At 46.1% G+C, this 60,948-nt stretch overlaps 1 protein-coding gene across 2 annotated transcripts; it reads right to left on the bottom strand.

Annotated features, from left to right (window-relative positions):
- Positions 1-3,681: 3,681 nt before the first annotated feature.
- On the bottom strand, positions 3,682-36,106 carry VAX1 (ventral anterior homeobox 1). 2 transcript variants are annotated; one of them, XR_008450706.1, is made up of 5 exons: positions 35,353-36,106; positions 33,464-33,651; positions 30,051-30,578; positions 28,864-29,109; positions 3,682-3,956 (listed from the first exon to the last, which is right to left on the bottom strand). XR_008450706.1 is itself a non-coding variant. In XM_054071722.1 (4 exons), the coding sequence occupies exons 1-3, from the start codon at positions 35,588-35,590 to the stop codon at positions 30,057-30,059; spliced, it is 948 nt and encodes a 315-aa protein (XP_053927697.1). In that variant the 5' UTR covers positions 35,591-36,106; the 3' UTR covers positions 28,215-29,109; positions 30,051-30,056. The 2 variants fall into 2 exon arrangements, 1 of the variants encoding a protein (XP_053927697.1); XM_054071722.1 differs by lacking the exon at positions 3,682-3,956 and having other exon boundaries at positions 28,215-29,109.
- Positions 36,107-60,948: the final 24,842 nt, after the last annotated feature.

Below are 60,948 nucleotides of genomic sequence, written 5' to 3'. Positions count from 1 at the left end.
GGAGGTAGTGCAGGCTCCATCCCTGGAAACACCCAAAGTCAGGTTTCATGGAACTCTGAGCAACCTGATCTGGTTAAAGATGTCCCTGCTCCTGCGGGGGGGCGTTGGACCAGATGACCTGTAAAAGTCCCTTCCCACCCAAAGCATTCTACGATTCTCTGATTCTGTGATTCTATTTGTCACCCAAGGTCACATGCACATCAGCCCAAATTCTTTCCTGAACTAAGTTATGCAAAGTCTCGTTATTTATTGGAAGCTGTGCATCTCTCTGACACCAGTGGGAGAAAGACCTTCCATCCTGTGAATGGGAGAGATGTTAAGAAAATGGACATTTAAAGAGTGAATTTATTTGTGCAGAGTAATGCAGTGAGTGTGCGTGTGCAGATGCAGGCGGCGTCTGTGGGCATATGCACCAGATGGTTCTCTCTGATGCATTCGATGGCTCAAGTTATACCTGCCAAGCCCCAGGCTTGGTCATTCTTCCTTCTCTGAACAGCCCGTATCCTTTTGCTTTTAATCTGCAACAACCCTAATGCTCTTTGTAGTGACAGAGAGGGTTCACTGTTCCAAAGCGTCTTCATTTGTATGATTTACTGCTTTTCACATCGCACCGTCTGCTCTTGTGGGCACTGGTACAACCAGAGCCATGTCTGTTCTCCCTCCAGAGCACCAGGGAGTCAGAATTTCAACAGATCTCAGGGTCAAAAGACTTTTAGCTACGTTGGTTCCAGTGGAGCTATTCTGGATTGTCACTGCTGAAGCCCTGTTCTGGTATTACTGGGTTGGCAAGGAGTTTCTCAGCGGACCCTTTTTATTCCTCTTATTATTCCAGAAAATAAAGCTTTGAAACTGTTCAAATATTATTGGACTCGTCTTATCGAAGGGTTTGTTCCGGGCACACTGCAATTTTTGCCATTTAGTGATTACCTTTAAATTCTGCAAAGCCTTTTCTCATTTGCTGTTGTGCAGCACTTTGGGAGATTGTCTGATGTGAAAGGCACTATTACACATTGAACTGATTATTGTTGTTTGTTGCTGTTAACACAGAGAAGAAACCCTCCTGGCAGGGAAACAATTTCTTTGCTAATAAGTATTCATAATTTGTATCTCGGCAAAAGATGTAAACATATATTATCATTAAATAGGCTGTAATTTTAATTGCCTATAAATGTTATTAATTCTGATTGTGATTATTCAATAGGTAATAAAGATAAAGGCTGTCAAAATTAATTAAGTACATATTCATTAAATTCAAGGTAGCTTCAGTTTCTTTATTGCACAAATACAATTAACACTTAATCTGAATCGCAGTAAGTTACATAATCATGTGACTCAAAATAAAGGGAGGATACAACCTTGGCCTTTTACTTTTTACATGGGAAAACATTAATGATGCTGACATTGGAGACAATTAGACAGTGTCGGCCAATTGTTTTTAGTCAGCTTTCTCTCACATCTGTGGTGTCTACAAGCAAGAAGGGCCATTGTTTCTGCAGGCCTCCGTCGCGCTTTGGCTCTTTGTGCTAACCGTCAATCTCTTGCTGAATATCAAAGCTGTGAGGAAATTAGAACAGACCAGCTCTACTGCACCACACTAAAGCTTAGCAGGGTGCATCCACTATGCTACTAATTAGGCAGTGGCCAACAAAATAACCTGTCAATGTGTGCTTGCCATTTCCCACACACCTGCATTTCATACACTAATAAGCGTAGAGCCAGGGAGAGAAAGGGATAACTGCTGAAGTGTGAAAAATGAACAAAATATAACAATGTTTCCCTCCCCACCTATACTACTGCCAATTACCATTTAACATTAGGTAGAATCAACATGTCGGAAGAAATACAATACAGTATCTGAAACTAAAGAGGGGGTAGGAAGGGGCAAAGCCACACATAGCGAGTGTATTAATGTTTGCTGCAGAACGTCGCGCTAAGCGGAATCTCTCCTTAGTCGTATAAACCGGGAGGTTGAAAATGATCATGATTAGGGTTTTTCTATTCACATCAACCTGGAAAGAACTACCTGTTTTTGTGGCTTTCCAAAAATACATGAATTAACACCGTAGCAAATGACATCCAGTGATTTTCTAGAAGACCACATCCTTCATTTGTACCAGTGCGGCTAAGCCAACGCAGAATGACCAAACTTCTAATCTCCCTCTTATTTACTTCCAGCCAGTGGGTTACAAGCCTCTCAGAAACATCCTTCTACCTTATAATCCCTTCGTTTAAAATCATATCAATCAGGATGTCAGTACCAGCTTGCCTGGTGGACTTGGAACATTTGTGCTATCCTTTCCCATCATGAATCTTTTCCTTATCAAACCTATGGGGGGAAAACTTTGAGAAATGACTTTTCAGTCTGAGTGATAAAAGTATCCAAAACAGCCCTGTTATTACCATTATGAAAGGGGGAGGAGGGATGCTTATGCAGCGATTACAAATATCGTGTTTGAAAATGGCTCATCCTCAAAATACAGAAATCAGTTTCATTGCAATTGTTAGAGCATCGCTGCAAATTCTCCCAACTCCCACTTGCAAGCCTTTAGAAATTGCTAGGTTTTGTACAACAGTAATTCGCACACCGTATACTTCTTTCCCTTTCCCTTTGCTTTAATGCCTGATCAGATTGCAAGAGCGATGATTTAGAAGCGATATGCGCTGAAAACAAAGCAGAGCAGAAGTAAAGATATTAAGTCAGGTGCAAAATACCTAGGGCGAAGCTGCTAAGGCCATTACCTCCGCTGAAGATCTGGCTCAGCTGAATTCAACACTTCAGACGTAGAGTTCTTTATTTTTTTCCCCTCTTTGCGCAAACCCAAGGGGTATAAATGCAAATTTACCCATATGAAACACAGTAATTCCCTTGTAGGACTCCCTCCCCCTCCATCCAGATGCATATACTTAAATTCTATCTGTGGTTTTTTTTTTCATCTGTAGGCTTGAGCATTGGTGGATCAGGTAGATAAGTGGCAAAATTCCCTTCAAAAAGAGATTTATGGATGTATATCACTCCTAAGCAGCCATCCTACTGGGTGTCTTTAACGTATAGCTGAATGTAAAAGAAGAAATGAAAACCAGAAGGGCCAATGCAATGTGTGGATGAAGTTGTTTTCCTCTACGAGAAAAATCACTTCATCTCAATATGTAGGAGAAATGACTATATTGTTATGCTATCCTTGATGGAAATCATACGATAAAGGCCAATATTCAAATGGTATTTGTTAGATACTTTTGAAGACCACTCTGCCTTTCATTAGACTTTATCCAGGAGCAGCATTTTCAATTATAAATAAAAACTTTCTCCGCCTCTTCCCACTTGAGCTCAAGTACAGAAGGCCCCTATTTAAAATGCAGCTCCCGAGCAGGCCACCAGGCCGCCTGTTCAGCTGCCAGTGGCTTTTGTGTACAAAGATGTTAATTGGTCCTAATCCCCTCCTAGAAGCTGTTTTGGTAGCCTGACCTGGCACCCCAAAGGACACCTTGGTGTGAAAAACTAAAGGGCCCATTGAAAAGAGAGTGAAAAGCAGCACTGAGCATTCCAACACATTTTAATTTCAGGAATTAAAGAAAAAAAAAAAGAAGAAGAAGAAGAAGAAGGGAGGGTGTAGCCAGAGGGGTTAGGGTGGAGGGGGGGATGGCGCACATCGTCTTGCTGCTTCTGAATCGGTCGTGCAAAGCTTTAGTAACCATGGAGTAAGCTCTACCAACACCCCTTCCACACACATGAAATAAAGCTGAGGGCTGCTTATATTTCAGGTTTGGATTCTCCTTCCATTTTGTTATTTCTAAGGCACAAAGTGGGTTTCGGAGGGCTGGAGAAACCCAAATGCAACTCAAGGGTCCGACAGCCCTTCTCTCGTTCTTCTTGGGAGGAGGTGGGTAAGTCCAGGCCAAAGGCTGTTTCCCTGTGCGTTCTGCTGATCCATTATTTGGCACAAATAAACATCCAGGATCTGAAGTAGAGAAGACATTTTTATTAGGCACTTCCAGAGCAGCTGGAGGGTGGAAAAATAAAGGACGGAAAAAAGGAAAAAAGGCAGCTATTATGGCAAACTTATAATCAAATGTGCACAAGAAATGTTAGATATAAACACTCCCCCTTAGGAAGTTGTAAAATGCTATCTGTTCAGCATGCCATTGTACAAAGTGTACATTTACAGCTTGGGTGGTAAATTATGCTAATAGAATGCACAAACCTCAACGGTGAGGGTTTGAATTTTTTGACACAGTTCACAGATCAACTTCATAGGTCAAAGGAGTTTGCCTCCCACAGCCTGATAAAGTAGAAAGTTATAAAATGTGTTTGTATTATTATAATCCTTCTGAATGCAAGTTTTTCGCTAGAATACATTTGGTATATTTTCATCCCCACGTTTGCTCATGATGACTATTTTCCATTAGACACTGCTCTAGGCAAGGGCAAAACACTTAGAAGACTCTTTTTCATGGAAGTGTTTCAAGGTGTTGAATGTAAAAACCCAGTAATAAAAGCTTCCATAGCACATGAATGTACACAGAAAAGAAACTACAGTAGCAATTCTTTCACCAAAGAGCAGCTCCTCAGATGTACTTTTTCATGAGTATTTGCAATAAAAGGGAAAAAACGAGGCACATAAAGTGATAGATTCCTTCACCAGCAGAGACTTGGTACTCAAAGAACAAGGAGCCATCCTGAGAGGTGGAAGGTAAGACAAAGACACAATGCTTGCACAAGGACCGTAAAACAAACAAACCCTCCCAATACAAAATGCCGAAGAAATGCTGAGTATCTGGAGAGAACAACAAAAAAGGGTGCATTCTCCTATTGACCTCCTAAAGTACTTCTGGTAGTAGAAGGGTTACAAATAAGATTGGCAGCGTTTTCCATACTCACATGAAAAAAAAAAAGTATTTTGTTAAATGACACATAAAGAAAGGATAGCTACCAGAAGTTTATCTTTTCCACTTATCTCAAGGTGCGTTTTTTGATATGAATAACAGATGCACTGCTCTCATCTTGATAAAAGGAACTCTTTCTCCAGCTAGGCAACGTCTGCTTAAAAATATGATGGCAAGGTATATCTTGCAAACAAGGCAGGACCACAGGAGAACCTTAAGAGGTGGATGGAAAGCAGATAATCAAGCTGGAACAAAATATCCCATGGAATCTGAAAAATTAAAGGAATGGAAACATCAAAACATCAATGCACGAGTAAAAAGTCTGATAATATTGCTTTTTTTTCACACACTCTATTTGTCATTTTAAAGCATACAGATGTATTTTATCGATTTTGGATATTTTGCTGGTTTATTTCTGTTTCAATTTACTTCTCATTGACAAAAGCAAAGGCAAGAAGAAGGAATTCAAAGTGACTCGAGGAGCTGGGGTGGGGGTAAGTGGCAGGGTGTTTCCACATGGCCCCCTTGTCATGTGCTGCTCAGCAAGCACAGAACATTTGCCAGTGGAAAAGGTGGTATATTTGAGGAGTTTCAACGAATCAAACCCTGCCAGAACGAGTTCTGCGGACTCGGACCTCAGCCTGGGAGTCATCTGCGGGTGAATCGTGCTCTGTCTCCTGAACTGAACTGATTATTCACTTGAGTAAGGTGAGCAGGGCTCATCCCAGGGTCATCCGTTTACAGTTCTCATTATAAAATGGGCCTGACATCGCACAAGGCAAAGCAGCGCTAAAGGCTGAACAAACTAACCCAGGAAATCCTGCTGCAAACCCTTCGGTGTCTTCCCCCAAAGTCCGGAGCTGCACAGGATCAGGGCAGAAGCTGAAGTTTCCCTCAAAGTGAAGGCTTTCCCTGACAAACACAGCAGATCGTTAGGAAAAACAGTATTTACGTTCAAGGTGATTGAAAAGTGACTGCTCCAGAGTACCAAATGGTTCATGTTTTTCACTGGGCTGCTCAGAGAAAGAGCTTTCAGGCTTAGGAGCTGCTGCTGGGGTGTGTGAATCTGTGCTTTCCACTTGGTATTACCGAAAAAAAAAATAACAGGGAGAGAAATAGCCCCTGGAAACCACTCCAGCCTCTTTGGGGAGGTGAGTGTATACTGAACATGTCGAACTTTTTTTCCTTCCCATTCCAATCATTTCCCTCTGCTCCCCCTCACATTCACAGCTCCAGTGGTATTTCAATCCAGTTAATGTATGTGTGTTGTAAATGTCACAGGGGTTAATCTCTACCAAGCTTTTAAGAAAATAAATCAGCATTTTGGCTGATTTGATACTTAAAAAAGTTTCCACCCACTCTTCCTTTCTTCTCTTGATTTGGCAGGAGGGGTATTATACTCTGGGTAAGCCTATAAGAAACTGTTGGGTATTTTCTGTTATCCCTGCCAGGTGGCAAAGAACCACAAGAGTATACAACTCCCTTTTTTTTGCAGGAGATTAGTAAAATAGAAGGATTCCCAAATGAGGGCCTGATCCTGCTGGGTAGCATCTGTCCTCCTTGAATTTTGTAGCTACTGTTAAAAAAAAAAAAAAAAGATGAAGTGAGGAATTTAAATGAAAGGGAGAAAAAAGAAGGCAAAATGTGTGGTGGGATTCCTTGCCGTGGTTTTTTCATCCATGAAGCTGCGAGCTGTGTGCTGCATAGACTTTTTAAAGTTGTCTTTTTCACATGTGGATTTACATTTGTGGCTTTTCAGGGATGTTGGTGGAAATTGTGACCACACACCTGCTTAAATCAGCTCTCGAAGACTGCCGCTCTCTTTCAATCCAGTTGTGGTAGTGGGACTGGCTGAAGGCAGGGATAGAATCGAGTTGTGGAGGGCAGCGCGTTACCGGGGTGTAAAAAAACATCCTTAGTCCCTCTTTTATGTATGTCAGTAATGGGCAAAACCAGGGAGCTGGGAAGGAAGGGTTGTGGGGTGTGTGATGGCAGCTACTGTGGTGCAGGGGAGGAAGCCACGCCGCGAACAACAACCCCAGAAGCAGCGAGTTCAGCCCCTCAAGGGCTCCTCTCCATCCTGAACCAGGACCGCGGGGACCCCCGCTGTACCCCATCCCTCGTGAGAGCTTTGAGTCAGCTCTGGAGAGCAACAGTAGGGCTTGAAACGGAGGTAGCAGAGCTGAAAAACTGACCTGATCTCTTAGGAAGAACGCAAAATCTCCCACTTGTGATGTTATCGACAGAAATGCCCGGAGTAATTAAACAGGTAAATAATATAGGTGTTCTCTGCATCCCCCATCTGCAACAATGGGATGGACTTGCCATCGTCTTACTCTAAAAGGAAAATATTAGTATCTGTTCTTTAGAAATGGGGGGGTTAATAAAAGACCTGGTGCGTAACTTTCAGAAATAATCTGAAAAATCAGCAACAGGACATAGATACTGTGTTTTAAACTGGAGTGGCTGTCATTCTGTGCAGCACACCCTCTGAAACCCCCTGGCATTGACCCCAAGGCTCAGGAATCCTATTAAATACCAAATTTAATAGGAAGTTTTAAGTCCTTTAATACAGACCTATGAAACTCCAGCGTGTTTAAGTTCCCCAATGGGGTACGCAGTCCCCCGGCTCAGACTCAGATGATAGCAGTGCTTTCTGTGAATCAAATCCTTCATTCTCTACAATTTCCATTCACTTCACTCCTTACCTTCTGCAAAAGTCTGGCAGTGTCAAAACGTGTAGTTTTTCTAAAACAGGTTGAAGAATGGTGTCAAAAAACCCCCTCTTGTTCTCTCTAAGTAACCTACATGCCCAGAACCCAGTGAATACCCAGTGAATACACAATTTAAGGAAAATGAATCTACATCTGTCCCCAAAAGCACAGCAAAGGTAGCGGATGTAGATTGGCTTCCTGTATTTGCATTTCCTTCACACAATGAGTGGATCTAGTTACATTTGTTTCACCTTTCAGCTATTTCTCCAATTTTCCTTTCTGAATGGAGGAATTTATCCCTTTTTTTTCTCCCAGAGTCAATGCTGGGGAGGGAAGCAAAGAAGTTATCAAAGGGGGGAGGGTGGGGAGAACAGCCTAGCCAGGGCTAAGGCTGTAATTACTTTAGAAACATAAAGGTCTATTCTCTCATTGCTGAAAAAGGGGAATTACACACATAACTTCCATTAGCATTAATGGGACTCACCTACATAAATCCCTGGTACATCAATGGGAGAATAGATCCTGTATAACTATAGGTACTGTTTACTCAAAGGAAGTGTGTACCAAAGCCTACTGCCTAAATCAGGATAGAGTGGGTGAAAGCTCTACCTTACTCATTTCATTGTCATTTGCTCTTGAAGGGCAATTATCAAGAAATTATTAGGTAGTGGCATCTTAATATCATGCTCTCCTGCCTTTTCACTTCTTGTCTGACAAAGGCAAAAGCTGACAGAATGTAAAATATTTTCATAATGGATTTTTTTCCTGGTTGTTTTTCTGGTACTCCCCCAGGTTAGTTTTCTGCAAACAGAGACACGCATTGTTTGTGTTTATCTGCCTCTGCTCCGCTCTCTGCGTGATTATGAAAGCTGGAATGGTTTATAACCAGTGATGTATTTGAGGACTTCATCTCTTTTCCTTTTCAAGGATATCTGAGTGAGCGAATTTGCTTCTTTTCCTAAATTGGTCTGCTATTCAGAATGGTTAGGTGAATATCTTGCATGAATGTCACTCCAGAGACTGCGCGTAGCAATGGATTTAGTGTTCACTATTACTATTATCCACAGCGCGACAACATCTCATTGGGTCAGTGCAATCAGAAGGAAGAAAACTGGGAGCGCCGGCTACTTGCAATGCTTTGGGTTGCTCCAGATTTTGGAGTGGTAGGACAAGAACAAGGAATATTCAGAGCAATTCTGGAGCTACAAGTGACTCTCTGAAACTTTACGGCCGTAAACTTTAAGCTGCAGTGATTTTATAGGCTTGCCTTGGCAGGCTGTCTCAATGCACTGCCAGCGCCAGCACATTGACAGAGGGGTTAAATGCAGAGTCCACGCCGCTGTCTCGCTACCAAACAGAATGTTCCATTTCCTATAGTCCTAAAATATAGGTTTCAAAGGCCTGAGTGGTTTGTCCTTATTTAAATCTCACATAAATGAGGGGGGGGGGGTTGTATTTCAGAAACTGTAAAAATCATCCACAGAAGAGCATCCTCTGAAGAAGCAGGTATCATCCTCACCAAGGAATTCAAATACTGTTCAGTGCATGCAGAGCAGGACCCCAGACGTGCCCTGCCAGCAGCTGCCTGGTCTGCTCCACACCTCTCCTTCCTTTCCTGTTCCTCCCTCGTTTGTAGGAGGCTCACTGGTTGCTCAGGTGACTGTGTGGGTTTGGGAAGGAATGCCTTTACCTGCCATTCCAAGGAGACTGTCTCTCTATATGGGATTGTTTGGCCAAGTTGTGATGCTGTGCATCCCATCCATTGCCAACACAAAACCTAAAACTACAGCAAAATGTTATGTGGGAGGACTTACCCAAGAAAAATGTTTATAATGCTCCATCAGAGTGACCAGCTTTAGGTCTGGAAGCTCTGCAGCAGAGTCCTCCTTTGCTTTAGGAGTTATCAGTTTCTATTGCTAAATGCAAGGATAAAAGGAGGAGGAAGAGAAAATAAAATCCAGACCCCTGCAAGTCTGATGCACGTGCCAGGGACTGGACTAGGTGGGAAGACTGGATTTATAAAGCGGCACAGCTAATGTGAATGGCACGAGTCAGCTCAATGTGTCGTATCAGGGAGGGAAATCATTTGTGATGGTCTTGCAGCTCTTCTAGGCAGAGATCATATCAAATCTATTTAAAACGTGAAATTTCTGATTCTGTAAGTCAAAGTCAGTTATGTCCCTGACACTGATGAGGGCAGGGTTTCACTCACTGCAAAGACAGAGGATTGCAGGGATGGAAGTTCTTCTCGCTCCTGGTTTGGTTTATTCTTTGGAGCTGCTCCTTCGATGATTCTCCTCTTAAGCAGGTGTGTTGCTCTTGCTGCGAGGCAAGGCCAGATTCTGCGGTCCTTATTGCTATAAAAGTGTGGTTGGGCCAATAAGATTTTTGCTTGAGTGAGGACTGCGTTCCAGCAAGGCAGCCTTCCAGGGGGCGATTTGTTTTGTAAGCGGCACAGCTGGGGCGTTGGACCAGCTGTCTGGGGGAGGAGGGTGTAACTTCAGAAAACTGGTGAAAACAGGGAAGAGATTTTAAAACCAAAAAGCTGTTTTAGTTAGAAATGAATGCCCTGTAAAACTCTTCAAATTTACCTGCTCAGCACAGTACGTAGCCAGTTGAAATGTAATGTATTGACTTTTCTTGGAAAGATTAACTTCCCTTTTGCACTCAGCTGCCTGTTTTTATGCTGAACTTCTGCTTCTCTGGGAAGCTCCTCACAAGAGTCCTTGTAGCCAGACTTTATCTATGGATGGAGTGAACAGGCAAGAAGAATACTAAGTATGCTATTTTCTTCTTTTCGTGACTTAAGCAAAGAAGACTTCTGTATCGATCAAACCTGGATATAAAGTCAACTAAAATTAATAGAAAGCAGTGCTTCAGCTATTCCAGCATCATATAAATGTGTTTACTTATAAAAAACAGCTGACTTGCCTCCTCTAATCCTCAAAAAAATATCTTGGCATTCACAACTTGGTCCACAAATGGTATAATCCTTTCAGAGTGTGTCAGATCGAGGAAACCTCCCAGGAACAGGTAATTCAGGTAGGTTTTGTTGGTGAGTATGCATGCAACACACATGCCCCATACATCTGTAGTAGATACTTATCAAACATGCAATCTTTATTTCGAAGAAGGTATATATATGTGTGTACATACATAAAAATAGACAAGTCTGGGCTGCACAGACCCATCTATGGAAAACTCTGTCTGTGAGAAGGGGGTGGATCAATGACTAGATGATGCCTGACAGTGTCATTACACTCTTGGACAGCTGTAGAGCTCAAATTAATGCCTAAATTACCTGACATCCGGGTCCAGCATTGTAGCCACAAATCCATCTCTAAGCTACAAAGGCTCCCGGAGAGGATATAATATTCAATATGGTCGATGTCATTCATGAAAGACAGTTAAGAGACTGTTGGATTCGTTTCTGTAGTGCTACTTACTCTTTGTAATTCCTTGTTGATGTGGGTATCTGCTATAAATCGTTTTCAGACATAAAGGTGAAGGATGGCAGCACTGTGAAGAACCAGGAGATCTTTGGGGCTGTGATCCATGGGACTCTGCACAGGTACAACACCCTCAATCAAGAGTGAGGGACCAAGAGACCATCAGCATCTACGGAGCTTCAAGCCTTGGGTTACCGAGGTTTCTGTATCTTAAGTGTAGAGAGTGCAGGGATAGGACATAGGGGAATGATTTTTAGATGAAAGAGGGAAGATTGAGATTAGATATTAGGAAGAAATCTTTTTTCTGTGAGGGTTGGGAGGCCCTGGCCCAGATTGCCCAGAGAATGATGGATATCCCATCCCTGGAGGTCTTCCAGGCTGTGTTGGATGGGGCTTTGTGCAACCGATCCAGTTGGAGGTGTCCCTGTCACGACAGGGTGGTTGGAACTGGATGGGCTTTAAGGTCCCTTCCAACCCAAACCACTCTACAATTCTAAGTTTAGAGACAGAGTAATGAAATAACATCCCCCTTCCATGTTTAATTTTGTGATGGAGTTACCTCACCTTAGAGCAAAGTTGTGCAGAAACTGGCCTATCGAGCTATGAGATATAGCTACAGTCCAAAGCAAATATATGCACTTAGAACTCTCTAATTAGTAGGCTGAGCAAAAGGAAGAAATATAGCTATTTAATTTCTCACTCGTACACTCATTTCAAAAAACTATTTGGACTACATGACATATTTTCCCACAACATGAATCCTATTGATAGAAATAAACTCTGAGTGCAACTGCTAATAAATCTCTTCTCCTCCGAGAATAGCTCCTGCCACCAGACTTCTCACTGGTGCCAGCTTGGGGCTTTTGATTCCTCCACAAAATGCATGTTTGTGCCCCGCGCGTGCTCCTAACACTTCTTAACATTTCTTCCAGAAGAGCAGAACCACCTCAGTTTGGGAGTTGAACTTGTAGAGGCAGCGAAAAGCTGCCCCACTTCAGCATATTGCTCAGTCAACAAAGACTGTGATGCCAGTTCCTGGTCTCAGCCATAATTATTGAACCATTTTTTCCTTTAGAAACACACAATTATCGAATTCATTGTAGACATACTGTATGTACTAACTTAATTTTAGCCGTATAATCTCATAATGGACATCAATGAATAGAGGATTAGTCAAAACCTATTAATAAAGAGATATAACAGGCCCTCTGATATTTTCTTTCAAAAGGCACAGTAGGCTTCAAGTTCTGCTTCTAGAGCCAAGCCTAAGTACCCAGCCTGCATAGTGGGCATCGCAGTAGGGGCAAGAGGGAGAAATCACTCCCTTTAAATTGTGGATTAGAAATAAACCTACTTTGCAGGTCTAACTGTAGTTTTCATTTTGCAGCAACTCCCCCGTCTTAATGTCTCCCTCCTTTGAGGTACCTGAGATCCCCTTAATCATATGTCTAAAGCCCATAAATGTGTCCCAAGCCCATAAATGTGCCTCTTTACTTTTGCGTGGAAATCTGGGCTCTGTAAGGCTGCGAGGACTGTGACAGTGTGGGGCCGAACTGGGGCTATTGTGGCACATGACCAGGAAGGGAGCAGCGTGGTGACCTCCAGCCTGCTTATCCAAACACGATCTGCTCTAGGGTGGGGCAGGCAGAGGAGAGGATACTTCTTTTACGCGTATGTGAACACAGGTGTATGTGTTTAAACCTTATGAAGAATAAAATCTTCAAGTAGTTCACATGGTAACTAATAGAATTATAGATACATAGAATCATTAAGGTTGGAAAAGACCTCTAAGTCCATCCAGTGCAGCCATCAGCCCAACCCCACCGTGTCTACTAAACCATGTGCCAAAGTGCCATCTCTACGTGCTTTTTAAACCCCACTAGGGATGGAGACTCCACCACTGCCCTGGGCAGCCTCTCCCGATGCTTCAGCACTCTTTCAGTAAATAAATGTTTCCTAATACCCAATCTAAACTTCCCCTGGCACAACTTGAGACTATTTCCTCCTGTCCTATCGCTTGTTACTTGGGAGAAGAGACCAGCACCAACGTAACTTCTTCCTGATGGCCTGATTCGATGCACTTGCCATGGATAGAAACTTTTTGCTGCCAACATTGGAGGATGGATTGATGTTTAGGTGAGCTGTATTTAAAAATGTATTTCACCGCATGTTGGAAAATCATTTGGGAAGTGTGGACTAAGAGCAGAGAGGTAGCTAGAAGAGGTCAGCCAAACATCTTCTCTGTGCCACCAGGAATAATTTAGTTGCCTGGCTGATGAAAGCTAGCTAACAAGCGAAAGAAACATCCTGAGAAATATGCAGCAACTTTCTTTAAACACATTGCTATTAAAACAAAATAAAACAGAAAAAAAAATCAACAAAAAAACAACACCACCAAAACAACCCCCAAACCTCAAACTAATTCATACAGTTTTTCACCTTCCTGTCCAACACTGAATGGCTTCAACATCTTCTTACATCCTCAGGATATAAGAACACACACCTGCCTATAAACCTATTCCAAGTGCAGACAGGGGAATTCTTTGGGAAGATGACACAATGCTGCTGAAGAAACTATCTGCCCCATCCATCCAGCACCAAAAGTATCCAGCTGGTTCCTCCCGGCCTTGAAGAAAGAGGCCAGCGCCTGTATCCCATGGCACACTGACTTTCTGCTGTGCCCCTCAGGCTCCAGCTGGCACAGAGACGCCCACTGCAGAGCTGCTCAGGGTGGATCCAGCCATCCCTTCCCCCTGCATCCACAGAGGAGCAGAGACAAGCCGTTGATAACGGGACAATGAGATGGGTGGAACATAGAACTGCCATGGTAGTCATGTGTGATATATCGCCTGGGGCTTTCTTAGCTGAAAAACTTCAGGACCACTTTCTAGGACACCCAAATCCAATTTTTAGAGCCGTTTTCAATTTCAAAAGTATGCCAAAGAATCACTATGCCCCAAAAGGCAGGAGAGCACCAAGGTCATAACATTATTACTGTTATTATTGCTTTCATGTTACAATAGGTCATCGAAAGGCAGGAGGTAGGAACCTTAAAAACACCTCACATAAGGTGACTGCTCCATCCCTGGAGGTGTTCAAGGCCAGGTTGGATGAGGATATGTGCAACCTGATCCAGTGGGAGGTGTCCCTGCCCATGGCAAGGGGTTGGAACTGGATGAGCTTTAAGGTGCCTTCCAACCCAAACCATTCCATGATTCTGTGATAAGCTCAGAGCAGATGGAGTGTGCTCTTCCCTGGGGTCCTGCGGTAGCTCTTGCGTTGTGACTGAGGAAGCTTTGTGTAGCACGGAAAAGTGCTGGCTGGACCACAGCAGTACTTAAGAACTGCTGGCAGAGCTGAGGGGCGAGAGCTGTCACTTTTTTCTGCGCACTTAACTCCTATTAGTATTAATAGAGCTGCACACAAACAGTGAGAGCGGATCATGGCCTGCAGCTATTTATGTATTTCTGCCTCGTGTCTTGTATTTTATGACATTGTTCAGTGGTGTCACCCATAAGCTTGCAGTGATTGTGTTTCTATTTTGACATATATAAGAGTGTGCATATGGAATTTATAAAGGCAAAAAGGAGGCATGCATTTTGAATTGAAGCGTATTCTTCCCTAGGGGAAGTGAATTTCCTTAAGTAAACACTCCTGCCGCACAACCCCCACACACACACTCCAAGTCTTCGTGTGGCCCCAAGAGCTGTTTTTTGTAGGCTGCTGGTGCCCTCACCATCTTGTGCAGAACTTGTTTATTTGTATTGCAGTGGCACTTAGAGCTTCCCAAGGAGTGAGGTCCATTGTGTTATGTGCTGGGCACACAGCTGAATTGGAACGAGCATGGCTTTCTGTGTGAGTGCTCTAGAGAGAGAATAGATCATTAAGGTCACTTGTTTTCCTTACGGAGGCCATGGCAGAATTGATCCTACATTATATTCTATCTCTGTATGTATTTTTCCTTCCCTGTTTCAAATAGCCAAGGTGCCAAGATGTTACTCACTTCTCTTAGCAGAGTCTTCTGTTACCCAGAAGTCTTGTTCAGACAAAATTATGCCTGAATTATTTGAGCCCACTATTAAAAAATGTCATTCTATTATTTCCAGACGGGGAATATTAATGCAGAGAAAGAATCTTGTAGCAGGGGGGAAAGGGGAAGGAATTTTGCCCTTGCCAGAGCAAAGAAAGGATTGGAGGACACAGCTTGAGTCAACCATAAGAAGGGTCCCACCAGCTCTTTCTGCCTCCACCCACTTCTAGACACTCCTGGCCATGTTTGAGACGGCACCATTGAATCCATTCAGCACTACAGCATTGTATCTATTCAGAGAAATGCACTTCAGCAGGGCAACCACCCTTAAAAACAGCCCCATTGTTTCTCCTAAAAGCCTCGTTGAAATCTGCATTTATAACTGGCTGCTGGTTTGTGAGTTAGCTATACTTGTGCGTTACTGATTTGAAAGTGAATGCTCCTTGGAGGGTTATTTTACTTGAAATACAGCCTCTCGATGAAATCTTCCCCCTTTCTTCAACAATATCGTCATGGAGATTCCTCCCTTTAGAAAGATGATCAATATTGCTTTGTGAGCTGGGATCTGATCGGAATTTGCGTTGTTAAGGGCATCAGATCAGTGGTTTAATGAATCACACAGTTCTGGGTCTCTGTGTTTGCGTATTTACTGAGAAGCAGTTTTACCTGGCTTGCCCACCAGAGAGAGACACAATCACTCACACAAGCACGAGCTCAAAATGCTCCTCTTGTCTGCTGTCAATAAAACAGTAAAGGCAGTTGGAATAGAAAAAGTTACTCCCCGGAACAAAGAAGATTTATTCCACATACTGCATTTTTTGCGACAAAGGTGTCTTGTAGCGGCAGATTTGTTTGAAGTCTTCGTGGTGCAAGCAGAGACTGAGAGTAAGTGCTGGCAGAGCCAGGAACCAGGCTCAGTGACACCTGTCCCTCCAGGTGACAGTGCAAAGCAGGACAGGATGAAAAGACATGATAGGTTTGTGAAGCGTAGCTCACGTCTGGGTTTGCCAAAGTTCTGCATTGTTTCATAATTCCCCTAAACTATAGAAAGGCATTATGGGACACTGGAAATGAAATCCAGCAAATACATAAAATCATAGAATCAGAGAATGGTCTGGGTTGCGAGGGACCTTGAAGTCCATCGAGTTCCACACCCCCTGCCACGGGCAAGGACACCTCCCTGGTTGCTCAAAGCCTCATCCAACCTGGCCTTGAACACCTCTGGGGTAACCATGATTTCTCCGGGCTACCTGGGCCAGGGCCTCCTCACCTTCACAGGAAAACATTTCTTCCTAAGATCTCATCTATATTTCCCCTCTTTAGGCTTAAAACCATACCCCTCCTCCAATCCACACTCTCCTGGATAAAGAGCCCCTCTCCAGCTTTCCTGTAAGCCTCTTTAAGTACTAGAAGGCTCCTAAATATCTAAAGCAGAGAGCTTCACCCCTTTCGTAAGCTTCATGTTAATGATTAGCAACTTATAATTAAGCTGACTTGGACCTTTGTCAAAGTAAGTATTTCTTTGAAGACACAGCCGTAGCCTGGGGCTATACCCATCACCTGCCCACTGATGCACCCACCACTCAGCCATCAGAGAGAATGGTTTGAGTGGGATGAGACCTTCAAAAGTCATCTAGTCCAAGCCCCCTGCAATGAGCAGAGACATCTTCAACCAGATCAGGTTGCTCAGAACCCTCATCCGATCTGACTTCTAATGGGATGAGACATCTATCACCTCTCTGGACAACCTGTGCCCGTGTTTCACCACCCTCAGTGTGAAAAATATCTTCCTTATGTCTGGTCTACATCTTCCCTCTTTTAGTTTAAAGACTCTTGCCTTATGGCTACTAATAGTCTTTCTTTAAGATGAGGTACATCTCTATCCCTGCCTCAAATGTCTCCTGGTTGTATGAGTTTTTTCCTGCAGTTATTTGTGTGTAGCACTGAGGTCCATGCTGAGATTGGCTTCCCAGGTACACAAGGGAAGGCACATTCAGCCTTCAGCAAAGGAAAAAAAACTCCATCTCCACTTTCAAATGAGGGGTTAAACAAACCTGTGGTAAATTTGACTGCTTCACAGAATGTGGTAATGGAGTTTATGCCATGTGGATGGCAGAAAGTGTACACGATATCGGCCAGTTGTTTGATACTGCCACTCTAAAGACCCCAAGAATTAGACCAATTTCACACTAGAAGAGGTGCCTGTTTCTCACATTTTATTTCACAGTTGGAGTCCTGGTCACTTGTTGATCTTCTGTCCTCATAAAATCTTTCCAGTTCATTTAAAAGTTGGCTCTCTTGTGCATTTCTTAAATTCTTTTTGAAGCTCAAGGTTTGAAATCCTTCCTTACTTCTGCAACCAAAAGGGCAAAAGTGGAAACTGAGCACCTTGACCCCGAAGGCCTTATGCTGCCAAATACAGTCAGCAAGAATCGGTGGTAAATGGGGCTGTGGGATCATTCTCCAGTATTAAGTAGCAGCTAAATGGCAACTTGTACTCTAAGGCTCCAAGATCTTTTGCTTTCCCTTCAGCTTACTTGAATGCATCTCTGCGATACAAGGTAGAAGTTCTCCACTGAGAGACTTCCAAACTGCTCTTTATGAAATTTCACCCTTCACATAAAGAACGGCTGGCCCTATAAGGCTGGTAATTTATTTTCTTCCGCGTAAGGATATCCCTCCTTTCTACATCATTTTAGAAAATATTGCTCTTGACTCTTTGCAATATATTTATTTGTAGAATGACTCTGAAAAAAATGGTGCTGTTTGTGCTACTCCTTCTTTACCTCTCTCAAGGGCACAGACATGCATGGGGTCTATATTCATTGCGTAGCAACACAAAATGAGCTGTATTAGATCAACTGGTGACCATCTAGTGAGCACTCAGGTTTAGATGGTGTCCAATGTTTCATCTGACCTTTAATTAGTCAGTTAATCGAATAGTTTGCTCCAGAAGCAAAGTTTCTTCCACATCATATCGTTTGCATGAGGATCATGGCACCTGAACTGAATCACGATTAGTTTGGGGCCTGAAATAATCCTGAATGCAGAGGAAAACTTGTCCATTTTCAATACACAGTTCTAGCTACGGAAAGAGCTAAATTCAAGCCCTACACTGTTTTGTGGTGCAGAGCTTGGCAATTCTAGGAAGTTACTTTAGGAATTAACACTTACCTTAACCAGGACTAAAAAAATCAAGACTAAAAATGTTTGTTACTAGCATTGTTGTGAGCTGTATAAAAAGGCAAGCAACTCATTTGACCAGGTTGTCAGGAGCTAATAGACTTGATGTTAACCCCCGTGCAGTTAGGTAAGCCCCACCCTGTGCTGGCTATCACCAATCACAACCTGCAAGTACAGAAGTCCCTCACCCTGTTAATCTGAAGCTCATAGAAGCAGATCATACGCAAAATCTTTATTTTACATATGCTTAATGGAATTTTCTCCTTCTTCCGGCATTGGTGACCTCTTGCATCTAATGCTATAGACCTTCACTCACCAAGAACCTTCAATGGGACATCTAATAGTTATGAAAACGTCAAGAAAATGCTAGCTGGAGGTATTGTTGAGTCTCTACATTTAAATCTTAAGAAATAAAGTTTAGGGTAAGCAAGATTAAAAAAACACTCTGCTTTCCACCAAAGTTTACTGCACAAGAGTCACCTCAGGATGCTGATCTGAAAACCAGTACTTCCCATCATCACCTTTAAGAAGACAGGTTATTAGGTAGAAATATTTCCTCAGGGACCCCTCTGTGCCGATGCAGCTTTTGGGAGAGAGGTCACTTAATGGTTTTGTTCATTTCTCGTTGTTGAAATGTCTGCCCTGGATTGCTCTGCTGTTGGGATTCTCACTGCTCTGGCCAGCAAATGGACATTGCAAATTTTTCTTTGTCACTGCAATGCTTTTTTGTGCTTCCTGGTCACCCACACCAAAGAACTAGGGAATACAGCCTGCTTCAAGGATTCTTCTTAACAGAAGCACGCATGTATAAATATAGGCAGATGTTGAATTTCTTGGAAGCTCTCAAACAGGTGAATTCTGTAAATCTTTTTTTCATTAATGTAGACCCACAGCAAGGGGTGTTTTATAGACGTGGTGGATCCGTATGCATCTAAAAAGGCATGTATCTGCTTTCTACACTGTGAAACCAAATGAACAGGTAGAATATTATCATTTATCTTGCTTTTAATATAAACTAGCGTTACAGATCATGAAAGGGCTTGAACTTTCGGCTGTAGCATTTTCGGTGTTTACTACATGCTCAAGGATTGAAAAGCTATTTGTTATTGTTATTTGTATTAAAGCAATGCCACTGACTGGTGTCATTATGTAAACACATAGCAGGAGAGTTTCTACCTGCAAATCTTACAGTATAAACTAAATAAGAGTGGGAGCAGAATGGGAAAGGAAAGAAAATGCACCAAGTGCTAGAAGTGGAGCCCTCTGATTTCCACCCAAGGTTTGCATGTTCTGGCCTGACTGAATCTGTTGAAATCATAGAAGAGTTTGGGTTGGAAGGGATCTTAAAGCTCATCCAGTTCCAATCGCCCTGCCATGGGCAGGGACACCTCCCACTGGATCAGGGGCTCCAAGCCCCATCCAACATGGCCTGGAACACCTCCAGGGATGGGGCAGCCACCACTGCTCCGGGCAACCTGGGCCAGGGCCTCCCCACCCTCACAGGGAAATATTTATTCCTAAAATCTCATCTCAATCTCTTTCAGCTTAAAACCAATCCCTCCCATCCCATCCCTGCACTCCCTGTTAAAGAACTCCCCTCCAGCTTTCCTGTAGATCCCCTTTAAGAACTGGATGGCTGCTATAAGGTCTCCTTGGAGCCTTCCAAACATCTAGGCTTAACAAGACCAGCTCTCAGCCTGTCCTCACATGACAGGTGTTCCAGCCCTGTAGTCACCTTCATGGCCCTCATCAGCTGTATTTCAGAAAGAAATTCAGAGAGGAAAAGGGTTTTCAGGTCACCTCTGCCACACAAACGGTGAAAGGAAATGGAGGGAAAGGGTGCGCTGACCCAAGGCCTGCCTGGCACAGCACAGTCCCCACCAGATCTGCTGGCAGCTCTTCTGGTCTCCAGACTCGGCCTCCAAAAAGGAGAGACCAGATAGCTCCTGCAATTCAGAAATTACACAAACCGGTATAAAACCAGACAGAAACTGTTACCCATAAACAGTTACAGAAGGCAAAAAAAGCGAGACTCTTCTTCGTAAGTGTGTCCTGGTCTCTTGATCATGACCTCTGAGCCCAGTTCCATCCACAACTACTTCGCCATTAAAGAAGCGCTCAGGATATGTTCAAACAATTTCCATAAAGATCCTTTCTATGCCGACATCGACTCCCACAGGGTGTAAGCACACGAAGCGTTGTGTCCCATGGTGCTATGGTGGATTGCTTACAGCTCCCACAGCCTCAGAGGGAGTGTGGTGGTCCACATCCCCCGGCGATGCCCCGGTGCCCGGGGTACGATGCCCATCGGAGGGGTCGCGTGGGGCACCCCAGGGCGGCCACTGTCCACGGTTCTGAGACCAACCTTCCTGAACATCCATCCAGGAACGATAGTCCCAAATCTTCCATGTCTCCAGAGACAGACCTTCCCAGTGAGTCTTGGTTCCACCACACCTTGTAGGAGTGGTTTCTCCCTGCGTGAAAATGGAAGGATTTATAGAATCATAGAATGGCTTGGGTGCGAAGGGACATTAAAGCTCACCCAATTCCAATCCCCAGCCATGGACAGGGACACCTCTCACTGGATCAGGTCCCTCAAAGCCCCGTCCAACCTGGCCTTGAACACCTCCAGGAATGGGGCAGCCACAACTTCCCCAGGCAACCTGCGCTGGTGCCTCACCACCCTCATCATGAAGAATTTCTTCCTAATGTCTAATCTAAACCTTCCCCTCTCCAATTCATAGCCATTTCTCTTCATCCTATCACTTCATGTCCTTGTAAAAAAGCCCCTCCCCACCTTTCTTGCAGGTCCCCTTAAGCTACCGGAAGGGCACTATAAGGTTTCCCTGGAGCCTTCCCTTCTCTAGGCTAAACAACCCCAGCTCTCCCAGCCTGTCCTCATAGCAGAGGTGCTTCAGCCCTCTGTTCATCTTCATAGCCCTCCTCTTGTCGCATTCCAAAAGTTCCATCTCCTTCTTATGTTGGGGATTCCAACGTATGATTATGCATGTGGTGCTCCTGTTATGTTGGCAGCGTGATCCAACAGAACTGGCAAGCCATGGACACGTTGTCAGCTCTCAAAGAAAAAGCTCTGCCTTCATCAGGTGCATCGTGGAGAAAGACAACGCGATGTCCCACAGCATTCCACCTGGCACAGCCCTGGGAGTAGGTTTCTCTCTGAACATCAGCAGCTACACACAAAGGTATCCTAGGAATCTTATTGATCTCGTTATTAATTTGTTTATGTAACATCACCAGTGCTCAGGACGCTCTTGCAGAAAAAGATGATAGGCTTTGTCTGAAATTATTATGCCTTAAGCTCTCATTGGCTGAGCTGGTGCTCTGAAGGGTTGCATTGTGTCTTTCCGCTTAGATTCATGCGTCCGACTGTCCAACACCACCACACAGAAATGTAGCCAGAACATTAGAAAATTTGTCTGAGCTGTAAATAGCAAAATGGAGATCAAGCTCAGACCTCAGGTTTTGTACTAATTATATCCAGACAGATACTCAAGGTTTGGCTCTTGAAGAAGCTTTGAGACAGGAACACCATCCCATCACAGAAACAGTACTCACTGTCCCCTAGAGCCCAAAAAAGGTTAGTACATACTCAAAACTCCTATTCACAGGAAGAGATTTCTAGAGACGTATTCTGAGCAGTAGAATTTGGACACCTTCCATCACAATGACAATATTTCTTCTTTACTTGTTTTTTTTTAAACCACTTTATAATAGATACTGTATTCATTGAGGTTCACATTTTCCTCATTAATCCGGTTTCCTCAAATCACAGAATCACAGAATCACAAGGTTGGAAAGGACCCATTGGATCATCAAGTCCAACCATTCCTAACACTCCTTAAACCATGTCCCTAGGCACTTCATCCACCCATTCCTTAAACACCTCCAGGGAAGGCGACTCGACCACCTCCCTGGGCAGCCTGTTAAATAACCTCCATGTATTTGTTCTTGGCATTGAAGAAACTTCTTAAAAGTTTAAGACGTGCCGCAGAAGTTTGACCTGCCTGGTTAGATGGTTACTTCTCCTTTTATGTACACATCTTAGACCTTGCTTCTGTGAAGGTCCACACATACCAAACAAGATATTTCCCTGCAGGAGTCCTACCAGTGAGTCTGACTGCCACAGTCTTGGATAGAAACTTCAAGAGCTTAAACTGGAAATTCAATACAGACTAAAACACGAACTGGAAATGCCACTTATATGATTTGTCCATTCCCTTTGCAATAAATAAATTCCATACTTAAAAGCCGAAATTGTTATATCTGGATTTTCCCTGACTTGACTCTTCTAATTAAAAAAAAGAAAAAAGTTATTCTGAACATAACTGTCCTATACTGAAACTGAAGGCAGTAACTGCCAATATCACCTTCTCACAAAACATTTAAACTCTATGTGACAAAGGATATGATTTCACCACATAAATGCAAAAGGAGAACTGACAAGTGGGATAGAAACAAATACACCAAGTTTTCTAGCATCTTAGGTTTAATAAAGGGCAACTAATTTATGTCTCTCACACTATTCTCCCTGAGACCGTATTAGAACTATGCCAACAGAGGAAAGTATTAAATATTCATGTGAACACCTTTAAGTGGCAGTAAATATCAGTTCTCTTGGCAAATAATAATAATGACACTCAGAATATCTAAGAAGACACAATGCACTGGAAATAATAAGCATAATCCCTTTCATTAAAAATGTTTCACTCCATGGGACCAGTAATCCAAGACTGTTTCCATAAGGCTCTGTTGTTTTAACAGCTGTGGCCATGGTATAAAGTTTCACATTTGGAGCTTGAGCACAATTAAAGACCCCCTCAACACCTGATGAAATGGGTGCTTATTCACTAATTCATGTCTCTAATCAGCTGATCTCGAGCATGTTCGCAATGCTGCGTCCAGAGAAGTACAGAGATTATTTTGGAGTGTGCACTCAGGATGCCTTGGATTGCCTGTTTATCCCTCCTTAGCTCTTTATGGCAACAGATACTTTATTCTCCTGACTACTGATTTCCATCTAGGATTTGGTTTATGAAAATTTGTGTTTAGAGGCCTCAAAAGATTATGATCATCTAGTGGTAGGCACGGTTTAGAGGTTTAAATTGAAGAGATCAGGGAGAAAATAAAAGGAGAGAAAAGAAGAAAAAGCAGGGCTAGTGAGAGATAATGACGGCAAACAGTGAATTGGAGTTGACTGTGGTGGCTGTTAAATTTTTGGTTAAACTTTTGCCTGATCTCCATTGAAGCAAGAGTGCACCGATACCTCCTTCTGCGTAGGCTTAGATGAGTATCAGTATTCCCATTTCAGAGGAAGAAAAGCAAGAAATTCACTGAGCAATGACTTACAAGACTCTTAGGATCAAACAGAAATTCTGGTGCAAACAATAACAGGTCTCCTGTTCTTAATTTAAGGCTAGGGGTTAGGCCATGAGGACATCCTTCCATGCTTCTGTACACATGCCATCTTGTTCTCCACTTGCTTCTCTCTCCGACATCTTTTTCATAGTCAGGGTGAAGAACTTCTTTCATTTGACCTTCCGCGTCGTTATCTTCAACTTTTTCCCTGGTGCGGTCTCAGTAACCTTCCTCATCTCCATGTTCTGGCTGGCTTCCTTCCCAACGTCCAGGCTGAATCCCTGACGCCACAGCTCCTGACTTGCCAATGTGATGCTTGCCAGCATGAATTTCTTTTTACCTCCCTTTCTTTTCTGTGCAATAAAATATTACAAACAAATTTATGGAAGGGACTTTAAAAGGACAATAACTCCGTGACATTTCCCTTGCAAAATTCTCTCTGGATTGTTCCCCGTGCAGCCAGGCTAACAGAAAGAGAATTGTTGAATATGTAAGGGATGCCGACCCTAGAAACAATTCGAATTCATCTTAGCTTTCATTTTCTTTTGTTTTGAGGGCAGAATTGAAAAATCAGTTTCCCTTTGGTTTTCCATCAATCTCACAGCCTGTTTCTCACGCACCTTTGGTGATGTGCTGCTGGGATGTAGGAAGAGGTTTCTACTGTGTAGAAATACCCTGTCCTGCTACAAATTTTGTGGACCAGCCTTGTGTGGATTGGATTGGTTTGTTTTCTTTGTCCTCTGCTACATCTGGGTCCTTGGCTGCTTCAGCTGGAAGACAGAAAACACATTTCATTCACCCAGTCTTTGACAACTCAGCAGACGAGGCGTGGGTTCCAGTCTTCTTGCATTGGCCATAATACCACGTGTCGGGTAAAGGTTTGTATTCTGGGCAAATCCTTACTGGTGCGATGTTTTCGTCGCTGCTCACAGCACGGGGATCAAACAGAAGAATGGGCTGCAGATAGCTGAAGAGAAAAAGGCTCTGGGAATTTATTACTTTGTTTTTTTCACGGGGAGAGTATGAAAGAAAAGGCAGCACCTCTTGGCAAACAGTTATATTAAGTGCAGTTTGCAAGAAGTGTGCATGAAAAGAAGTGGAAAGGATTTTGATTGTTAGTGTAGAAAGGAGACGAAGAAGAGGTAGCGTGGTAAAAGGGAATTAAAAGGACTTGGTTGCCAAAGGTAGCTCGGGAACGTCTGTTCTGCTGCTTCTGATGGCAGAACTTGGGACTATTCATGTTCATAAAAAGTGGAAAATGAATATGCAAAGTGTAATAATTTTTGTTCTACATATGAGTGATTGTGGGACTCACATATAGAAATATTTAAGGCAGCGTTCAAATTCCACTCAGCCGCTCACATAGACATGAAGAAAGCATTAACAGTAATGACTACATATAGAAAGACAATAAACACTGCACTTAAGTTTCTCAGTAATTATTAGAAGCGGCAAGGAGAGGAGTAAACTGCTTATTAGAGAGTTCTTACATCTGAGTCAGAAACGTTTCATGCCAGCTCCTGTACCTGGTCCAGAGCCACAGTTCATGTTACGGCTGCTGCACAGACAGCGTCACATCCATGGATTTCGCTTTAGCTTCCCTAGCAATTTTGTTAAACACTTGCGGGTGACTGGGACTTGATTCTGTTGGAGAGTTATTCTTTTGAAGTGTTTTTCTTTTCTCTAAAGAAATAAAATACCCTGAAGTTAATCAGGGACCTTGTGCGCTTTTTTACATGTCACAAGGTCATGTATCTTGGGCTGATGACAGGGTTGCAAATGGAGACAAAGTGGTCAGAGGCTGCACTAATCCCTGGCTTGAGGGATATGGAGGAGCAGCAAATAAAGCAGGGCCTATGTTAAGTGGGTGGGCAAATGCTTTAGAAAAAAAATCCTCTAAATAGGCTAATTCCTCTTTTCCCTACACGGACCCAGTGAACGTTGTTCTGTGTACACCCGGGGTCCTCCAGAGCTGATCTTGGGGTGGTTTCCCCTTCCTGAAAGCCACAGGAACGGGCGTTCTGTCAGTGTACCTGTGAAAATATTCCTTGGGTTCAGCTGAACAAACTGAAATAACCCACGCTGCCCTCAGTCTTTGTTCCTGCTTGCTCACCCCAAGTCCTGCGGGTAGCTGCTGCGGAAGGAAAGTTTGAGCAAGTCTGCCTGATGCAGAAATATTTTCATTATTTCCTTTAAAATAAACACGTCAGAGATAGATTTATATTTATTTCACTTCCCTACTAAATATCCCCACCTCTCACACTGACACGAGCCCAGCATCCCTCGATTTGAGCTCAGATGCTGCAGTGATGGGCACAGATAACGGTACTGCGTGAAACACAACGAAACCTTTCAGCAGCCGGTGGTTTCAGGAAGGTGGTTTGTGTTCATTGCTCCAGGAGAATAAAATCCAGCATTTCAATAGGAACAAGCAAGCAGTGGCTCCAGGCAGCACACAGCTTTGAAACAGCTTTGGTGTAGTTGGCAAAAAAAGAAAGAAATGGGACTATTATTTATTAGCAGCTTTTTCTGTTCAGGCTCTCTGTATATTGATGTACATGTGCGTGATTTTTTGTCTTGTCCTACGCAGGACAGAGCTACAAATGGTTTTTCCTCCCCATTTTACAGAAATCAGATGAACTTGGTTTAGTTTGTTGTCCTGCAGAGAGGAGGGGTTGCGGCACCCAGGAACCCCGTGTATTTGAGACGCAGAAAGTTTCATAGGGAATAATACATTGCCTCTCTCCTGGTTGAGGTCCAAGGTTTTGACCTGAGTGACAAGCGGGGACTGAAACAGGACCGCACTGACCCTGGAGCGAAGATCCATTGCCTGTTGCTCTGAACCCCAGCCCAAAAGCAGCCTCCGGTCCAGCGCTGGGACAGGTGAAATTTAAAGGAGATAAGAAAAAAAATGAATATCTTCAAGTATTTATTTTACTTGAATGTTAAGACAATACCCCTTAACATCCCGATTCAGAAGTATTCATAAATAATTAGTAATAACAGGGATAGGAATAAAAATGTCTTTCTCTCCTGCTGAGGAGGGCTGCAAAGCTGTAGGTTTTCTGCTTTAGTGCAGGCAATTTTGCTTGATACTGGCTTAGATTGCCTTAGGCAAGAAGTAAAGAGCTTGCAGTGACCGTGGCTCCAGCCCTGACTGCAGGTCAGGCCAATGACCAGGGAAAAAGGGCCTCACGGTGCCCGTGTGAGGGGGCAGGAACCCCGCTCCTGTCTCCAGTTGAAAAAAAAAACACAACAGCAGACAAATCTTCTTTTCGGTTGGAGGCACCTGAGACACATTCGTGCTGGTGCTCCTCGCGGGTCAGAGTGCAGCGGCAGATGTGGGCAGTGAAACACCTCAACAGAGAGGTCTATGCAGGACAGGGCAAGTTCATGATGGGCACCTCCACGCAGGGCAGCCCAGGGAAGGCTGGAGCCGTGGCGATTGCCTCCTTGGCAAAGACAACCCAGGCCAGGGCTCCTCTCTTTGTCCAGGGCTGCGGGTGATGCTGTGCAGAGCAGAAACCAAAACCTACCTTCTCTCCCCTGGTTTTGCCTCACCCAGCTCTTTTAAGACTGCTTCCCTTCCCATTCCCTCCCCTTGAAGTCTTTCAGTCTTGACCAGCTGTTTCAATGTCACCTCTCCAAATGTCACCTGCGATCCCCTCCTTCACCCCGGGTTGCCCTTCCCCACGTCACTTCTACACACTTAAAAAAAGCCACACCAAAACAAATCGCCATCACATCATTCCCTCTTAATTTTGAGCCATCCGGGCTCACAGCAAAGCCCAGCGGAGCCTGCGCCGGGAACCAGGGACCAGAGGGAAACCCTGGAGGAGCTCCTGAATAACATCGGTTCTGCCCAGCACCGGCTTCTCAGCGAAGGGCTGAGTTGCCAGATAGGATGGAAAGAAGAGGTGTTTAGAAAATACTTAGAAATATCCATATTTATGCACACAAGCATATGTATATATTCATATATTCATATACATATGCATTTATAATTCTATATGCTTCTATAGATATATACAGAGAGATACGCACAGACGTATGTGCATCCATAAGCATCTTCCAGGCCTGGTACCCGCTGCAGAGGTAGAAACGAGCGGCAGCAGGACCCGGTGGTGGCACCAAGGCAGCCCCAGAACCCGGTTCACTTCCCCGTGGAGGGACACATCACCCCGGTCACGGCCACGGTCACAGCCACGGTGACGGGATTGGGCCCGTGGAGCGCTGCGAGGGCTGGGTTGAAGCTGGGGAGAGGACCAGGAATGCCCCAGGAAGAAGAGATCCCACTCCACCAAACAGACATCACAACCCCCACCCTCCCCGCTTTGGAATGAAAAATAAAATTAAAATGAAATAAAAATTTGGGAGGGTTACATCAGGATCGGATTTTTTTTTTTCTTTTGGCAGCGCACGTATTAGATGAAGGCAAATCGGGTGCTGCGAATATAAGACGAAAATACACCTAATTCCATCATCATATAGATATAATATATTTCACTCTCACCACATAAATACAAAACATCCAAATATCCAAAACATTCAGAACAAAAGTTAGTAGCAAGGGCTCAGCGCTCGAGTCATTCATTATTTTTTTTCCGACTAGTTGCCTAGAAACTTCAGACGTAAATAATTTACAATAAAATTACTATTTTTCTTTCTGTCCAGCTCCTTCTGTCCAGTTCTGGTCTAGAATTAATTCTATTTACTACAGCAACCATTCCACTTTTTGTATTTTTTTGTTTTTTGGTTACAGTTTGGTGGCACGTATTTATACAGTTTTGTAAACGCCATTGTGTTAAAGTTTAAAGAAAGAAAAGAAACTTAAAACCAAAGTAAAGAAATCATCTTTCCCCCCCCCCAAAGAACTAACTAAGTACAGCATCCCTTTTCTGGCAAATTCAAGTACTGAAATTGAACAGGAAATATTCGATTCGGAATATTAGAAGGTGAAATACACGTTTGTGGAGAAAATAGCAGTAAGAATTATGAAGGAAAAAAATTAAAAATAATATTATTACATAGATGTATTTTAAAGTACAAAAATAACAACAAAAGGTACCATTTTTATACTTTCCATTCATATTAAATGAAGTGTGAGTGATACATGAGAGAGTTATTTTAGGAGGAAGGAAGGCTAAAGATTTTTTTTTTTGATCGAAAATTGAAATTATTTGGAAAAAATCAAATAGGAGGGGGAGAAAAAAAAAAAGAGAAAAATTACCATCGCAACAGATGTGGATGCAAATCGAGTCACCACTGCCGTTATTTATCTGCGGATTTGCTTTTGCAGATAAGGGCAGCAGGACTGGCCCGTGGGAATCCAATAAGGAAAAAAAAGGGGCGTTGTGTTATCTCGGAGGGAGAGACAGTTTTATTGTAAATCTCTGCAGCCACTGGGTTTTGTCTTCCCGCTTCTTGCGTGTGTTTTCAAGGCAGTCCGTTCCGGCCCTTCCCACATCCAAGATTTCTGGTGGAAAAGGAAAGTTGCTGGGCGTTTTCCTGGCTGGTTTGTAGGGCAAATAGCGAGGATGCTCCTAAACCTTTGCGCTTAGGAAACACTGAAGCGTGGGGAGGGGAGAGGGGGTTAAAAAAAAACCCAAGGGAGCATCACCTGGGGTAGGGGAAAAAAAACCAACCGAGTATCACCTGGGGTAAAAAAAAAAAACAGCCGGGCATTGCTTGGGGTTAAAAAAAAACAACCGAGCATCAGCTGGGGTAAAAAATACCCGAACATCAGCTGGGGTAAAAAAACCCTGAGCATCAGCTGGGGTAAAAAAAACCCGAGCATCAGCTGGGGTAAAAAATACCCAAACATCAGCTGGGGTAAAAAATACCCAAGCATCAGCTGGGGTAAAAAAAAAATGAGCATCAGCTGGGGTAAAAAATACCTGAGCATCAGCTGGGGTAAAAAACACCCGAACATCAGCTGGGGTAAAAAAACCGAGCATCAGCTGGGGTAAAAAAAAAACAACCAAGTATTACCTGGGGTAAAAAAAAAAAACCCAGCTGAACATCACCTAGGGTTAAAAAAAAACCCAGCCGAGCTTCACCTGGGGTAAAAAACAACTGAGCATCACCTGGAGTAAAAAGAAAAACCAGCCGAGCATCACCTGGGGTAAAAAGAAACCCAACCGAGCATCACCTGGCAGCTCCGTCTTCCTCTCCGAGCTGTTTCTGCCGGCCAAGGCGCTCTCCCCAGCCGCTCTCCCTTTCCTATCGGCGGTCGAAGCAAACGAACAGACGGACAAACAGCCAACCCCCCCCCCCCCCCTTCCTTCCCCGAGCGGACAGACGGACCCGCGGGGCAGGGAGACCCACGGCGAGGGGGTGCGAGGGGGGGAGAAGGAAGGGGAGGCTTTAAATAGCGCCACAAATAAGAGGCTATAAATATAAATACGGGGAAGTTACTTGGAGTCAGTCCAGTGCTTTTTTCTCAGCGCTCTCTTTATTGTTGGTCCGGGAGTAGGGCTCGAAGGCGGACGAGCTCAGGTAGCGGGCAGAGAGTTCTTGCAAGTTGCCCGCCAGCGAGCCGGCCACGGCCAGGGGCGAGGACGAGAGGCGCCCGGCCACCGAGCCGAGCAGCGCGGGCACCGGCAGCCCGAACAGCCCGTGCCCCGCGCCGTGCAGCGCTGCGGGCTGCGGCGGCCCCGCCGAGCCGCTGCCGCCCGGGGGGTGCGGGGAGCCCGAGCCGCCGGCAGCCGCCGCCGAGCCGCCCCCCGCCGGTAGCCCCGGGCCCCGCAGCGCCGAGCCCAGCGCCCCCGGAGCGCAGGGGGGCAGCAGCCCCGGCAGCCCCGGCGGGGAGAGCAGCCGGCCCTGCTCCAGCAGCCGCAGCACGCTGCAGGTGGCCGCCGTCTCCGACACCACCGAGCGCAGCTCCGAGTCCTTGCCCTGGTCCTTCTTCTGCTTGGTGCGGCGGTTCTGGAACCAGACCTTGACCTGGGGAGAGAGGCAGGGTCAGAGCCCGGGGGAGGGGCGCGAAACAACCCCCCCTCCCCACCGCCCGCTGCCCCGGGACCCCGGGAACGGGGGGAAAGGATGGGGGGGAAGGGGGAAGGGGGCAAGGGTGAAGGGGAAAAGGATGCAGGGAAGGATGAAGGGGAAAAGGGTGCGGGGAAGGATGAAGGGGAAAAGGGATGTGAGAAAGGATGAAGGGGAAAAGGGATGTGAGAAAGGATGAAGGGGAAAAGGATGCAAGGAAGGATGAGGGGGAAAAGGATGCAAGGAAATACGAAGGGGAAAAGGACGCGGGGAAGGATGAAGGGGGAAACGATGCAATGAAGAATGAAGGGGAAAAGGATGCGAGGAAGGATGAAGGGGGGAGGATGAAGGGGAAAAGGATGAAGAGGAAAAGGATGTGGGGAAGGATGAGGAGGAAAAGGATGCGGGGAAGGATGAGGGGAAAAGGATGTGAGAAAGGATGAAGGGGAAAAGGATGAGAGGAAGAATGAAGGGGAAGATGAAGGGGAAAAGGATGAAGGGGAAAAGGATGCGAGGAAGGATGAAGGGACAGATGAAGGGGAAAAGGATGAAGGGGAAAAGGGTGCAAGGAAGGATGAAGGGGAAAAGGATGTGGAGAAGGATGAGTGGGAAAAGCATGTGGGGAAGAACGAGGAGGAAAAGGATGCGGGGAAGGATGTAGGGAAGGATGAGGGGGAAAAGGATGTGGGGAAAGGTGAAGGGAAAAAGGATGTGGAGAAGGATACGAGGAAGGATGAGGGGGAAAAGGATGCGGGGAAGGTTGAAGGGGAAGGATGAGAGGAAAGATGTGGGGAAAAGAATGTGGGGTGCGGGGGAAGAATGCAGGATGCAGAGGAAAGATGCAGGAAAGGATACAGGGGACGGATGTGGGGGAAAGAATGTGGGGTGCAGGAGGAGGATACAGGGTGTGGGGGAGGGTGTAGAGGAAGGGTACAGGAAAGGATGCAGGGGAAAGGATGCAGGGAAGGATGCAGAGGAAAGGATGCAGGGAAGGACACAGGAAAAGGAAGCAGGGAAAGGTTGCAGGGAGGAATGTGGGGGAAAGGATGCAGGGAAGAACGCAGGGGAAGGATGTGGGTAAGGATGCAGGGGAGGGCAGAAGGGCCCCAGACGGACACTCGTTAACAGGGAGTGTTTCAAAAACGCACAAAGCGACCCCCACTACCCCTTAGCCTGGGTGCTCCCTGCTCTGGGCTGCGCCCGGGGGGAGCAGAGGGGAACCCAGGAGCCTTTAGCTCTTTTTATCACCCTGTTATCTTTCACCTGATCTCACTTCATCCTATTCTACTGTACTCCAGTAGCTCTCTGGGAGTTGGGTCTAGTCCTTTCCCCACCGCTTTATTCTAAGGAGCTCAGCCCGAGCCCCAGCAGGCCTGCATGATGGACTCCGGCCCCACTGCAGGGACTCTGCACGCTCCCACTGCCTCCGGGCCCTACTGGAAGGACCCCTCACGCTGCCACCAGCCCTGCCGCAGGGACCCTGCGCTGTGACCCTGTCCCCGCTCTAGAGACCCTGCACGGTGACCCTTTGACCGCTGCAGGGTCCCTGCACTCTGACACTGCCCCTTGACCCCACTTCAGGGACCCCACATGGTGCCTCCGGCCCCACTGCACGGACCCTGCACGGTGCCACCAGTCCCCGACCCCTCTGCAAGGACCCTGCAAGCTGCCACCACCCCTTGACCCCACTTCAGGGACCCAGCATTGTGCCACTGCCCCCCAGCCCGGCTGCAGGGACCCTGCACGATGCCACCGGCCCCTGCCCCAGTTAAGGGACCCCGCAAGGTGACCTCGTCCCCTTTGCAGGGACCCCTCACGCTGCCACCGCCCCCAGCCCCGCTCAGGCTGCTTTTCCTGGGGTCCAACAGCAGCTTCACTCCCACTCTCCCAGTCTGGACAGTCTCCTTCCTCTCCCAAACATTTTAAACAATATTTAACCGGAAGAAGGAATCCTGGAAACCCCTCTAAAAATATAAAAGCAAAAAAAAAGAAAACCCCACAACTCCAAAACAAACTAAAAAAAAACCACCCGAGGCGGTTTCTGTACCCTATGAGCTATCGAACTCGTCATTCCTATCCGAAAGGAAAAAGCTAATTAGCTTGTCAGGGGATTTATTGTTGTATGATATTTTGCAGGAATATGAAACCAACTTTCAGAAGTTTCATGTTTTTAGCTGCTTCTCCGCATTCTCGCACAGTCTGAACCCGCCTGGCCGCCCTGTCCTGCAGGATGGAGGGAGAAATTCTCCTCCCTTGGAAACACGAGGATTCAAAATACGGCCCAAACTTCTTAGTCTCTGGTCCCCAAAGGCCTCGAAGCCAGCAGCCCCCCGAGGCAAGGTACCAGCCTCGGCTTTTCGCAGCTGTTTTCTGCTCGCTGCGGGTTGGGAGAGGCTCGGCCTCTCGCTCCTTGCTTCTCCGAGCTCCGGCTGTGGCGGGGAACCCCGAGAACCGAGCCCCTGGAGGGGGGTTGGCTTCGTGGCCAAGCTCGGAAGGGCCGCGGGACCCCCTTGGCCAGCAGCCCCCCCCTTTCACTGGCCATACGCAGCTACAGGTCCCACGCCGGGACATCCACGCATCATCCCGGGCTCCATCCCTGCATCCCCGGCTCCGACCCTCGGGCGGGCATCACCTCCTCCAACCCTCCCACCACTGCCCGGACACGCGTGGGCACTCGGGGGCGACCCCTGCCCCCTCGAGCCCCTGCCCGACAGCTCCCGGGACCTGCGCGGCGGTGAGCAAAAGGCGCGCAAGGGGCGGGCAGGATGCTGCGCGGCGCGGGGAGCGGGGTTCCCGCGGAGGGCAGGGCAGGGCAGACGGGGGTCCCGTCCCTCTGGGGCTACCTGAGTCTCGGAGAGATTGAGCTGACGGGCGAGCTCGGTGCGCTCCCGCCCCACGACGTACTGGCAGCGCTGGAATTCCATCTCCAGGCGGTAGAGCTGCTCGGCCGTGAAGGAGGTGCGGGTCCGCTTGGGACGGTCCAGATCGAGCCCCTTAGGCAGAATAATCTCTCTGATTGAACCTTTGGCATCTGGCAAAGAAAGGAGCAGTCAGCTTTACACCCAAACATCCCTTCTCTCTGGGTTTGGGTTTTTTTTCCCTCTCTTTTTGATTATTACTATTTTTTGCGGGGGGGAAAGAGCAGCCGCCAGCTCTTTCAAAACCCAGACCCGAGTTAGGATGGAGCAGAGTCCCTGGGATTGCGGACGCCGAGCCCAGGGAAGGGGGGAAAAAAAATAAACCAAGAGAAAAAGAAGGCGGGGGCCACAGGACTCTGGAAATAATCCCCTCAGCCCGTTTAAAACTGGCTTGAATTTGTTGCCCTGCCAGTACGACGCGGCGGTGTCACCCACGGCCCTTCTGGGAGGGTGGGGAGAGATCCTTCAGGCCGGGCTTTGTGCCTGGAGAGCAGGGCTACTCTTTGTTCCCCCTGGGCTCCGGGGTAGGGCTTGCTGGAAGCCGCCACACACCCCTCGCCGACCCCCAAAATATCAAACCTCCTCCTTATTATTATTACTATTATTATTATTATTATTATTATTACTATTAGTATTATTATTATAAACAAATTTCCCATGCAAAGAAATAACCAGGCAAGTGCTTTGTGGGCATCGGGAGCTGGCTCCCTGCCCACCGCCAACCTGGGGACACCTCCAACCCACCCAGCATCCCGGGAAAGCATCCCCACCGCCGCTGCTTCAGGGTTTGGGCAAAGAGGAAAAGAAGGAGAGGAAAAACCAATCCAAGGCACCAAACAGCCGGCAGAAACCTCACTTTTCTGGTAGCCCCGACCGAGGGCAAGCGGGACAAATCTTATTAACCTGAGTGTCAAGCTAGAGCCGGATTCCTCTTACATTAAAACCTTCCCAACTTTGCCGTCCATAATTTTACCTCCTCGGTCCGTTTTAAATCGGAGACAACCACATCATTTTAATCTGACCCCTCTCCGGGTCAATCGGTCGCGTAAGGATTAATTATTGTTTACAAGGCCTGCTTCGCACTAATTTTGTTCCGATTCCGTTCTCTCCCTCCTCCCCTAAACCGCACCTAATAACATCGACATTTCTTCAGGTATTTAAATATATATGTGTATTTAGGGAGTAGGAATAGAATTATTTATTTGGTTCAACCTGGGAGCGTTGAGGAAAATAAAATGTATAACTGTATATATTTTAAAAAATAAAATTAAAAGCCCTTCGTTGTTTTTTCGCGTTGATTTTAAGGGTGGCGGCTGTTTAAAAATACGCCTTTCCGCTGGGATGCGGGGCAGGGGGAGCCGTGGGAACCCCCATCCTTCGGGGAGGACTCTCCTTTGTGCGCGGCCGCGGGATGCGCGGAAGGGGCGCGGGGCAGAGCGGGGTCCCCCCGAGGGAGCTGCGGCCCCCCAAAGAGGGGGATCCCTGCGGGATGAGCCCCCCTGGAAAGCTGCAAAGCAGGGGAGGGGGTGTGGGGGGGTGGGAAATAAAGAGCGCGGAGCTGGCGCGGTGCGGGGAGGAACCAGCGCGGCTTAACTTTGCGCGGGTGGGAATTCCTTGGAATAAGGGTGGCTGGAGAGGGGCTGCAGGGCACAGCCCGGCCGGGGGGGGGGAGGGTGGGAGCTCCCCCCCGGAGCCCTAAGAAGGGCTTTAACCCAATGAAGGAGTAAAGGCAAAGGGAGAAAATGCCCAAAGCTCCCGGGCGTGAGGAGCGCTCACCTTCCCCCCCTTCCTCGCGAAATACCTCAGTCTCCTACCTCTAACTAGGATCCTCCTGCAATAGTCCGGGTCAGCAGAACTAGATTTACTTTTATTACAATCTTCCGTGGCTGCAGAGGCAGAAAAAGTCCCTTGTTGATCCTTCAAAAAAGAAGTAGAAATATTTCCTTCAGCCCCTTTGCTGTCCTTGCCCTCTTTATGTCCGTTCTTCGAGACCCGGTTCGCTTCAGTCTCTGAATTGCATCTAACGTCCATTTTGTCTTGTTTCCCAAACATGTAGTGCAATTAAAAAAAAAAACCAATAAAAAACAAAACAAGAAAAAAAAAAACCAAAGAAAAAAACCCAACCGAAATAAAAAACAGCCAAGGAAAACCAGAGCCGAGTAGGAGAAGAAGGCGACGAAGTCTACGCTGGATATTGCCCGGCTCGGGGTCAAATCGGTGGGGATCTGTAAAGCACCTTGAGTAAGGAAGGTCGGGTTTTATCCCACTGGAAAAGCAGCAGCTTCCTCAGTCCCAGCGTCCTAATGTGAGTGTCCAGCTTCCCAGAGCTCCCAGTGATCAGGTACTCGACAGTACAACTCTAAAATGATTTAATGTCTGCCTTATTACAGAGACATGTAGTTGTTAGACACCCAGAGGGACGCGCACTCGCTGTTTCAATTGATTACGGGTAATTTTGCAGCCTCCACATTTAGGTTACCTCATGAATACACTAAATTGTTTGGATAATATATCAGATCGTAATGGATGGTTTGTGTGCTTGTCCCCAATCAAGTAGAGTTTAGCCAGTGAATAAACTGAAATGATTGGTCTTGCTTTCAGGAAACACACAATCAAAAGACTGAGACTTCCAGAAAAAAAAAAAAAAAAAAGGAGAGAGAGGAAAAAAAAGGGGAGGGAGAGGGGAAAAAAAAAAAAACACCAAAACTTTTGACAAGATTCACCCTGAATTAGCAGCCATTATTAACTTTCTTCAGTATGCCTTTGACCTCACGATTATATAGTGGCTTTCTCCAAAAAATCTGAATAAAGCTGCGAGGAAGGGCTGGAAAAATGCAGTTGTAAGGGGGTGGGAAAAAAAAAAAGAAGGAAAAAAAAAAAAATCCCCCTGAATTCGAAACAAACAAACAGATCCCCAGCACGGATACACAGCAAAAAGTTCTTCCTTTGGGCAGATGTCTCCGAGGCAGCAGGTTCTCTTGGATGGCAGAAATCCTCCTTATCGCATCTCCCCCCAGACAGCCATCTTAAACTCCTACCTCTCCTTATTTCAGTCCCCGAGAGTTGCTTTTTGTGCTTCTCCCTCTGCGTGCGTGTATGTGTGCGTGCATATGTGTGTGTGCTAATTCCGCACCTTCGCCAGCACTGAACCCATTCGCAGAGAGTGCTCATTGGGGAGAAAAAAAAAAAAAAAAAAGCAGGGAAAAAAAAAAAAAAAAAAGCCAGCTTTGTGTGCAGCGGATCCAGGAGGGGGGAGAAAGGGAGAGGGGGAGAAAGAAAGAGAGAGGGAGGAAGGGAGGGAGGGAGAGAGAGAGATAGCCCGTAAAAAATCTCAACTGCGTGATCCACTAAAGGAGAAAAAAGTTTTACTCTAGCTATTTCATTGTCTCCGCTACAATATCTTTGAGAACCGCAACAGCCAGTAATCCAATAAGACCATTGATTAGGCTACAATGATTCAATTCAAGCAAATGGCCTTGTGCAAAGAGCATGCTCCAGTCCTTCTTGTCACCTTGCAGGGCAGAAGCCCTCTTCATGCTGCTCTCCTTATTCATTCCTTTATGGGAAATGTAGAGCAAAAGGAGTGAAAGATGGCAATTATCTAATTGGACTATTAACAAACAATTCTCCGAGTGTGGCTGTCTGGCAGTGGTTCTTGGGCGAGGTGAAAGGCCACATGTTGCACTGGCCCCATTCACAAAGAGTTTAGGGGCCTGAGAGAGAAAGAATTTTCCCTGAGAATTTTTCACACAAACACCGGAATATCCATCAGGCGCGCTCCTCTCCGCCCCGGCCTCCGCCCGCCTGGGAATTTTTACCCACCTGAAGCTGGCTGGGGCAGCCGCGCGTTTCCCGGCGGATGGCATCGTGGCGGAAAGGCAGAATGTGACATCCGTGCCAGGGCGGCTCAGCCCCACGGGTCTTATCCTGCTCCCACTGGAGGAATAACGGCCCTCGTCCCCACGGGACCCAGTCTTTGTCCGAGGCGGTGTCGCGGAGTGAAGGAGCCAACGCTGGGGCCTAAGCGTCGCAAATAGGAAATTGAGGGAGGCGAGAGAAGAGGTGGTGAGCGAAGAAGAGAAAGGAAGGGGAAAGGGAAGAAGGGGGAAAGGAAGAAGGGGGAAGGAGAAAGGAAAGGAAAGGAAAGGAAAGGAAAGGAAAGGAAAGGAAAGGAAAGGAAAGGAAAGGAAAGGAAAGGAAAGGAAAGGAAAGGAAAGGAAAGGAAAGGAAAGGAAAGGAAAGGAAAGGAAAGGAAAGGAAAGGAAAGGAAAGGAAAGGAAAGGAAAGGAAAGGAAAGGAAAGGAAAGGAAAGGAAAGGAAAGGAAAGGAAAGGAAAGGAAAGGAAAGGAAAGGAAAGGAAAGGAAGGGAAAGGAAAGGAAAGGAAAGGAAAGGAAAGGAAAGGAAAGGAAAGGAAAGGAAAGGAAAGGAAAGGAAAGGAAAGGAAAGGAAAGGAAAGGAAAGGAAAGGAAAGGAAAGGAAAGGAAAGGAAAGGAAAGGAAAGGAAAGGAAAGGAAAGGAGAAAGAAAAGAAGATGGCAGCTCACAGGTACGTTTCAATGAGTTGTCTTCAGTGGAAATCTTAAATCTTCATCATTTTTTCCACAAATCACAGAATAATTTATTTTTGTTACTATTGCCTGAAAAGGCAGATTGAGATTGAAAAAGTGCCCCTAAAATTTTCCTCGAGCCCCGTCGTTTCAACTATATTTATACAACCAACCAGACATAGAACAACATTAGTATGGCCCAGGTTTTATCTTTGCCCCCAGCCAATGCACCTCAGCAGTCTCTGGTGGGCTGTTGTTATTAGTTACTGCTTCTATGGCAGTCGTAGCCGGGGGCCCCAAATAAATCCCAGCCCCATTGTGCGAGGCTTCATGTAGGTATAGAGAGAGAGTGGAATGAGTTCATTTCCTCCATGAATCTGCAACACCGTGCAAAGGCCTGCTCACGGAACGGTGGGAATTTAAGAGAGAGTTGGTCCTTTCAGGGGAGGTGCAACAAGTAGATGCTAATTAGAGAGACCGTTTTTCACGCAGCGTAGGTTTGTGTTTAGCGGGTCAGCTTTGTTGTATGATGTACACAAACATCTACCTGTGTATGTGTGCGCAGGCAAGGTAGGATCAGCAGTCCTGGCTGGACGTGTTTGTTTAATGCTAAGTAAAAGAGTTGTATTTCAAACATTTTTTACATAAAAGATATTTTTTTAGAGAGAATAGGCCTAATGATTCCTGTAAAAGGTCTACTGTGAAACGCAGAAAGCAATTTAATTATATTTGCATAGGTGTGTGGGAGTATGTATGACATTTCCCCTCGTGTTGTTCGTTATGCTAATGTCTAGGCATGGGCCATAATAATAAACAGGGAGCTATTGAACTCAATTACGCTGTTTGAAGCAGAATATCTGGGGATTAAATATTGTATTTGTGTGATAATCTGGCTTGTTGAGGTTTGTTTTTTTTCCAATGAGGACGTGATCCAAAGCTCAATAAAGCCAGGGGAATTTTGCTCTGCCTATGTAATACCTTAACAAATGCGCTGCAAACCCCTTTTTGCCCATAGAAATCAATGTAACAGAAAGGATTTCCGCTATTAAAACAGTTAAATTTGTTTTCACACGTTATGAACACATAGTACCATTGAAGACCTGGCAATTCAAATAATGAGTCTAATCCTGCAGCAAACCTATAGCGAGCGGACAGTTCTATCCACATACAGCTCAATTACTTTAGTAGAGGTCTGCTCATCTGCAATGAAGTCCAGAACAGCACTGGACTGGGAAATTCAAATTTTTGCAGTTGATAAAGTCAACATTTTTGTTAGTCTAGCAGTCACTCCACTTCCTTTTACCCTTCGTATTTGTTTTTAGCCCTAATAGTCTTAAAATAAAACATCCTTGTATGAAAAGTTCTTGCAGAACATAGTATGTCCCCCTTCTTGCTGTCATAACTCCAAGGACCTCTTGTATCTTCAGCACAATTGCATCTGCACTCACGTGCCACTGGATAAGCAGATTAGAGGTTACCTCTTTTCCCTTCAAATAATGCTTAAAAATAACTCAGGTAGAGCTCCCTGGCTGCACTTTGCTCTGTAGAGAGACTTGTCGTAAATATAACAAATACATGTAAAATACAAACACAGGTAAAATACAGATTTAGTAGCTTGTGTTAGCATGAAGAAGACTGAAAAACAATTGTTTGCCTGTCACTATTTCTTTTACTTTTGTCTCTATTTAATGATCATTTGCTCAGTGGTAGGGAAGATACTCGTTGTTGCTAGCACTTCCAAACTCTTTTTTGTCAAATAAGTATTTCTGCCCTAAATTGTCTTCAAGGCCTGCGTGCCAAGCTGGTTATTGCAGTCTGAGCATGGCGCTAAACTGCTACTGAGCTTCAGCGCATACGCTTGAAGTTAAAAGATCCATCAAAAGGATTTTGTGTTGAATTCACTTTATTTTCTATATGACATATATTCCTACCCGAACTATAATGCTTGTCAGTATAAGCTGTTTTCGACTTGGAGAGTCAACTCTTGCCTTCCTTTGCCGTCTTTGCATTGCAGAGTCATCCTTATAGACTTGGTGGGTGTTTACAGGACTCGGTGGGATAGGAGAGCAGAGCCAACCCAGCACTTACGGACAGGTAAGTTAATCTATATATTTCACAACCTGCTCTACTCTCTGCATAGCACCTATCGCTGCCCGGTGTGGGGAACGCAAGAAGAGGAATAAAGGCTTCCCCAGCACCTTCCCTGCCCCGAGCTAAAAAGGCATGGCTCGGAAGTCTTCTGAATCAAAAGACTTATCTCCGTGCTTAACAGCCCTAAGTAGATTTTTCTTCTATTAAGTTGCCTAATTATTTTGATTCAGGTGGTTTTCTTCTGAATTTACAGATGCATTTTGCAGGCAGCTGCTAAGCACATTTTTTGGATATGTGTTTAGCATAGGGGATATGAACCTTGAGGCTGAACATCTTCCTGGTTATTTCCAATTAACAAAGAATACGGTAGTTCTCATAACGATAAAATATGTGTGGAAATATCAAGGAGTTGCTACCAAGAGGTCTTACCACACATCCACCACCCTTGATCACTGTCGAAGGCAAGTGAAGGAGAAACAGAAAACCTCATTATTGTGTGCACAAATGGTACATTTCTCTTGGACAGTACATTTCTCTTGGACAGGATATTTCTGCCCAGGGTGAGTGACACTTTCTGTGAGCAGAGATGATCTTCATGAAGACGGGGGTTCAACAGAAAGTTCTTCTTTCATACAGGTCTCCGTGCTGTGCTAATCACCAGGAACTTCGAGCACCTTCTTGAAACAAAGAGTACAGCATAATGAAAACTGTATTGCTCTTGTAATTATTTACTCCTAGGTAGAAAATTGCCTACAATTTAAGCTGAACTCTGGGAATTTCAGCATATACGTACTACTGTGTTTTCAGAGGATGCACTAAACCTGTAGGAGAAGATGGTGATTTGTTGTAGTGGGGATTGGCTACACTTCCTATAGGTGAACTTAGAAAATACTGCTGTTCCCACACAGGTTAGCAGTATCCATGAAGAACAGGACCATGCCTTTATCTGGAAGCTTTACACTGTCTTTAGAGAAAAGGATTGAAAGCTTTGACTCAGCTCAGCTTTCTGTGGCAGGTGGAAGATAAGACTCTCGTGTTTGTGGTAAAAACAGTACTAATTCCCCTTTCCCAAGGACTGATGCCCAGATAAATCTGTGTTGTTCAACGGCACATGGGGCCCTATTTCATGATATAAAAGATATCACATGGTGTGTTTTATGTGAAACGAAACGTCACAGCCCTACAAGAACTCTTAACAGGTACAACAAGAAGACAAAGACAATTCCTGTCTGTTTCATAAGTACATAACAGATCGGTGAGAAGTAGGGAGGTAGAGCTGTTTCCAAAAATGTTTCACCAGCTCTTCAGTAGCTGTTGTGTCCTCGTGCCATTGCCCTATATATTCCTCTTCCAGCAAGCGTTCAGCGAGACAACTCTTTAAAATAAATGAGCATCTACAGACAACATCTTTTTAAAATAACATATCGGGTTGTGAAAATACGGGCTGTTCCTTGTAGCAGTTACATTTCTGTGCTTCTCTACACCCCTGCTTACCAGCCTGTTGCAGAATACAGAACTAGCTGGTTAATTTTCCTGCATACTTTGCCAGTAATTGCAGTATTGTCTCTTCCAGATACTAAACCGAGCGTATTGGCAGGACTTAGCAGTGCTGTTCTGGAAGCCAGTAATAATGAGGATGGGTATCACACGTGTATCATGATTAATCGCGTTGCAGTCATTATGAGCTGCCCTTTAGAGTTATCAATCTGGACAGTAGATTAATGCAAAGCTTCATTGGCTGTATCATGCCCGTGGCATATGCAAACCATCTGAACAATGGGGGGACGTGATTCTTTTCATGAGGAAAAACTGAATTAAGAGGAAATACTGTTTGTTCCCTGATTGCACATTGAGAGCCTTCGATTCCAGCCTCGGCTTTGTCACTGACTCACTTTGCAACCACCGGCAGCTCAGCACTCAACCTCCCTCTGCCTCCCCTCCACCCTCTCCTGTCAAGGGTATTAGCTTTACCAACTTTGCTTGAGCACTCGTGAGTATTTACCATCCCCAAAGCTGTTAGCCCATGAGCTTTCACTACCAGCGCTAAAGCTCTTGCAATCCTATTCATTCCCATAGGCAACACAAGCAAGCTTGAGGGTTTAAAAGTGCAAGAGGAGAAGTTTGCAAAGGTTACGTGCTCAAGGTAGTAGATGTGACCTGTACTTGGAGATTTTGCATCGAAGGCCTAGGCATTAAAAGCAAAAAAAAAAGAAAAGTTGGATTTTATTTAAAACAATTCAGATCTCTCAGTTTGAAAACTTAAGTCACTCAGATTGAGAACAAAACATCTCCAATACTCCTAGTCATGGTCTCAAGGAGCCAGGGGAAGGCTGTAGAGAGCAGTCTTGCTAGGCTGAGCCTGTTCCTTAGGTATCATCTAGTAACTAGAATGATGTGAGGGATGAGAAGCTGCCCCTTCTCTGGTGTGAGAGAAACTCTGCCATCGTCCCAAGGTCGGTGTAGCCATAGACTTGGTGAAAATCTTCTTGAAACGGTGTCTTTTGAATTTTTATATTGCTGGTTTTACTTTATTATCAAGTGAAATTATCAAATTTCTCCCATGTGAAAATGGGAAATGCCAACAAAAGCCACAAGTATGGATCATAAAAACAAACCAAATCAGTTTTGGAAAGGCTTATCAACTTGGGTGCTTTGCTTACATGCAAAAAAGAAGAGGCTAAATTCTTCAACTATAGGTCTTGAAGGTTAATTCATACCACAAAGAGAAAGGTGGCCACAGATTTTTGGACCGAATATATGACTTGAAGAGTGGTGGGATTTTGTTACCTGAAATACAGCAGTGGATACCTGAATATTGGCTCAATTTCAGTTACCTGAAATTGTTACCAGGTGGATACCTGAATATTGGCTCAATATACTTCTTAACGATTTGTCAGGGAAAATGATGGACAAGTTAGGCAAAAAATCATTGCCATTTGGTTTATTAAACCCTGTCGGAGACTGTGGGTCAGTTTAGGGTTACTCCACTTGATGGTGAATGCTTTACCTGATGTATTTAAACATGCTGGGAGGCTGAGCATCATGTTGACAGACAACTCTGAACACTGCTAAATGCAAGGTGATGCAAAGCATCAGCGATTAGCTGTATAGCTTGAATAATCTGAAAAGCCCTGAATTTCCAGGAATCTCTGAGGAAAAAGAACCTGCACCAGTCATTGGCGTCTGATTTACCTCAATCTATAGCAGCAGCTTAAAAAACTAAAATGATTATTTGGATTTATCTAGAGATAGAGCAGAATGCCAAAAAATCATCAGGATAGCACAGGATTAGGACATAAATCCACATTAACTCTGTGTTCATTCTTTTTATCCTCTTCTCTCAAGAGGTATCTAGCAAGAGTCTGAAAATGTTCAAGAAAAGAGAATAAACCTTGTTACGGAGCCACTAAGATTAACACATGAGAGATGGCAAAGTCTGAAATTACTTTGCTGGGAAGAAGGTGAAAGTGGAGCTGATTATGGAAGTTAAAATTGGACTTTAACACATAATTTGAGGACGAGCATCAGGTTAAATTAAAAAGCAGCGAATTTTGAATGAGAAGTAAATGCCCAGACACATGCCTCATCACCTGTGGGAGTTGCTGTAGCAGAAGGTGACTGAGTCAGATATCTTGGCTTGTTTCTAAAGTGAATTGGACATTGTTAGGATTAACGCATTATACAAGGTTGAAACCAATTGGAGTGATTGAATCTTACACCCCAGGCTGGACACTGATCATGTGAAGGAGTGATGCAGAAGCAGAAGCACATCATTTGGGGTTTGATTCTTTCTGTGAAGTATCAGGAGTAGGAGTTATAAATAGATATATTTATCCTGTATCATATCAGAGAGACTGATGGCACTGTGTAGGAAAGGACTAGACTACCACATTTCAGCTAGCAGTTAATATTAATGCTTTTTGCTACAAAACTTGTGCCTCTGGTATGAAAAAAAGAGGGTGATCGCTAGAAGGGACAAGCTGTTTGGCATAACCACATCACAGGGTAAGTAGGAAAGCATGGAATGAAACCATCTTGTCTTAGACCTCCCTTCCACGGGAAAGTACATTTTAGCTCAAGATTCAGCTTTAGTAGGAAAGGCAAGGGTGTAAGGATTATCAGTCCCAAAATACTCTTCTACCAGGCCAACAGACATTTGTCCACCAGTTTTGTGCAAGGTGGGGGTCTTTGGGAGCAGAAAGGTATGAGACGCATCTAGGACCTTCATGCACGGTGCATCAGGTAGACTTGAAGATGGGAGCATGGTGGTGAGCTCGCTGCATTCCGGCTCAGCTGCCATCTAGGGTTGTTCAACCTGGAGAAGAGAAGGGTCCACAGAAACCTTAGAGAAACCTTCCAGTACTTAAAGGGGACTACAGGAAAGCTGGGGAAGGGTTCTTGACCAGGGAGTGCAGGGATAGGGCAGGGGGAATGGTTTTAACTGAGAGAAGGGAGATTTAGATTAGATATTGGGAAGAAATCTTTTCCTGTGAGGGTGGTGGTTCCCTGGCCCAGGTTGCCCAGAGCAGTGGTGGCTGCCCCATCCCTGGAGGGGTTCCAGGCCAGGTTGGATGGGGCTTGGAGCCCCTGATCCAGTGTGAGGTGTCCCTGCCCATGGCAGGGGGTGGGACTGGATGGGCTTTAAGATACCTCCCAACCCAAACCATTCTATGATTCTATGATTCTATGATTCTATGATTCTATCATTCTACCATTCTATCATTCTATACTGTGATGCTAAGGGAACAAGATGTCTTCTGCTGGTACCTCAAACAAAACATAGAGGAGAGCTCAGCAAGGGGAGTTCTGCAGCTCCAAGTCTGTTGAAGTCTGGAGCACCATCAAATGCTTTGGGGTGGTGCTTTGTGTTTCTGCAGGCAAGAACAAGAAGGAGAACAGCAAGAAGGGATCTTTTATACTGGGGGAGTCCAACAGATTCCTTTAACAAAAGGATCTACAAAATTTAGAAACCAAACTCCTTGGAAATCTTTATGGCAGAAGGCACATTCCACTTCCAAGCGTAAAGGAAGGATGATTTATCATATTTTCAGGCTACTAGAAGGAAACAACTGATGTAAGAGAATAAGACATCCTGGAGTTCAAATCCTTATTGTCTAAATACTAATATTCACTTTTGCATGAAGGGAGTAGTGCTGGGCCCACAGCAGCTGTACTGTCCGGAAGAAATTTAGGCAGAAATATGGCAATGGGAGACTTTTTATGATATCCTTCAGTTTCCTATTGTCGGATATAAAGGAGTTTATACGTTGTTATTGTTTTTCTTAAATAACAGAGGCACATCTCAAATAATAGTATGTTTCTAAAGGCTGGGATATTCCTAGGTTATTGGCTATTTCTTTTTGCTAGGATGTTTCTAGCACCTGATAACACTATAAAAATGCAGTTATATTTATAATATATATAATCCTCATAACTGTTTGTGCTATTAAAGGATAACATTCTGAGCATAAAGCCTGAGTATGCTTTAAGATATTTACAGCCTGACAAGATTAATTGGGTAAGAAATGAAATATGGTTTATTTTATTTTTATAGGCAAAAGAAAAAGTTTTCTTTTATTTTATAGACAGGAAAGAAAGAAGCACAGTGAATGATGGGGTTTTGCCGTGGTGCCAGAGGTACTGAATGAGATCCTCAGGGCAGTGCTCTAACTCTAAGACCATCCACTAAGATGGGGAAAAAAGATTCCAGAAGCAGAGAAATTCTACAGCAGGGAAGGTGGAAAAATTGCCAAGGCTCCATTGTTGAGTTCTAAGGCGTGGAAATGGTGCTACCCACTCCCTGCCTTTTAATATGGCGCATACAACATCCACGTGGTGCCCAGCTGTGAAGAACGAATGTTTGGCGTGTTTTCAAACGGCATATTCTTGAAACGCTTACTCAGATCCCCATGTACCAGATAAGAGAAGCAGAGATCCAGACGTAGCAGTCTTTTCCAGTTCAGGAAGATGCACAGCAATGAGGGCTAATTCTAATCTCTTCCACAGAGACGCGGTGTTACTGATGTTACTAAAATTGCACTTGATTTAGACTCCTGCCAGATTAAGGTCAATTCTAATGACCACTCAGTTATCAACCTATTGCCTGGTTAGTACAAAATTTTTTGTCTTAGTTCTATCTTTTTGGTCTGTTACACCTTCATTTCCTCCTAATGAAGAGCAGAATTAGTCCTTTCGGTGTCTGTCTCCTTTTATCATGGGAACTAATTCACCATTGTGTTGGCAGCGCTCCTACTGCTGTCAATGGAAATTATGTAGTTTGAATGAAGGAGAATGAGGCCATAACTGTTTAAGAATTATGCTATTAAGACAGCACAATGTGTTTTATTTTTATATAGAGCATTACATATGAAGAGTCAAAACCGCTTTGCGGAGAGCAAGGATAATAGACTGTACTTCACAGAGTTGTTTGGAGTGGTGCTCTGATTCAGAAGGAAAAGGACAAATGACTGTACAGATGTGAAGAGAATAGCAGAAAAGCTGGACCTTCAAGGCAATAAAGCAGCCAGCAAGTTTCCTGACAGAACAGACATGGCAAAGGACAAATGGAAAGATGAGCTACTGAACAGAGTTTAATGTCAGCTGGGCAAAAATATAAAGATGCTGCAGAACTTCAGGCCAGAGTAACGCTCTCTGTCCTCCTCCTGCCAAACACAGGCCAGTTCGTAGCCTTGGACTAAGCACCCCAGGCCAGTGTCCATTCACACGGAACATATTTGTTCCCTGTTTCTCATGAGTCCACCTCCTTGTGTCACCTGAAGACATGAGATGTGTTAGGGAGGTGTTTCATGATGCAGACACCCACGAAATGGGCCACCGCAGCATCCTGCTGAGGGCAAGGGCAGGACGGGGGCGCAGAGCCGTGCTGTCCTGTTCTTCCCTGGATAGCCTTTCCACTTAGGAAAGTGCATCACCCACTTGCTGACAATGTCTTATGGGAAGGTTGCTATTGAGTCGGGCTGCCAACCTGAGAGCAACGAACAGCCACACGCTTTGTCGTGGGAAGGCAGCTCGATGTCAATAGCTGCTTCCTCATCAGATGGAGCGTCAGTCGTCGCGCTGTGTGAGAAGGCCCAGGCAAAGGTCCTCTCAGGCAAATGAATGCAGCGTATCATGAAATTTCGCTTCATTGTGCTCCTAACCTTTGCATACTTCCCTCCCATCCACTTCTTTTGAAATAGCATCCATCCTGTTGCCTGCAATCTGACTGAAATAAAAGGGATTGTGCTTGCGCCGCAGCCATTTGGGTGGGGGATTGCAATCCTGCTTCCCAGCAGACACAGCACCCTGACCGGCCGCCGTCAGAGGCCTTGGCAACTGCACTGAAAAGACGTAGCGGTGCTGAGTTTGCTGCGCCTGCCGTGGCTCTACATAAACTGAGGTCACTGGAGTAGCTGAAATATAGATGAGCCCAAAGGCTGTCTCTTCCTCTAGGAGGAAATCCCAGGAGGATCTGGAAACACGGCATGCACTGCATCTCCTGCCTGCCTTCCACCCCACTGCCTCGCAGGCACTTGCTGCCTGCTCTGCATGGCTGGGTGCTAACATTTACTTCAGAGGGTGCTTTTCAGCCGGGTTTGAAGCCCTGCCTGCAGCAGAGCAGGAGGGCCACGCATAGCAGGCAGCAGGGACCCTGCCAGAGGAGCTCCGAGAGCAGATGGAGCATCCTAACTACAGCATTTCACGGAAAGAACCATACAGACAATGATCTCGAACATCTCCCTCGCACTGCGCAGTCAGAAAGCTCAGCTTAATTAGTTGAATTCACTGGGATGATCTCCCTGCCGCAGCTTCTCCTGGAGCTCAGTCATCCAGCGTAGCAGGGTTGATTCTCAGAAATGCTACGAAATGTTTGCACGAAGCTGCTGTTTGATTAATGTGATTCCTAGGACAAAACTCAGAGAAATACATTTTCCCCAAGTAGATTTGTGATCAATAATCTCCTCCAGCTTTTTTTTTTTTTTTTCCATAGAAGCAGGTTTTTGGCATTTTCTGTCAAAAATTTCCCTGTCCAAGCATCTACTAGGCAACTGCCTAGGAAATGTTTATGGTTTTGAGGTGGAGCAAAAGCAGGTGAAGTAACTTCCCTGCAGTGGGATATTGAACTTACAGCGGTCGTGGAGCAGAGACTTGCAGGGCTTTGCCACTCAGTTCTGTGTTTGCAGAGCTTTTGTCCTGAATCCACGAGTAGAACAAGTCAAATAATATGGACTCATAACATTCGAAATAACAACTAATGTGAGTCATTAAAAATATTTGTTAGATGTTGGGATTTCCCTTTCATCCTCCTTTAAAATAATATTTTAATAGATCATCCAGCAAGAGTCCTCTTCCACTATATGCAAAATTTAAAGTCTACCATTGAAATGAAATGCAAATAAAACATTCAAAGAGTTCCAATACAGCAGAGCACTTGAGTACGTGTTTATCTTTAAACACATCTGGAGCCCCATTGACTTTGACAGGACTACTCATATGCTTAAAGATAAGCCTGCTTTTGTTGGATTATGGTCCTGAGGATGTAAGTGCTGGGGGAATCATTTTCATGCTCTCCAGAAAGGGCTTTAAATCACTTTTGTTTAAGGAGAGCTAACTGGTTGAATGCAAACATACCTAACAAACCAATAGATCAAGATTAACTTTTATTCTGAGCCACTTGACATCTCCAGAAATTACTTACTGTTGAAGTTTGGTTCTTAAAGAAAATAACGATCCAATTATTTTTTAAATGAAATAGAGCTGTAGGCAAACCTGGATACCTCCACGTGGGAATTTTGGTTTATAAAAAAGAAAAAGAGGAGAAGAGAGACGTAGCCGTGTTAAAGGGAATGCAGTGTGCATGTCTGAAGGGCAGGAGAGTTAGGCGGATTATTAGATTTCAGCACTTGAAAGGAGAAGCAGTGCGGTACATAATAGGACTTTGACAGATTGTCTGCTGTTGGTTTTGCTGTTTTGCTGGTGATGCTCTGAGATGGACAAAACAGACAGGCAGCAAGGCAATGTGGCCCTAAAAAATAACTGTTGGCTCTAATACAGTACCTTTAATTTGTGGATATTCTAATCCAAAGTCCTCGAAACCAATGGAAATGCTGTCATCGGCTTCAAGGAGCTTTGCTTCACACCCTGCACTCCTCATCTTGCCACACCACACTGGCACTCTGGTCTGTGTAGACATATGGATCCGGCAGGGTCAGCACTGTGCATCCCCTCGGAAGGCGCACAGGCATCAGGATTGGGATCCTACCCCTGCTCTTGGCATACACACCCTTGTCCTTGCGGGGGAAAAAAAAAAGTGCAAACAAAGCTTCTGTCCCAAAGTCTTCGTATGTTTTCATTTCTTCTGGGTGATGGGGACTGTGCCACCAGGTGGGCAGCGGTGCTGCCTCCCTCCTCTCCATCACCTCCCACAGTCCCCATGTGCCACCGCTGCCTGGGGCACCGCAGGCTCTCAGCGCTGCATCGCAGGTGCAGCCCATGCCCTTCAACTTAATTCCTTCCCAATGGAGCTTGAAATCATAATAATAAAGAGAAATTGCTGGTGGTGTGGGGTTGTATTTTGTTTTTTTTTTTTAAAGTAAAAACCAGAATTGCTAATACTTCATGAAAACATTGCTTTTTAAGTGTTGCCACCTCTGCTCCGCACCTAGGTCAGAAAAGCAGTGGGAAATGCAAGATAAGAAAGCCCTACCATCTAGGCCAAGCACAGCAATATAACATCGCTTCAGCAGTAATGACAATGGAGAAGGAACAGAATGCTGTCAGGGGATAATGGTGTCCTGCTGGCAGCTAAATATGAAAGCCAAAGCAAAGACATTTATAAAATAAACAAGCATCAGGGAAGAGGAGACATTTATTACAGTGCAGGAAATAGTGATCTTTAACAATGGTCCATGCCGTTTTCTCTCATTGTTATAGCAATAAAGTGGTGTAAATGAATGCTTTGTCTCATGGATGTTTTATGTTTCTCAGGCAATTACTGGTATTCTGTTTAGTCCGAGGGAGGGAATCGCACGTCATCTGATCGAAGCGCAGTTTATGGGGGCAAGCGGGCCAGGAAGAGACGTGCTTGTTCCGCGTCTGGATCCATGTGGTCTTCTGGCCACCAGCAGAAGCGATAGGTCAGGCCTTATCCAGCACCGATATATGGTGTAAGGGGTTTTACACGACGATAGAAAGCTGCCCTGCAACATGGTGACATCCTTTTGGCGGCAGAACCAGGTCAAGCAGCTTCTCCACCCCTCCCCTGAACACCACCATGTTCTCCACTTCTCCCAGTGCTGCCAGCGAGAGCATCAAGGATCTACACGATGGAGCAGGTGGAATAAAACAGACCCCAGAAAACAGCTGGTTTTACCCTCTGTGTCCCTGTTTTGTCAGCTGCACAGATGGGGGGTGTTGGAGGGACAAGTACAGGGGGTTACGGTGAGGATGGAGAAGGGCATAGGATATCCTTATAGTCAAGATTTCTGCTAAGAAGAGGGTGAGGGGGACCACACCCTTAGCCAGAGTGTAAAATTACATTGAAACCATGACATAAAATGCACTGCCCTGGCACAGAAAGCCCTTTATGCTGCCATACCGTACATTTGTTCTCGATGGGGTACCAGCCCGACACAAATGTTTCGAAGGGAAAACAGCAGTGAATGCAGATTGGGGCCAAATCAGAGAAAATTCCAACTTCTCCTATCACCTCAGTGAAAAAAAAAAAACCAAACCAAAAAAACCCGCGAGAAAGATTATGCTTCTTGCCATCAATGTGCTGAATGGGGGGGAAAAAAGAGCAAGAATTTGGACATAATTAAGTAGTCAAGTTCCTGTCTGGAATGAGGCCCAAGCTGAACCTGCACTCTTTTATTAACCTTCTGCAGGGGGGAAAAAAAGACATTAAAAACATGTTAGGGTCACAGTGACAGGTGTACGGATGAAGAAGAGAGAACACATATTTAAGTTGTCAGAGGGATGTGTGACTTCAAGCTGTGGGATAAAATAAAACCTAAAGAAAGAAAATGCAGTTGACCATCAGAAAACATTTTCTAGTAACCTTTTTCCCTTTAATATTCTCTCTCTTTTCTGAGCTCTCCACTGGCATAACAGCCTCTCAAGACTGCAGAGTAACTCTGGATTGTTTTTAAATTTAAAGCCAGACTGAAAAATGTAAGAAAATACTACTGTGTGAGGATAGATTAAATAGCATAATAGACCATTTTCCTCTCTAATTTCCATTAAGGTGATTAGTTGGAACGTTGCTTGCAGCATGTGAGTGAAAAAACACTGGAACCACAGTCACAGTGGATCCAATATCTCAAAATAATGTTTGTAGTAATAACAGTGATATAAAAATCCATCTCAGGTATTTATACAACCCTAATTAGCGCCTGAGTGAATCACAATCTTTAATGTATGCATCTTGCAACGTTTCCCAGGGGAAGAGATTTGTAGCAAATGTTTAAAAGAAAAGGAGCAGATATAAACAGGGATTTGGTTGTCTGGTGAGGAAGGGCAATCAGGAAAATTAATCTGAATTAACTGAAGCATGAATTTAATTTGGATCCTTCTGCCAAGTTACATTTTGCACATAATCCTCATTCAGAAAGGAAGTGTCTTCCACTGAGCGCAGAGAATTTGGCTCTCGACTCATACCTGTTGACATCGACACCCATTACCAGTTTAACACGGATTAGTTGCACTGGCCGGGCACTACAGTATAGAGAAATCCTTTGCATTTTTCTGTCCTCACAGTCTGACGGGTGAGCTGCCAAGCATTTTAACATGAACTCACAAGAATACATCACCTCCTTTATGGTGGGGAAAGCAGAACTGGCAGGGCTCGGTTTGGTTTTTGAGTGCAGTCCTGGGGAACCATAGCTCACTCGGTACAAGTAGGAGGTGACAATGAGTACAGCACAGCTGGACCATGGGGCAGAGCCCAAGCAATGGGGTCGTACTGTTGTGTTTAATAGATCACAAATGGGGAAAAAAAATTACTAACAGCCTTGGGAAGATGGGAAGAGGCAGTCCTTTCAAATAATCTATTTTTTAAGATACCACTTCAAAGTGTCTGCGACACAAACCTTCCCAGTTTACCCTCGCATCCCCATGCTCTCTGCTCCAGCTCTTCCTCTCCCTGCATCCCACTGTGCCAAAGGATGGGGTTCTCTTAAGAAAGTGGGGAAGTGGTGTTTAGTACTCGGTGTTTCTGGGTTTATTTTAAACTGTGGCAAATTAGCGCCAGGAAGAAAACAACGGGTTTATTGGAAAAGTAATCTGGGGAAACAAACAAACAAACAAAAGCTCTTTTGGCATAAGGGCAATGCCTCTGCCCAATCTATCCCCCCTGGGAAGGGGAATGCGTCCAGGGCTTCCCTCCCAGCCAGGCTGGGAGAAGCTCAGGACAGAATAGAATGTCCTGAGTTGGAAGGGACCCACAAGGATCATCGAGTCCAACTCCTGTCCCTGCACAGGACACCCCAACATTCCCACCGTGGGGCTGAGGGCACTGTCTGAATGCTTCTGGAATACTGTCAGGTTTGGCACTGTGACTCTTTCCCTGGAAGCTGCTCCAGGGCTCCACCACCCTCTGGGGGAAGAACCTTCCCCTCCCATGCTGCTCCCAGGGCACCCAGGCTGGGAAGCAGAACATGGGCACAGGGAGACACAAGGGGAGTCAGGAGGGGGAGGATGATGCGCCTCCCGTCCCCACTCGCATCCCATCCAAAGCAGTTCCCATTCCCACTCGCGTCCCTACATGCGCTCTGCCCGTCCCTCTCAATCCTGCGCGTGTTCCATCTCCCACGCCCTCCATCCTCCTCCCGTTCCCACACGCATCCCACCTAAAGCGTTTCCCATTCCCACTCCACACCCCCCACGCTCCCCATTCCCACTCACATCCCAGCCAAAGCGGTTCCCATTCCCACTCTGCACGCCCCACACTCCCCGTTCCCACACGTATCCCACCCGAACAGGTTCCCATTCCCACTCACGTGCCACCCAACGCATTTCCCATTCCCAAATGCATCCCACCCACTCCATGTGTGCCCTGCACACCCAAGATGCTCCACACTCCCTGAATTTCCTGTTCCCACACACGTCCCACACAACGCGATGCCCATTCCCACTCGCGCCCCACCCAGCTCCCGATCACTCCACACTCACTCCACACTTCTTGCATATCCCATTCCCATGCATGTTGCACTTGCCCCACGAGAGCCCAGCACACCCGTCTTTTCCCATTCCCACGCACATCCCACCTGCCCCACGCTCGCTCTGCACTCTTCTCACTTCCCACTTCCCCGCGTGTCCCACTCACCATGGTTCCCATTCCCACGCGCGTCACACACAACACATTTCCCATCCCACACACATTCCACCCACCCCGTTCCTCCCATTCCCATGCGCATCCCACCCTCCCCACATGCATCCCACCCAATGTGTTTCCCATTCCCAAGCGCGTCCCACGCTCTCCACACTCCCTGCCATTCCCATTTCCATGCACACTGCACTCCCTGTTTCCCACTGCCACCCGCCCCACGCGCTTTTCCCATTCCCAAACGCATCCCACCAGTGCGCTCCACACTCCCTGCCCTTCCCATTCCCACGCACTCCGCCCTCCCTGCGCCTCTCATTCCCATGCGTGTCCCACCCAATGCGTTTCCCATTCCCACGCGTGTCTCGTGCTCTCCACACTCCCTGCCATTCCCATTTCCATGCACACCACACTCCATGCCATTCCCATTTCCATGCACACTGCACTCCGTGCGTTTCCCACTCCCACCCGCCCCACGCGCTTTTCCCATTCCCAAACGCATCCCACCAGTGCGCTCCACACTCCCTGCCCTTCCCATTCCCACGCACTCCGTCCTCCCTGCACCTCTTGTTCCCATACGCATCCCACCCAATGCATTTCCCATTCCCACGCGCGTCCCACACTCTCCACACTCCCTGCCATTCCCATTTCCATGCACACCGCACTCCCTGTTTCCCACTCCCACCTGCCCCACACCCTTTTCCCATTCCCAAACGCATCCCACCCACCCCACGCGTGTCCCATTCCTCCCGTTCCCATGAACATCCCCCAGTGCTCTCCGCACTCCCTGCGCTTCCCACTCCCACGCACTCCACACTCCCTATATTTCCCATTCCCACACTCTCCGCACTCCCTGCGCTTCCCATTCCCACTCGCTCCACTCTCCCCGCTCCTCTCGTTCCCACGCGCGTCCCACCCAAGGCGTTCCCCGTTCCCACGCGCTCCCCCCACCCCTCTGCCCTCTCGGGGCCGCTCCGCACTCTCTCCCCGTCGGAAGGGCGAACCGCGAGTCGCGCCGTCCCGGGATTCTCTACCCGTGGCACCGGGCGCATCCTCCTCCCGCCGGCTCCGTGGGAGCCGCAGGGATTTCCATTCCGAGGAAACACATACTGTTTATTTTCCCATTTCTTTTTCCCGCCTGTGCCACCTCTCAGGATGGAGCGGGGTTAGGGATGAAAGCCCCCGCACACCGGGATGGGCTCCTGCCTCTCCCCACCGGGCTCGCCCGCAGCACAGGATCTCTCGCTGGAAGCAGCTGAGGAGAGGGAGGAATGCAGTTCGGCATCTTGGAAAAAGGGTGGGTTTGGGTTTTGTTCAGCTGAGAGGAAACTAGGAAAGGAAAGATAAATGTCGCAGGGAAATCGTAAGTTTTATTCTGTTTACAGTAAGAGAAAAAGTATTGGTTTTACAGGAAAAGAAGAAAAAAGGAAGAAAAGGAAATAGTGCGGGAAAGGAGGGAAATACAGAAAAAGAAAAATACTGCTTTAACTCTCTCTTTGACATCGAAACGAACTAATTTATCTCGAGTGAACGCGGTTTGGGAGAGATTTGCGAACCTCCACAACGCGTTTTGTTGACTCGATGTTGCCTCTCATGTGAAAGCGCATCTAAAACCGGTTGAGGTGACGGTGTTCTTCTCTCTCAAAGTGTTGCCTCGCATCTAAAAACCCCACTGATATTAAACGGCTTAGAAGCACCGAACAATTTAGCGGAAGGAAATCTTTTTTTTTAATAAACTGAGATATCTGAGAGGTCATTGCCTGCTTTTAAATCTCGGTCGAATTTTATCTTCATTGAGAGACGATTTGGAGAGATTCGCTTTTGCTTTTTTTTTTTGCACTGCCGGTGTCAGGGCTCGTTTCTGAAAAGGAAAAAAACACTGAAATATTTGTTTCCCCCCTATTTTATCAGTAAAATTATTTTCTTTTCTCTCTTCGATGGTCTTTGGGTACCACAGCAGCACAGGGAGAGCGGCAGCGGACACCCGAACGGAATAACCGAGTATCTTTCGGGGAAAGGGGAGGAAAGCTCAAACACAGTGAATCAAATAATCAACTCGCGCCATCAGATGTCGCAGATAGTGTTTGATTTGTGCCAATTTAAGAGATCGATGTTGCCTGCCGCGGGGATGCCGGGGTGCCCCGGGCTGGGCCGGCGGGTCCCCAGCACCGCCTGACGCTTGGAAATGCCCTTTTGTTTCCAGGATCTCTGACCGGACCCTCCCCGACCTTATTTGTTATTTTACGGGTGGTTTGGAAACCAATTTAAGGAGTTCCTGCCGCTGGAGCGCAGCCTCTGCCCCAAACCCGGCTTTGTGACTCCTGCCGTGGGTCTGACACTCCTTCCCACGAGTGGACCGGCGAGGGGACCCCCACATCATCCCCTCCCATCTTCCCCCCATCAGGACCTGCCCCTGCCTTGCCTTTCCCTCTCCCTCTCGCTGCCGGCGCTGGAGCCGCCGCTTTCCAGCCCCGGGAAACGCAGCAAAGCGGCGGCGGGGTGGGGTATGATGGATTTGATTTATTTTCTTTATTTTCTCTTCAAGCATCCCCGGAATTTACGGGCCGGGCTGGGCACACGTCGCGGGGAGCATCCCTCGGTGCCGGTGTCCCCATCTTGCGGCTCCACTCATCGAAAACCCCTCGGTAAAACCAGCAGCGATGCCAAAAGAGGCAGCAAACCCACCCTCAAGCACTTTTCCAGCCGTCAAAGCTGGAAAACTCAAACTGGGGTGGGGGGTCCTAGATGGGGAACCTCGCAAGGGGGCAGCGCGATGCCAGAGGCAGACGGTGGGCACGGAGCATCCCGAAGGGCTGGAGCCCCTCCGGACCTCCGGCAGCTCAGGGCTCTCCTCTCGAAGTGCGCTCAGAGCGGGCAGAGACCCGCGGGGATGCGGGGCGAGAGATGCAAAGCCCTCCTCTTCGTAAGTCACAGGTCTCCATCACTCCCGGGCCCCGCTCTCACCCTCTCTGCTTCCCTCCAGGTCCCTCCGAGCCAACCACAGCCGGGTTGGTGATGCCCCTCGGCGGCTCCGGGCTGAGCACAGCACCGGCACCTTCTCCCCCCGCCACCAGCAGCAGCAGGGAGCAAGGGGGGCAAGCGGCAGCACGGCATCCCCTGCTTACATCCTTATCCCTCGGGGTTACATCCTTATACCCCGGGGTTACACCCTTATTCCCCGGGGTTACATCTTTATCCCTCGGGATTACATCCTTATTCCCCAGGGTTACATCCTTATCCCTCGGGGTTACACCCTTATCCCCCGGGGTTCCATCCTTTCCCTCTGGCTTTCAAAGATCCTGTGACATTTGCTTTCTTGGGCATGGCAATGGGTTTTTATTTTAGCCTTATTAGTGCCTCTCTTTGGGATAGGGAGAGTCCCTTCTTCACCTCTCAGGTCGCCATCTGCAGCTCTCGAGTTGCTGGGAATGCCTAACCGAAGGAAAAGACTCTTTCTCCCCATTAAATGCACACAGGGGTGGAGGAAGGAAGCTCTTCCAGGAGGGACGAAGATCACAGAGCCCAGGGATAGAGCAGTCAATCCTCTGGGTAAAGCAGAGCCTTTTTGCCCCAGTCAGCCCTCAGCCCCAGCAATTAGGGCACCATCCTGCACTCTGCCCCTACCTGAAGGGTGATTTGCTGCCTCAGTCCTCGTAGCAGAGGTCCCCTCACTCTCTTCTAGCCAGCCTCAGCGTTTCCCTGGCATAGACCCTCAATAGTTTCGCTCCCGCTAAAGTCACAGATATCTGAGAAGTGGAAAGTTTATTTCCTACCTTCATGGGGGCACTGGCGATGCAGTGACAGCTTCGAGGAGATGGAGCCCTCTTGTCCCAACCCAAGAGGACATGAAGATGCAAGCACAGCCACGGGCAGGCCTTTCCCACGGCTCGGCAGCCGTGACCCCCAACCCATCCACTGGGCTTCGCAAGAAAACAGCAGGTTTCCTCCCAGGAGGGAGCACCACCCTGCCTTACACGTCTCAGCTTGGATATGTGTGCGTGGGAAAGTTCAGCCCTTCAAATAACTCGTCCCCGTCCCATCCCTACCCAAGCTGTTGTGTTGCCCAGCATCTCCCAATCCTTATACTCCCTGCTCCACAGTTACCCAGGCCAAGCTCGTGAGCTCAGATGCTGTTTGGAAGGGAGGAGGAAGGCTTTACCTCCTGGACCCCACTGACTTTTCATTTTGGGCCCATGGGAAAGGATCGATGGGAAGGGTGGTACCTGCTGTGGCTGCACATCGCTTGGACATCTGTATTCCAGGGCACTGTCAGAGCTCTCCCAAGCAGGGATCTCAGTAGAAAAACCTCTCAGAGACTTTCATTTCATCCCCTACCAGGAGGGGCAGCTTCTTCCCTTCCTTCCTCAGTGGATTCTAAGGGACAAGAATAAAAGTAGGAATCGAGCTAATTTTTCCCCACACCTGTCAAAACCTCCACAAAGTCTTCCCAGCCCTTCCTACTATCACAACACTGCCCGGAGCTGTGCCTGGCTCCAGGAGAAGCCTTCTGGGATCTAGTGGCAGTCCTGAGTGTGAGCCTGGTGATGTCCATGCTCAGTGAAGGCACTGTGGGCCACCTCACTGAGTGCATGAGAAACCTGGCTGGTGCTGTAGGAAAGCCCATGCCAGGTATCTGTAAGCACTGTGAGCACCCAAGTCCAATGGAGCTCAAAAGAAGGCTTGGAGGTAAAAATGACGTTGTGGTTGGAGCATGGTTTATGGACTCAGGCAATCACCCACTGCAGTTCACTTACTGTGAACTCCTCTACTCTTACAGATGAGGGAGATGCTGCAGGTACCCCAACAGAGGTACAGAGGCTTCCAGCCTTCTGAATCACAGCAGTTCCTGGGAAGGGCTCACACCGCTTGGCTCAGGCATCTCTGCTTTCCTTGCATTTAACATTCCTAAAGGCAGAGGAAAGAAAAGAGCTCGATACAGCACAGAGTTTCATCGTGGCCATCACAGATGACTGCCCCGCTGATACTTAGTTTATATGAAGTCCTTGTATGTGGATTCAACCAACCCTACTGCACACACAATGCACCCTACAAAACACCTTCTCACTTGGGGTGACGAAGCAGAACTCTCTTGTGAAAGAAGCCAAAATGCAGAAAACATTTCAGGAAAAGAAGAGAAGGGACTAAAGGAATTGCCAGGGTAGGAGGGAATTGTTAAGGTGCCATTCCTAGAAGAGTTTGGGTAACTGCCCGAAGAACAAAGAAACAAATGCCAACTGCCTTTCTTTTTCAACCAAAACCCCTGTGAATCCTTGCCAGCCTTACCTAAGTCAAAATTTCTTCCTAACCCCAGCTCTGGGGAGTCCTCCGATCCCAAGGCATTATGTGAAATTCATTGATCATGGTTGTTCTTGGTGTTATCCATGCTGTTACGCGCTTATTCCTAGACGCATCCGAAGGAATACAGTCGAGGATCGGAAGCAAGCTAACCTCCACCTGCTCTATTAGGCAAACTGGTATTTTTTTACTAAGCATCAACAGGTTAAGAAATAAAATGCATATCAGTGCAGGCTTTAGAGAACTGTATTTAGATTTACAAACAACATTGTAACCGCATCAACAGGCTATAATTAGAATTTAATAATCCAAGTGGAGGAGTAATACACCCGCTGCTTGAAAATTGGAGCCTTTCTTTCGCAGTCTTGAACATTCAGCTCTGCAGGTTGGACTCCAACTTGCTTGACACAATTACTGTCCTAGTGAGGGAAACATGTTACAAATAAGAACAATGAGATCAACAATAGTCTAAGTCTAATACTGTAAACAAAGGAAATAATCAGAACACCTCCTGCCCCAGCACAATCAGCACAACTGGGACAAGCATTTAGCGTGGTTATTGAAAAAAAATACGCAAGAAAATGTTACATTTCATGGGCTTTTGCAAAGACTTGAAGGCTGGATGATATGTTACAGGCAATCCTGTCAGATGCATCGATGTTTATTAGATTCAGTCTTTGCTTTTATGTCTAAAGTCTACCTGAGGCAGCGGTAGCAGCCAGCAGAATTGAGGAAGGGGGGAGGGAAGGCTGTTGTAAACCGGACTGCCTTCAAGTTACATTCAAATTAGACTAATTCAAAATTAGTTTGAGGTGTGTAATAAAACAAAAGGTTAATCCAGAGGATTCAGTGCAGGGATTACATACAGATGTGCCGAAATGGAGTCAGTCCCTGGGATGTGTTGGTGCACCATCTGCCTCTGGCAGGCACGGGCACAAAGCAGATCTCTGGCAAAGCTTCTGCCTTGCACCGGCTGCTGACTGTTGCAGCTCAAGCCAATTTCCAGTCTGAGATATTAAAAGGAGATCTCACCTCTCATTTTGCTTGCTAAGCACACGTTGAAAGAGATTACCCACCCAGCTTGAGGCAGGACCTCTTTCCAGCCATTGGCCAAGCTGGAATAAGGCAGTCCCGCTTCCCAACAGGGATGCTGTGCTGCCGCCATCTGTGACATTTGTGGTTTCCTGACAGCACCTAGGATCTCTTTTAAATGAATGAAAGGAAAAGGGAGTACAAGCAGCTCTGATTCCTGAGTGAGGGGAGGGGCTACAGAAAGGAAAATGCTGCTTAGAAAGTTTTCCTCCTCCAAACTCTCCGCCACAATGAAAGATATGTTTTCCAATTTTACTTAAAACAGCTTGACAATACTATTTTAAAACTCATGCCAGAATACAAAGAGTAGCTTTCCTTTCCCACAGGTTTATTTTCACATGACAAGAATAAATCTGGAATAGCATCTGGCCAGAAGGTGGCAGGCAGAGATACCCAAGTCAAAAATTCAGTTAGGTGGGACCAGCCAATCTTTAGTGAAACCCTTGAGGGCAAAGCATATTTTCTCCAGTCTATTTTAAAATTGTAACTTGATTTCTTTACGTACACTGACCCCTATTCACCTCCTAGAGGTGCTTGGAGATTGCCATGAAAGTAGTGACATTGGGAAGCACTTAAAGAGACTTCGAGGTGAAAGTCTATGTGTATCCTGTTAGCCAGAGGTGAGTAACCGAGGTGTGGTATGGGGATGAATGCCATCTATCGGTAGGGCTCTGAGTCCTTTAAGTGTGTCAGAGACCCCCGTGCTGTCCCTGGGTGCTGGTATGTGCCCTTAGCCAGCTGGAATGGCTGGAAGCTGTGTAAAGATCAACTGATGTGAAGAGACCCAACTCCCTCTTGAAGGTGTTTCTGAAGAAATTCAGGTGTGTTGCCTAGCCCAGCAAGTATCTGGGACATCCTATCAGTTTGAAACAGGTCCAGGAGCTGATGTTCTAGTTGGGGGCATGAGAGTTGGAGGGGACCAGTTGAATCTCTTTTTCCTCTTGGCTCCTGGGACAGCCAGGATTGCACCAGTTCTCATGTGTCTTTTAGGAGAGAGCTGTTGTCTCTCTCAGATACCTCATCATAGGATCATAGAGTCATGGCATGGTTTGAGTTGGAAGGGA

This window comes from Cuculus canorus, chromosome 7 (genome assembly GCF_017976375.1).
Source record: "Cuculus canorus isolate bCucCan1 chromosome 7, bCucCan1.pri, whole genome shotgun sequence".
Lineage (NCBI taxonomy): Eukaryota > Metazoa > Chordata > Aves > Cuculiformes > Cuculidae > Cuculus > Cuculus canorus.
The sequence above is the reverse complement of the archived record's forward strand: the minus strand, read 5'-3'. Positions and strand labels throughout refer to the sequence as shown.

Coding starts and splice junctions, on each gene's coding strand:
- VAX1 (XM_054071722.1), bottom strand. CDS start 35,590: ATGTTTGGGAAACAAGACAAAATGGACGTTAGATGCAATTCAGAGACT. Junction 33,652..35,352: donor CAGGAGGATCCTAGTTAGAG/GTAGGAGACTGA, acceptor TTTCTTTGCCAG/ATGCCAAAGGTTCAATCAGA. Junction 30,579..33,463: donor TCAATCTCTCCGAGACTCAG/GTAGCCCCAGAG, acceptor CTCTCTCCCCAG/GTCAAGGTCTGGTTCCAGAA.